Genomic DNA, 72,089 nt, shown 5'->3' on the forward strand with positions numbered 1-72,089 from the left:
CCGATATGAAACAATCATTCTGGGGTCACCCAATGTTTCTCTTAAGAGATGTACTGTATTGAACCTGGCAACTTTGCTTCCTATTGAGAATGCGTACATTGGTGATACTGAGGAAGTCGAACATGATTGTCTTGAGGTAACAGATCTGTGCACCAAACCAAGACCTGACATTAAAGATACTCAGCTAGAGGAAAATGATGACATCATGTTTGTTGATGGTTGATGCTTGAGGGATTCAGTGGGAGTACTGAGAGCTGGATTTGCCATGTGTACAATCACCTGTATTCTAGAAGCTTCCTGGCTCAAGAGAGTGTACTCTGCACAAGTGGCAGAATTAATTGTTCTTACTAGGGCATGCCACGCAGCTGAAAACCTGAAAGTCACTATCTATACTGACAGCAAATACGGATTCGGAATTGTGCATGATTTTGGCCAACTATGGTCACAGAGGGGTTTCATGACCTCCTCTGGTTCACCAGTGAAAAATGGTGAAAAAATTACGGATTTGTTGCACGCGATTCAGTTACCTCTTGAAATTGCCGTGGTGAAATGCAATGCTCATGTTAAATCACAAGACTTTGTATCAATGGGAAACGGCTATGCAGATCAAGTCGCAAGGTTCTGCGCATTGAACTGTATATCGTTCAAGGATCAGTGGGAATTGTTACCTGAAACTGAAAATGAAACATGTTTAAACTTTGCATTGAGGGTGGTTGACACATTAGATGAGCTAAAAGCACTACAGGGACGTGTTAGCAGAGAGGAGAAATGCTCTTGGCAGAGAATGCAATGTGTACAGAGGTCTGACGACTTATGGGTTTCAGAGGAGGGGAAAATGGTTTTGCCGAACAGTCTTTTGTCACAGTTTGCAAGGTTTTACCATGGTCAGGCACATTTAGGGAGAGACGCAATGATCAGGTTGTTTAAAATCGATTGGTTCAATCGGAAATTCAGACAAGCTGCAGAGGTTATCTGTCACAGGTGCATCATCTGTCAGCAGATGAATGCAGGAAAAGGAACTGTGGTGACTTTGAGCCACATAGGGAGAGCTGGAGGTCCATTTAGCAAGATGCAGATGGATTTCATTGAGATGCCTGTGTGTGGAGGCTTGAGGTATGTGTTGGTGATTGTGTGTGTTTTCAGTCACTGGATTGAAGCTTACCCTATATGTAGAAATGACAGTCTCACAGTAGCAAAGCTGTTGCTCAGGGAGTTGATACCACGTTTCGGATTCCCGATCTCTTTAGCCTCAGATAGGGGAAGACACTTCGACAATGAGGTGATTAAGCTCTTGTGTGCCGCATTGAACATTGAACAGAAGTTGCACTGTAGCTATCGCCCTGAAGCATCAGGACTAGTGGAGCAAATGAATGGTACCTTGAAGTCGAGGATGGCAAAAATGTGTGCAGCTACAAATATGAAATGGCCAGATGCATTGCCCTTAGTGCTGATGTCAATGAGAAACACACCTGACAAGAAAACAGGACTATCTCCCCATGAGATTATGATGGGTCGAGCTATGAGGTTGCCCACAGTACCTGCAAATGCTCTTGTGAATATCACAGATGATATGTTGTTGGAATACTGCAAGGGTCTGGCTGATATGGTCTGCTCTTTTTCTCACCAGGTGGAGGCCACTTCACTGCCACTGATGAGCGATCCAGCTCACACTTTGAAGGCCGGTGACTGGGTTGTTGTCAAGAAGCACGTGAGAAAGTCGTGTTTAGAGCCACATTGGAAGGGGCCATATCAAGTAATACTGACAACAACCACAGCTGTGAAATGTGCAGGCGTTCCGAACTGGATACATGCCAGTCACACAAAGAAGGTGACGTGTCCGACTGATGAGGAACTTAAAGTATCCAAAACAACAGCTGCAGAAAAGGAAGTCTCGGGGCCGGAGAGTATTCAAAGGGGAGCTGAGACTGAAGGAGAGCCTGCTGAGGACAGCTTAGTCCCTCAAACAGTAAACGAGTTCGAGAGAGGTGACAGTGAGCCTATCTCAGCTGAGGCAGCAGGGGAACCAAGACAAAGAGAGGTTCTCCCAGAAGCAGACAGATTTGGGTTTGAACTCGAGCCTGTAACAGACCCTGAAGATGAAGGAGAAGGGTCAGAGGGAAGTCAAAGTGTTCTGACTCCTCCTGTGCCACTTGCAGGTCCATCAAGTGAAAACACCATAACACTAGAGGAGGGTGCTGTTCAACGTCCTGAATGAACGAGGAGAAGAAAAACACTTAAAGGAGATAACTGGCCAGCGAGACAAGCTGCAGGGGAAAGAGTGGTCCCTAGTGACACCATAGGGGAAGAAGTTGATACAACCAGAAAAGAGGATCTCAGTGAAGGAGAACTGCAAGGTAACCGCAGACTGATAGGACCCGGAGGCCTCCATGCGACCCCCACTCCCCACCAGAAATATACAAATAGACAACTATTAAACGTTGGAAGTGTTTTATTCAAACATCAAACATCTCATAACTTTTCAAGCATATCAATATCTACACATCTTCATCTATACGGCATGAGCATTTTTGTGACCATAAATCAATTCTGACAGGATCCCTTCCTGTCCTGAACCACCATTGGACCACACAGGTGACCCATCTATCACCTGTATCCCTAGGAGGGGCGGTTACCCTGCCTACAACACTGTACCTTGTCCTCATGCTTCGGGTTCCGCCCCCTCCTCCAAACACCAATCAGACTCGGGGTGTAACGGGGCGGCCAAGGGCTGGAGCCCCATGTTCCCCCCAGCGATCTGAGCTCCCTTACCCCTTGATCTGGTGTGTACATCCGTTGGTTGGCTCAGAACTTCAGGATCCTATCCCAGGTGTCCTCCCGTGGGCCCCACCTTGGGGACCCCACCTGTTGCTTCTAGTCACATCTCAATTTCCGCATGCCTACTGCCTAACAACAAGGAGAGGGTGGGTGGGTCAATCGCGGGACCCCGCTCCCGTCCGGCCGCCGCAAACTAGTGAAGAATAAATAGCCCCCCCACCAGTTCGCGGCGGCCGGAACCGGTCAGGGCCCAACGCGGACCCAACGTTCCTTTTGGCAGAAGTCTGCCCGGCCATCTGCGCACCCTAGGTGCGCACCAGAGGGGAGTGCAGGGCCCCATAGCCCCCGGCTCCTAACGGGCCGCGCCCCCCCACTTTGGCGGGGGCGCTTTTCCCTAGGACCAGGAGGCCTCCATGCGACCCCCACTCCCCACCAGAAATATACAAATAGACAACTATTAAACGTTGGAAGTGTTTTATTCAAACATCAAACATCTCATAACTTTTCAAGCATATCAATATCTACACATCTTCATCTATACGTCATGAGCATTTTTGTGACCATAAATCAATTCTGACAGGATCCCTTCCTGTCCTGAACCACCATTGGACCACACAGGTGACCCATCTATCACCTGTATCCCTAGGATACCCTACCTACAACACTGTACCTTGTCCTCATGCTTCGGGTTCTGCCCCCTCCTCCAAACACCAATCAGACTCGGGGTGTAACGGGGCGGCCAAGGGCTGGAGCCCCATGTTCCCCCCAGCGATCTGAGCTCCCTTACCCCTTGATCTGGTGTGTACATCCGTTGGTTGGCTCAGAACTTCAGGATGCTATCCCAGGTGTCCTCCCGGGGGCCCCACCTTGGGGACCCCCCCTGTTGCTTCTAGTCAATTCTCAATTTCCCCCACGAGGGCGACCAGGGCCCAAAAGGTCCTTTGCCCTCCCCACCATAAAACAAACCATGCGCAAAAGCCCACATGTCGTAAATGAATTGATCGGTCCCTGTATCAGATAGGTGCACCTGGTCCTTGTGGAACATGTGTGAGCCCTTTAATAGTTTGTGGGGGATGTTCCATAGCCGCCCTGGGCCAGGGCAAAGTTTTGCCATCTCGGCGTTCAGCCGTCGTACCAAAACGTTGATAGTCCTTGACCTGATCCCAGCACCCCATTTACGACGTGGCACCATGTGGGACCATGCAATCGCAGCATTTGGAAATTGCTTTGCCAATTTAGTAATCTCTAAAAATACTGTTTCTCTTAGAGTCTTACGGCCCAATCGCACCAAGTCGTTGCCTCCTATGTGAATAATGACAAGATCCGGGGACTGAAGCCCCTCGCATCCCTTCGCCATATTGACCAAATGTTGTAGCTGAGTGACGCCCACACCGCCAATTCCACAGCAGCGGAACACCACACCTTGAACCATCGCCGGATTCGACCCACGGAGCTGTTGCACCCGGTACGCCGCCCGACGAACAAATGAATGCCCCAGAACCCAAACTACACGTTTAGACATTGTACTGAAATTAAAAGAAAAGAGCGTGAGGCATTCATATACAAGCACAGTGCTACCTTTAGACCAATTCCGGCCTAATGTACCGTTTGTAACACTCCGATGACCACCGGCTGATGCCTTTCACTGTGGTGGCCGCCAAGCCAGCACCTGCCGCTAGTGTGGCTGCCCCTATTCTAAGAGAATGGGAGGAGTAACCTGATTGTTCCACGCCTAACGACCTCAAGGCCAACTTGAAGATCATCAAGAATTGGTAACGCGATAAGCAATCCCCGTTGAGGTGTAAGAACAAAGCGGACGAGCCAGCCCGGGGGCGGACCTGGAGGTAATTATTTGTAAGCAGTACTGGGCAGTGTGGCCCTGAGTGAGATACGCGACCCCCTCTGAAGCTGGTCCGTTTTTGATTTGCGCAAGACTATCGAAAGGAACCCAGCGCCGGACGTAATGTCGCCCCATTGTAGCCCCCCTGCATGGTCGCCCTTGGCTGCGCCCACCAATTCACTGATTCGGAAGGCCCCGTAAAAGGCCACCGTGAAATCCGTGGAGAATAAAGCAGCCTCTGCGGGGGACGAGCATATGCCTGGAAGTGCGCTCAGTATGTTCCCGAGCAGGGGTGCGGTAATGGGGCGCCTAGAATCTGCTCGAACACGAGCCACCCTGGCCCAACCTGTTAAGGCCCTATTTATAATAAATGTATTCAAGGGTGCCTCGAGTTTTCTGATCTTTGCGAAGAAACGTATCGCCGACAAATAAGCCTTTGCGCACGATACTGGGTGCCCTTGGATTTTTAGATGCGTCAGGAAAGCACAAACCGCGAACTCAGTGAATGGTTCAGAGATCTGCTGTGACTGTAAGAATCGCCTGTAATTATAAAAATCATTCTCGTAAGCTTTCTTAGTACGTGGTGCTAGAGATGTTGCTACTAAATCGGGGAGGGCGGGGCACCAATTCTCCACAGAGACTCTGGGAACGCCGACATCTTCTCCATCGCCTGGGGGTGATACCGCAGAAATTCCTGCATTAATGAGCGAGACAGAGTGTCAGCAGCGTTGTTATGAACCCCCGGCACATGTTTAGCTGTGAAAGTAATGTGTTGCAAGCATGTTAAGATCAGGTGCTTCAATAGGCGTAGGACCAGCGGGCATGAAGCCCCTTGGCGGTTAATGACTTCTGCTACTGCCATGTTGTCAGACCAAAAGATTACCACCCTGTTCTTCAATATCTCCGCCCAGATATTTACTGCTACCACCATAGGGAATAACTCCAAGAAGGCTATGTTCTTGGTCCATCCTTTGCCAACCCAATCTACGGGCCAGTCAGCTCTGCACCACCGGGGGCCCAAAATTGCTCCAAAACCTACGCTACCAGCCGAATCAGTATACAAACCCAGTGTTGGGCTGGAGATTGCCTTTTTGGGCCAAATGACCGCACCATTGAAATTTTTCAGAAAAAACTCCCACAACCTTAGGTCTCCCCTAACCTCCACAGATAGCCAGGTGTGGTGATGTTTTTCAACCAGCCCGGACATTGAACGAGCGATAGATCTGGAACAGGGGCGGGCCATGGGGATGATTCTCAATGCAAAATTTAGTTGGCCTACCAGCACCTGAAGCTGGTGTAGGGTAACTCTCTCCTGAGACAACATTACATGAATGGATTCCTTGAAAGCTAACAACTTCTCCTGAGGCAAGCGACACTCCCCGGCCACTGAATCAATTTCAATTCCCAGGAAAGTGATGCACGTAGTGGGACCGGCTGTCTTCTCGGGGGCCAAAGGAACCCCGAATTCCTCAAATGCGAGTGCCCACCCGCATTTGTCAGACCCAGGGGGACCCAAGATTAGGAAATCATCCAAATAATGAATGACAATGCGGTGACCAGTGCGAAGTGAGAAAGCCCATTGGAGAAAGGTGCTGAATTGTTCAAAATAGCTACATGATATACTACAACCCATGGGCATGCATTTATCATAGAAGTATTCCCCATGGAACTGAAAACCCAAGAGATGATAATCATCAGGGTGGACTGGGAGAAGACGGAAAGCTGACTCAATGTCGGTCTTTGCTAACAGGGCCCCTTGGCCCAGTGCCCTTACCCTTACCAATGCGTTGTCGACTGATGCATATCGGACAGAGCAAAGCTGGGGGTCAATGGCATCGTTAACCGATGACCCCCGTGGGGCAGGCAAATTGTGAATCAGCCTGAACTGCCCTGGTTCCCTCTTGGGCACCACTCCCAAAGGGGAGCACACAAAGCCGGATAAAGGTGGTCTTGCAAAGGGGCCCGCCAGCCTCCCCAGGGCCCGCTCTTTTGCCAGCTTCCTGGCCACCACGCAAGAGTTCTGTGACGCTGAGACTAAGTTTTTACAGTGATTTACTGGTGTGACATTTGATGCGGAGATCCTGAACCCGTAGGAAAACCCGTGAAAAAGTAACTTTGCGGCATCTAATGCAGGGTAAGCCTGTAACCATGGGAGCAATGTGTTTCGTCTAATAGGAGAAGGCAGAGGGTGGTCAATTTGCTGGCTTACTTGAATCCCTGCCCCTCTCTTTAGACTTCTTGATACACTTAGATTCTGGGTGGGAGGGGTGCCCGCAGAAGGAACAGTTATGCCTGAACTTGCAAGACCCTGCGGGACGTGAACACCCATTTCGGTTGAATGCCCAGCAAGAGCCCTTCCTCTCGCTATGGGCCTGAGTCCGAAAGGGCTGCCTCCCAGAAACCTTGTTGTTAACGCATTCCAGCCAGACTTCAACCTCAGTTTGATCCCAACCGATGGATGGATCCTCCACCCTAGCCCAGCGGAAGTCCCTGTCGTATTCTAACCAAGCATACCCCCCATTAGTGTGCTGGGCCTTCAATATTTTATTTGCATAGTATATCAAAGAGGAGGCCAACTCCGGTTTCTTCTCCAACCAGACTGACATGAATACATTAAAACACAATAACCAATTAGTAATGCTCTTCCACTCGGGGTTTCCTCTCCCCAAAGAATGAAGACTTGGGTTCTTTATCTTTAGACTTGGCCTCCCTCCTTTTTGCCCTTATTAATGAAAAGATATCCACAAATTCCCCTTTCCAGATCTTCTTCTTAACCTCTGCAGCAACGTGTGCTGTCAGCTTACCTGGTCTGGATAGCACCGCATCTGATGTCCCTTCCTTTGTAGAGTTATCCTGAACTGGAACCTTGCTGGGCCCAGGCTGGACATTTTGAACTATGGGAGGTGATGCGACAACAGCGCCAGGTGTCAGGGTGACACTCTGGCTGAGCACAGATGCCTGTAGGTTCGTTGTATGTGCAGCCGATAGCGCATCCACTTGCCGCTTTAGCTCATTTAGGGCCTGATTCTAACTTTGGAGGACGGTGTTAAACCGTCCCAAAAGTGGCGGATATACCACCTACCGTATTACGAGTCCATTATATCCTATGGAACTCGTAATACGGTAGGTGGTATATCTGCCACTTTTGGGACGGTTTAACACCGTCCTCCAAAGTTAGAATCAGGCCCTTAGTGTGTTCTGTAAAGAATCATCCGCCACCCACGGCGTTGTAGGAGGGGGCGAGTCAACAGGTGGTGTACTAATACTGGCTAACAGCCTGGATACTTCAAGCAATGTTTGCCTGGATGGGTCTTGTACCGATGCAAGATGCTCAGGAGCCTTAGAAGCAGGGGGGGGTACAGGCAGTGCTGCAGGTACTGCTGTGGGCAAGGCCACCCCTGTTAAGGGGGCGGGAGGGGCCCCTGCCTGTGCCGCGGGTGCCAAAGAGGCCAAGGATTTGCGGATATCCGCCAAGACCCCTTCTAACCCTAGTACTGGTGTTGTGCCCTGGGTCACGGGGGAAGGTGCAGCAACTGGTGCGGGAGGTTCTGGTAGGTCAATATGCACAGGTGGACTGGCTCCAGCAGTGGGGGCAGCTATAGTGAGGGGCAGAGAGGAAGAGACTGGAGGCTGCGTTCTTCCCCTCCTCGCGCGCTTGACTGGAGGAAAAGCCGCGCTTGGAGCTACGTGGGACCGCTTAGGGCGGCTGCTCCTATCCCCACCAGCAACACGAACGGGTGCCCCCATGACCTCGCCTGCCTCCTCTCTGCCTAATTTTTCTAGGACCAATCCCAACAACTGTGATAGTTCCGGATCATTCCCACTTCTTTTTGAGGCGCACGCCTTCTTAGGAGCCATGATCGAATGTAAGATGGAAGGATCCCCCCTAATCTGACAATGTCTAGAAAATACCTATCTATATATATATATATTCTTTTTTTTTTTTTTTTTTTTTTGATGATCCTGCAACAAATTAATTCAAACACAGTTAACTAATAGATCAAGTACCGCAAGTAAGACAGCTCAACCCAGCTAAGACCAGCCAGGCAATGAAGAGGAAACTGTATAACCCCCAGTTGACACCCCAGTTTTAAATCAACAATACCTTCTTTGACCAACAACTACGTGCTTGTGGGGTTTTCATTGAATTAATGCAACAGTAGCAAAATATTCCCCAGTGAAGCAGCGAAATGGGACCCTACACAACACAGTAATATCTCAAGAGTGAGATATCCCCAGCACAAGACTAGTTCTCTAAGGCAGACAGTGATGCTCCTTCAAAACAAGATTATATGAGTGCTTAAACAGAAGGGCAATAAACAATGCGGCAATGGTAAAAATGTAATGTACAACAAATGATTCCAAATATGTGCAAAATATCACAAATGCGAAAGGTATAAAATTAGTTAAACAACCCAAAGAATACCCAGGAGTATCTGGTGCTTGAATAAACTTCTTCGCCCCCACGTGGACCCCCCACCACAATGCCGCCCTGAAGCCGGGGAAAGCCTGCCCCCACTCAAAAATGTGCCTCCTACGCGCTGCTGGGTTATTTGATAAGAAAGACCCTGCCACTGTTCCAGGGACAGCAGTGCTCTCCTTCCCCAGCCTAAGCGCGGCGCTCCTGCACTCCCAAAGGACCGAATATCGCACCTGTTACGCGCAGCAACGTTAATTAAAGCAGCTAATATTTGCCCCGACAACGCACTGCACGCTGTGCTAAATCTACTGAATTAAAGCCCCACTGGCTAGCCCCACGCGGCAAAAATACTTACCGAACCCCTACGCCGATGAATCCTCCACACGTGACCCTGGACGCGACGTCAAGAAATCCTGGGAGCCCGAGGACGACCTCACCGATGGTTCCTGGAAGGAGCGAAGGACCAGGGAACACCGCAAACCAGTAAAAACAGCGGGACACGACGCCAAAGAAATCCTGGGAGCCCGAGGACGACCTCTCCAATGTATCCTGGAAGGCGCGAAGAACCAGGATCAGCCAGCAAACAGCAATCGCGGGACCCCGCTCCCGTCCGGCTGCCGCGAACTAGTGAAGAAGGACTTGCCTTCTTGGGGGGGGGCTGTTAATAGCCCCCCCACCAGTTCGCAGCGGCCGGAACCGGTCAGGGCCCAACGCGGACCCAACGTTCCTTTTGGGGGAAGACTTCCGCCCCCGGGCCTCGCGAGGCCCAGGGGCGGAAGTCCCCCCGGCCATCTGCGCACCCTAGGTGCGCACCAGAGGGGAGTGCAGGGCCCCGTAGCCCCCGGCTCCAAATGGGCCACGCCCCCCCACTTTGGCGGGGGCGCTTTTCCCAAAGAAAAAGAGTTGGAAACAGAAGGTACGCAGGTCCTGAATGGGTGTATGCAATGTCAGCTGAATTCTTAGCATTTTGTTTTGATCGAGAGGTTCCAGGTCAATACTACGGCACCTGAATGCAACTTTTGAAAGAGACTGTGTTAAAATTGAAATCGAAATTGAAAGCTGAGAAGCTTAGAAAAGAGACTAATAAATACCGGATGTGACACTAATGACCTGAATTGACTCTGAAAAACTGATTGTAACAAGCTGTTAACCTGATTTGACAAAAGGGTCCTGGAGTGAGATAAACACTGTAAGTACTCACAGGGGAGAGAAAGAGACTTTGCACAAGAAGAGAAGAAGACATTTTTTTAAAAAGGAGCTTTTATATCATCCTTAAGTTGATTGTTTGTCTTTTATTGTTCTGCTAGCTGATTCTGAACAGATCATGGGTTACACTAAGGCCCGTATTTATACTTTTTTTAGCGCCGCATTTGCGCCGCTTTTTGACGCAAAACAGCGCAAACCTACAAAATACAATGGTATTCTGCAAGTTTGCGCCGTTTTTGCGTCAAAAAACGACGCAAATGCGGCGCAAAAAAAGTATAAATACGGGCCTAAGTGTAATAGTAATAATAGTAAGATGTGTGGTTGGTTGAGTGACATAATAGGTATTATATGTGCAATAATAATTATAGGTGTGATTATGGGAATGCCATTGGTGAACAAGAAAGTGACTAACAATGCTTCAAATTCTGAGACTGCTACACTAACACCATGGGAGAAATTTGAGCAGGATACAAAATACTTGCATGAGTGAACTAACTCAAAAGGGGAACTCTCTACCAATCTCTTCTATTGCTTGCTAAATGAGTATGTTGACAAAATGGATGCGAAAAATTGCTATGTGTGCACAAAGATTCCTTCATCAGTACAAGAAGGGGTGACTTATCACAGTCTCCCTTTAACATATGGGATAAGTTGTAGTTTGCTACTAACAAGATTCTATAATCAAGAACATGTGCAATACTTTTACTCTAACTTAGATGTAGTGTTTTCTTTAGTGCCTGCAATTGAGTTTCTAAATAAATTAGCTAAAATAGTTAGGGGTTTCTTTGAGCCGACACTGACATTTGGGACAGCTTCTGCGCATCGCAATAATCTAACTTGCTTACTAATAGCTGTTGAAAATAACTTCTTAGATCACACTGATGATAGACGCAAAGCACTGAAGGAAAAGCTAGAAAAGGGTTTAGAAAAACGCACATTTGCAAATGATTATGCTTACACAGCAATAAAGACACAGGGCAAATTAGCTATACACGCACTACATGTAGGTAGGCTTTGTGTATATAGGCCAAAATCTGAGCATGACACTTTGTTTGTGTGAACGATGGAATGTAGGCATGTGTTTTTGTTTCAGAGTAAGTGGACGTTCATGTTAAATGGACAGGATCCAGCGATCCCTGGGATCTATTATATATGTGGACTTAATGCTTATTACCGTCTCCCTAAGGGATGGTATGGGACATATTATTTGGGAATAGTTTTCCCAAAGATTTACCAGTTTGATGACTTAAAGCAAATTCTTAAAATGGCTGAATTACAACATGCTAGACAAAAGAGAGAGACAGCGGCTGCTGTTGTTGGTGACATATTTGGAGCCATAATTCCTTCAGTAGGGGTTATCTTAAACTCCATAAAGATTCAAAAGTTGTCTACTATTGTGGATAACATGCTGACAAACTTCACAGGGGCTATACTCCTGATGGATACTGAACTTGCTGTGGAAAGAGCTATGACTCTTCAAAACCGGCTTGCTTTAGACATTCTTTTAACGAAGAGTGGCGGAGTCTGTAAGATGCTTAATGAGCGCTATTGTTGTGCGTTCATACCGGACAATAGCAAAAAGATCAGAAGTATGCTTACTAACTTAACAAGAGACAGTGCAGATTTGAAAGAGATGAAGGAACCTGGAGTTTGGGAAAAAGTTGGGAAAGGTATTACCAGAGTAGGGAATTGGTTTAGTAATATTTGGAACAGGGTTCTTGCAACAATATTAGGGGGTCTATTGATTGTCCTGATTTGTCTATTAGGATTATGGTTATCATGCAAAGTTAATGAAGGAATCAAAAGAAATCTGTCAAAACAAAATAAAAGAGATGAAGAAAATGAAAGGGAGAAAATGTTTAATGAAATTTGGGAAAGCTCACACAAGGTGGATGATGCTGAAATGCAAATCATGAGGAAAGTGAAAGGTTGAAAGGGAAAGGTTTGTGTGATGACAAGTGTCATCAGAGGAGGGAATGAGAGAGTGTAGCTTATATAATCAATATTACCATGAAATGCTTATGAAGTAATGTATAATAATGCTGCATAGAAAATGTATTAATATGTGTTGTTAAAACATGCGTTTGAAATGTGCCCACGGGGAGTGGCCACCAATATATACGAAGACTAATGAAAGTGACTAATATTGATGAATCATTATGTTATGACATATTTTTACTCCAATTATTATAGGTTAAGTTGCTAAAGTACTGTTAATAAATCACTAGGCTTTAGTTAGCATGAGTCGAGGCCTAGCTGCCTGATTCTCATATTAAATGTATTTTTCTAACGTGCACTGTGCTGACTTGCTAAAGGACATGAACTCTTGTTTTCTTCAAACTAGAAGCTGAATGTAACTGTAGTAGATCCGTTCTCATGAAATTCATCCTGCTGGTAGAAACATTTTAGCTGAATGCAACAGTGTAGATTAATGTTAGGTACAAGGGGCCAGATGTAGGAAGCACTTTGCGAGTCGCAAACGGCAAAATTTGCCGTTTGCGACTCGCAAATGCGTGTTTCCTATGCAGAAATGCATTTTGCGAGTCGTTACCGACTCGCAAAATGCATTTCCGAATCGCAAATAGGAAGGGGTGTTCCCTTACTATTTGCGATTCGCAATGGTATGCAATTCCATTTGTGACCGCTTATGCGGTCGCAAATGGAGTCGCAGTTACCATCCACTTGAAGTGGATGGTAACCCATTCGCAAACGGGAAGGGGTCCCCATGGGACCCCTTCCCCTTTGTGAATGGACCCCAAAATATTTTTTCAGGGCAGGGAGTGGTCGAAGGGACCACTCCCTGCCCTGAAAAAACCGAAACAAAAGGTTTCGGATTTTTTGAAATGCAGCTCGTTTTCCCTTAGGGAAAACGGGCTACATTTAAAAAAAAAAAAAAACTGCTTAATTGAAAAGCAGGTCGCTAACATGGAGGCCTGCTGACTACAGCAGGCCTCCATGTTAGCGAGTGCCTATACTCGCTATGGGGCTGCAATTTGCGACCCACCTCATGAATATTCATGAGGTGGGTCATTGCGACCCCATAGCGAGTTGCAGTCGGTGTCTGAGACACCGTACTGCATAGCAATTTGCGAGTTGCAAATTGCGAGTCGGAAGGACTCGCAATTTGCAACTCGCAAATTGCTTCCTTCCTACATCTGGCCCAAGGTCGCCTAAACCGGTACAGACAATGGAACCACTGACAGAAGCTGTGCAAAAGAGCACAAGAGGATGAAATCATACCGGACATTGTACCCCCTGAAGACGTCAATCATAAGGACCAATAAAATACGTGAGAACTGTTATGGGGTGACAAATTCGATGAGCTAATGTAAAGTTAATTGGGTAGAGATAGTGGGGTGCAACCCCTTAGCCAATTAGATTTTAGGGGAATGTACAACGAAAACGGGATAAAACCCCTTGACACAAGGAAGTAATTTAGAATGGAGAGCAGAGTTCTAGGAGTTAGATTGGTTAGGGAAATGCTATTGATTTGATCCAGAAACTTTGTCACTCTGTTACTGATTTTACTTAAACCATCCTTGCTCCTAGATTGCCCATTTATACTTTACCTCCTTATGAGGGAAGTACCTCTTTTGCCCTTCCTGCCTGAGCTGAGTTCCTGACTGATGGCGAACCAACTGATGCCCTGAAAACGAAGACAGAACCTGAGTGCTGACCCCAAATACGGAGGGTAACTATGACAATGAAATTGTGATTGTCTGTTTGCTTTTCCTTTCTAGGTACTAACTGCCTACTTTTGACAGAGACCATAGTTAGAGGTTTTCCAAATTGATGTTGCTAAATTGTTTTGCATGAAGCCCAACATGCCAATGCTAATGCAAGGTTAGTTAAGAGGGTTCACTAAATGACGCAAATAGACAAATGACTGAACCTATGTTTTGTTGAACTGACGCGTTAAAGACACTCTGCTGGAGTTAATCTATGTTGACGCCGTGTTATGTTCTAATAATTGTGATTCTTGCTTTGATGAAGTCTTATTCGAGTTGCCAAATTATGACAATGTTGATGAGCTTTTTGCTATTGAGATTAATAAATTTGCTATTAGAATTGTAACCAATAGGGAATAAATATCACTAAACCTTACTAAACTGGTGTGGTTATTCATGACTGAAAGGTCATGGTGGTTTCCGAGTTTTATTAATTTCTTTGACTAAAGTGAATTGTCTTGTGATAGTGAATATTGATGACGTTATTGATATATTGATTGTTATGTTGATTAGTTATCTCGTCCTAAGGTGTCTTCAATCAGGGTCAAAAGATTCATCGGCCTAAAACGAGTCCAAAAGTGAGTAAATTGGTCGTAAAGGGACGCGTTAGCACCACCATTGCATATTTTTATTTACACAGCAGTGGCGCTAGCAGTGCTCTACACTGCTCCAGATTTACAAATTAATGAATTGGGCCCAATGCATCAGTTTGTAAACCCTAGCATCACATTATCCCTGGCACAGGTATATTGTATGCAGGGTAGGCATTCCCACAGGAAAAGCCACGCAGAACTGTTGCAGTGAAATTTACATTTCACTTCATCATTCTTCAACTTCCCTGCATCAGTCATTTACGGCCTTCTCAAACCAGGCATAAAATTGATGCAGGGCTTTTCTTTATGGGGGCATCCTCACATTGCTGGAGTTGTCATTTTTTTTGCTAGTCTAGCAATGCGTGAGTTTAGCACCAACAGATGTGTCAGAATTTTTGACACATCCATGAAAACATGCACCATGGAGCTCTGTATTGTAACACTATTGCATCCATGGCATCGTAAGGCAGCGCAATAAATCCGACGCATCGGGCCAACACATCAGATTCTTGTAAATGAGGCCCTAAATATCAATAGTGGCATATTTGCATGATCTTGCCCATTTCATGTAACAATTGTAATGTGAAATGCTGGAAATTACTCAGGATTACTGCATTTTAAACAAACGTTCCCATAACCCTGTGGTATCTAAACTTGGCATCATGAGTGTATGTGTTGTCTGACAATACCTTGTTACTAAAGAAAGGGAAATACCCTGAGAGTAAGGACAGGGCAATAGCCTTGGAGATACATCGAAATCTGATATTTTAGTCCTGAGGAAACACACCTGACCTGTTATAGGTTGCTGAAACATGAAGACCAACTGTCTGATATAAAGGAACAGTTGTTTTTCCTATTACCACCACACAAGTTTTCATTGTTTTTATCTTGCTTGGGTGCCCTGCAATGTATTAAATTGACAAGTGGGAGCATGAGGCAATATAATTTCAGTTTTTCAGATCTCACCACCAGAAAACTTAGAAAATATCTCCCTTCACAACAAGGTTGAGCCCAGCAACACACAATAGGTTCCTGAGTGATGACTCAGTGATAAAACAAGCCACTAGACGCTTCTATTGGGTGAGAGCCCTTTCAACAAATAGGAAGGATTATCATCTGGAAGGGATGAGCATAAATTGAATGGCTTTAGACATTTTGAATGACTAGTGGATTCCCTCAATATTGATCTAGTACAGTCTGCATTTGATTTGATAAATAGGGCTTGATTTGTAAACTGTTTTTCAAGTATAATAAATTGGCATCCTTTTAATTGAATATATATGTGTATATTTTGCCTATATTTGAAGTATGTCAAAATACACATTGATGCCCATGCCCTTGGTTCACCAATAATCAACTACTGCACATTTAAGTCTAGCAAAATAGTGGTGAATCATCACCTTAATTTGTAGAATAACAGAGACATCGGTTAATATCTTTCCTGCAAACAGAAAAATCCTAACTCCACACATGCACACCTTACCACCATTTTCTTTGGTATATTTATAGCACTCGATTAAAAGGATCCCACTTCTAAGGACATTCAAACTGTTTCTTCCGGAAAGTCCTCGTACTCTCATATCTCTATGGTGGTAATTCCCTCCTCCATGGTCTCCCAGACTCCAAATTGGCACCACCTAAGACCATTCTTCACACCACAGCACGTCTTGTCTAGGGCAAGAGAAATATTATTGCACTACCCCTATCCTGATGGAACCTCATTGGCATCCCTTGCCGGCCGAGACCATCTTCAAACCCAGTTGCATCATTTACAAAGCCATCACAACAGCACCTATCCTTCAAACTTGCTTACCATCTCCAGTGGTTCTTGCCACACCCACTGCCAGGACACAGATGGCAGACAAAGAATTGTAAAAACGGAAAACAAGACAGAAGTTTTTTTCCTAATATGCACTCAAGATCTGGAGCAACATCCATGTGTCATTCAGGACCACCCCATAGCAACTCTAATTTAAGAATGAGGTAAAGACTCACTTCTATAAGGAACACTACATCACAACGTGGTAACCATCTACATCTCAGCATCCTCACCTATTACTTGATACATTTATGTTTGTCTTTGACCATGTACAGTGATCCCCTTCCTTTTAGCTGAGATTTGCATTATTTGCAAATACAATATACATATTTACATTGGAGGAAATTGGGTTATTAGTTGTGTGGTCTGCACAAGTCACAATTTCCTCTTACTGGAAACCAAGCATCCATTGTACCTTTGAATACTCAGGGGAGATGGTATGGGCTAGTATTCACCGTTCGCTGGCATGTAATAATAACACTCAAAAAATGATTGTCCAGTTAGCAGTGCTTTTTCTTTAGAAAAAGGAAAATTACATTTATCACACACACACTACTAAATACGTATTTACAAACGTTCATGTTAGGCAGATGGAGAATACCATAGAAAACATTGAGTAATCACCTTTGAACCCCTAAAGCATTTTAGAAACATAAAAGTAAGTCTATTGGCTTGGTCAAAGATTCAAGATCAACAACCACATCTTAAGGACTTAATTCTGTAAATACACTCATCAATAATGTTAGAAATGGGGTTTCTGGGTGGCTAGAGTATACAGTTAAACCAGGCAGAACCCACGACCCTAGTCAGGGCGATGGAGCTATACACCCAAGATAACCCCTGCTCACCCCCTTGGTAACTTGGCACCAGCAGTCAGGCTTATCCTAGACACAATGTGAAAAGCGTTTGCACAACACACATGACACAATAAATACACCACAAAGGAAACACAGCAACAAATTAAATAAAAAACTGCGGAAATAAGCAGTAGTCAGGTAAACAAATAGGCTACTAGTATTCTGCAACACAAGCAGTGGTCAGGTTGTCATTATTACCAAAAATACACCAGTCAGAGTAAACATATCAGCACGGCCAAGGCATCATCATGAAAGCACATAGGAGAGAAACCTTTCCCAATTACATAAATCATAAAACAATATCACCAACATAAGTACACATAAAATGAAGCATTCCCATATGGCGCATGTCAGGCACTAAAAATGCACATGTCAGAATAAACATATTAGAAAGGCAAAGACCTCATGGATGCACATAAAGGAGACACTCCCCGAATGGCAGATCATTATCACCCAAAACGAATACATGTGACATGAAAACAGTTCCATTAGGCATAGGTCATTATAATCACATTATTAGGAATGACCAGATGCCATCATGAGGGCCATCATGAGGGCACAGGAAGGGAAAACTTTCCTGTATTGCACAGGCCAAGGGAACCTTATTGCACCTGCCAGTTGGCCCATCCAACAGGACTCCGTGCTCATGTCTCAGTAAATACGGTAGTTGTCACAGAAGGAAGTGGCCCTGCTCCTCTCATGGGGGCCACAACCACAGAGACTACCCATCGGCCGGGAGTGTCCATGGCAAGGGAAGGACAGGGGAAAAGCAAACACTGCAGAACTCTGTGGGGGAGATCTCGCCCAGTCCCTGGCCAATCTTCCAAAGACGGCTTCTGTCCTGCCTCGCATATAGCAAAATGTAACAAGAATGCCCCGAATCCCGAAACAGGTGGGGTACACACAGGGCCCTCATAGGTGGGGGGACTCCTATAGGTCCACTTGTAGATTAGAGTTCTAGACAGCCACCTGCCTCCACAGGGAAGCGGATATCTGCAGAAGCATCTTTCTCTTCAGCTGCTGTTGTCAGGGGGAGCACACCTGGAGCCCTCCAGGGCCAGGCTACCTTCTCCTCCCTGCGGTGGCCTGGCCTGAGAGAGGCCTCTGACAGAGAGAGAGGCCTCTGACATCCTCGGCTGCAGGCCAGTTTCTCCTCTCCTTCGGGTGGCCAAGAACTTCCAACAGGGAACTCCCAGCGACGAGTTCAGAGGGCCACCCTGGCTGCGTGGTGATCACACCCTAGTAGATGCTGGCTTATGGCCCCAGGGAACCGCAGATTGTGCGCCTTGTCTATGCCCTAAGGAATGCTGGTAGTTTCCACTATACTCCTTTCTCCTCAGGGGGAGCACAGCAGCCCTCACCAGGCACTTTTGAAAACAATATGCAGCGCTTACCATTGCTCCAATCACAGTGTAAATAAGGGTGCTCTCCTTGCACTCCTGATCCGGACACCACAGTGCTCCACAAATCACACTTCGTGCACTGGGGTAAATAATGAGCCTTTCAAGCGCTCAACACGGGACAGGGGGCACTCAAAGGAGGGTGCACCCAAAATTCCCAGGAATCCAGGGGAAACCTGGGGGCACACCACCCAGCCTCTGGAGATCATTCGGAGAACACAGGGCAGAGGGCAAACAACAGGCCAGCTCACCAGAGTCCTTGGAGGATAAGTGACAATATGTCTGAGGCTTAGCAGACCCCAGGCCAACACATCACAAGTCAATTTAGTGGTGGTTCCTTGCAGCATTAAAGACCCCCCTAGCAGCATCTGGTCCCAAGTCCATCATTGTCTAAAAATGTGGAGGAACCCCCCTGTACTCATACTCATTTTGTGCAGTCTCTACAAAAGAGGGTGAGGGGGTTCCCACCAGCACTGTGTTTCAGGAAATTCCACTCTCTCCTCCAGCACTGGCTCCAGACATCAGCAGAGGGTAAATAATCCCTTTGTGTGAGTCCAGGGCGCAGCCTTTATAAATGCAAGTGTGCCCTGCCTCCACCCCTCCCAGCACAGGAAGACCATTCAATATGCAGATACACTCTTGTGACACCTCTACCCTCCTCTGAAAAGTATGCACAAAGCCCAGCTGTCACTCTTCCCCAGATGTGGCAGAGTCATAAGCACAGAGAAATGCTCACTTCCTAAGAGTGACATTTCTACAATGGTAATAAAAAATCCACCTACACCAGTAAGCAGCATTTCTCCCTACCATTCCAACCATACCACACTACGCCACCTCTCATAGATCAGACAACACCTCTTAGACATATGTTAGGGCATTTCCAATGCAATCCTATGAGAGAGGCAGCACTCACAGTAGAGAGGAACCGAATAGGATGTTTGTCAGTACTAGGACATGTAGTACATAAAGACATATGTCCTACCATTTAGATACACAGCACCCTGCCCATAGGGCTAGCTAGGGCCTACCTTAGAGGTAACATATGTGTAGTAAAAAGGAAGTTCCAGACTTGGCAAGTACATTTAGGTGCCAGGTCCATGTGGCAGTAAACTGCAACATAGGCCCTGCAGTAGCAGGCCTGGGACAGGTTTGAAAGGCTACTTCTGTGGGTGGCGCAAGCTGCACTGCAGGCTCACTAGTACCAGATAATTTACAGGCCCTGGATATAGGGATACCACTGTACAAGGGACTTACAGTGGTAAAGTGCTCACAGTCCTAGAGCAAACAAAAAGGTCATAGAAGTAGGAGGTGGAAGGCAAATGGTTGGGGGTGCCCCTGAAAAAAGGGCCAGGTCTAATAAATAACAAACATGTGTAAGCGCACTTATTAATGTTAATAAAACATATGTATTTTGATCAGTAATCACTGTCAGCATTATTATATCAATAAGTTATTAAAAATAAACATAATGCATCTGTGAGCTTTATATATACTTTCAAACCATGAAAATCCCATAGAGAGCATCGCTTTCTGAACACATAAGATTCATCCCCTAGTGGGCATGCATTTCATGTATTTTCCTCATAAATCTTTATGTTACAATAAATTCAATCATAGAACAAGCCGCTAGAGGGCACTGAGCGCTGAGTTGTGGAGCAGAGGCTCCAGACTTGTGAATGCTTTAAAAATTATATGAAAAATCCCAGAAAAGTCCTTGTTTTCTGACCCCCGCAGAAATGATCAGTCTTACAAAAATTCCTTGGGGGAGCTGGTGCACTCTTGCAGCCCTTCCATGTTCTCCTTTCAGCTTTGGTGGTGCCCTAGCCATGCTGGGCCACCACAAGAGAATAATAATATGCAAATTAGGAAGCTCCACAAGGCATTATTGGGCACAGCAGCCTGAAGCAGTGAGTATGATATGAGCATCTTAGGCTATACCACCTCACACAATGTGGCATTTCCTTTTCTAGCCTCTTCTTTTTTTTTGTTGGTGGTGCCCCGTCACACCCATGTGAGGGGCAGCCAAATGAGCCTACCCCTTGCTGCCCCAACTGGCTCACCATGAGGGCAGCACTTCCAGGTGTTGCTGTGGGTGCTGGAAGTCCTCTTTCCCTGCCTGCTCCTGTTGGCAGGGTGCTTCTGTGGTGGTCACTGCCCACTCTCCACAGACAGGGCCATAGGGAGTTTTGCAGGGTCATCACTGATGGGGGAGTGCAGCGGCTCTCCTCCATCCTCATTCATCTCTCTTGGTGCCCAATGTTATATCCTAGGCCTTGCCTTCATCTTGTTTCGGCAAATCCCCAAGTGAAATGCTTCCATAAAGGCTGTATAAAGAAGTGCTGCCATCCTTCTGTTTAGCCTATGGGACAGATCGACTGTGAACCTGTTCAGACCCAAAGTCTTTCCTGTCTGTGTCTGTCCCATGGCCAGTGATAACTCCATCACTGAGACTTCTGCCTCCAAGTCCTTTACCTGGTATGGCCCAAGATTCCTCACAGGGTAAACCTTCACAAAAGCCAGTACCTCCTTTGCTGGGACCTATAACTGAGCATTGTAAAATGTTTCCATACCCCCACAAATTCATCTGCTACTTGCAGGCTATCTAGCACTGTTTCCCATGACTCTGCAATAAGTTCCCTTTACTTGCAACCAATCCACATCAAGAAATTGATTGTTCTTCATAAATATGTTTCTGTGTTGCTAGTTAAGTTGTCTTGACCTCATGTTTAGTCATAGTCTGATACTCAGTCCATTTCAGGTCCATATTGATTTTCAAGTGGGTGTGGGGGGTGTCACATAGTCTCTCTCTTACTGTGTTAGTTCCCTCTCTAGGGTGTCCAATCTATTGAGTCTCTCGCTTCTGTCACCTATCTCTCCAGTAATGACTACATCCTGAATTGTAATTTCTTAGGCTTCCCAAAATGTGATTGGACTCTGCACTGTTCCCTTATTCTTCTCAAAGTAGAGCTTGATGGCCCTATCTAATTGTTGGACCTCTATCTTGTGAAAGAGATGCCAGGTTTCCATCTTCTATGTCCTATGTGTCCTTTGCATGCGAGTGGTCATAGTCACACCCAAAGGCGAGTGATAGCTGATCCTTCGGGCCAGATACGCTTCCTCAATGAATCTGTTTAAAGAGCAGCTAGGGGTGAGAAAATAATCAAGCCTAGAGTGCATGGCATGTGCATTCGAGTACAATGAATATCCTCTCTTATGCCTGTGAAGAGCTCTCCAAACTTGGAACACTCCTAGTGCCTGCAGAAATACCTCTAGTTTCTTAGGGTCACCTCTCCCTCTATCCTCATGCTCATCATGCCTAACTGTCTATCCAGTGTGAGATTAAAATCCCCAACAATAATTGTGAGTGCCGGGGGGACCTCCAGTTAAATATTCCTCAACTTATGGAGCATTGAAGTACGTGTGGGCCATACACATTAATCACCAACATAGATTCACCCTCACATTCTCCCAATAGCATTATGTACCATCCATTAATGCTTGTCCATGTGCGGGACACATGAAGAAGAAGAATCATCAAACCCCTCGATCCTGAAGTGTACTCTGCATAACAGGTAATTCTATATTTACCCTTCCCCATGCTGTAATGTTGTTCACCAGTGAGGTGTGTTGTTTGAATCAAGGTGGTGGTGTACTTTCCTACCCTCTTGTAAGTCTCAAGCAATGTTCTGTGAATCCCTGGGTGTGATATAATATTCAAAACTACTTCTACAACTACCCCCACCCTGCCATACCATGCTGCGATCCTAGAACTAACCAACATCAACTCACTGTATATCTGGTCCCCAAAGAATAACAACATAGAAGCATTCCTCTCTACTGTCTCTGGGACGCCAACTGAGGCCTCATGTGCATGGCAGTCCCTAGTCATATGCCTCCTACCAAATAGTCTCTGCCTTCTGAGGATGCTTTGCCACACTTTGTGACCACCAGGGCCCTTTAGAGACAGTCTTACTCTTACTACATCTCGCTGGCAGTCAGGTTCGGTTCTCTCCCCCTATCTCAGATGCTCAACTGTCATGGGTGTGATGGCTGGTAAGTGTCTATCTTCAGTTTCCGTTCTGTCCCTGCCTAATCTGAGCCACTGCCATCTTCCTCGGAAACTAGTACCCTCCCTAAATTTTTGCTGAGAATGTCACTACAGTGTTTGACTTCCATCCATCCATTGTTTTCACTTGTGCCACCTTCATTTGTTCCTTTGTCTGTGAGGCTGTGGTGCTTTTGGCATTCCTTCACTGTGAGGGCACTGGCCGCTAACCATTATTTATCTGCATTTGAGGTGGAGGACCTGACCACAAACCCTGGTGCTCAAGCCATGATCAAGCCTCCTGTGCAGAAGACATGAAGTGACCCTTATCCCCGTGTACAATCTGCAATTTATTTGGGAAATAGTCAGGGTCTAGCTGGCGGAGTACCTTATTGACTGATACAAATGCCCTCTGCTGTTAGACAAAATACACATAGTCCGGGTACAAGTTAACATATGGTGCATCTATAAACCAGTGTCCATGTTTCTGTGTCGCCTGCAGGATAATGTCCCTATCATTGAAATTCAGCAGATGAGGTATGATATAACATGGGGCCACCCAAGATGGTGGAGGGTGTGCTGGTATTTATGTGTACGTTCCACTGAATTGAACCGTGATGGATTGCCCTGTGAAACAGTATTTTCCAACAAATGCTCCAAAAATAACTCTGTGTTAAGCCCTTCCACTTTTTTTTGGGACCCCAACCAGTCTCACATTGTGTTGACAGGATTTACCCTCCGCATCTCCTAATCAGTACCATCACCACCTTTTCCATAGTGGAGTATTTCAGTGTGAGCTCCTTGATGTTTGGGAAAGTAGTTCCCAGTTGGTCCTCTGTTTCTTTCACAAAAACCACTAATTTGTTGTTTGTGATCCTCTTGTAAGAGTCCCACTTTGTTTACCATTGCAGTGATCTGCATCTACAATGACATATTTGCATCCCTGATGCCCTCTAAGATGGTGTCTGTGTGAGTAGTGAGGGGTTAACCCTTCCTTGGCAGTATTGAGCTTCCCCATTTATTCCATAGCATGACCACCAGTAATCACAGCTGGCATGGAAGATGCAAGCCCTAGGTCCATGCGTCGCATGGTGTCCTCACACTCACTGGATGCGGTCCGGGATCTGTACCTCGGGGGTAGCCTGATCATGACCCCACTACAGGCTACTTGTACCTCCTCTCAGGGTCCAGTTGTAGCATAGCCTCCCCTGTCACTTAACAGAAAGGGCTCACTGGTGCATGAATCAGCTGCCTCCAATGTTTAAGTGTGCACTTCCTCTCAGTCCCAGGCTACTTGTTAGCCATTCCTATGGCTCCTGAGCCACAACCTTTCTCTGGCACCCAAAATGTTTCAGAGATGCCAATCAGGCTTGTGCACTTGCCTTTCTCAGGCAGTCAGTGCTCCGGGGAAAACTTCTTCAACTCCGGCTGAGAGCAGGCCGGTCCTTACTTATAGGTGATTGCATCTCTGGCTGCCCAGATGCACCAGTGCTATACTCAGGTGTCTCCCAGGGTTGGGGGGGCTCATCAGCCACCTCCCAATTCCACTGACTGGGACGGGGACAGTTCCCCAAGTGCAGCTGAAATGTCAAGGGTGTGTAGCCGCTTTCCATCCGTGCAAGCATTCAGTAACCTTCTCAGTCTCATGAGACAACTCCCGGGCCAAGCCACCGACCGCTCCCAGCCACACCAGAGATTGCACCCTCTCACCCAGCCACCTGGCCTCAGTGCAGTCTGTGTGGGACTCCAGGTGGTAGATTGTGCCCAAAGATCTGAAGGAGTCTGAAGATGCCTCACTCAGCGGTCGGCCTGTACCTAGCGGGTGTCCGATGCACCTGGTCAATAAAGTCCAGCCTCCACTGCTAGTAGATTATTCTTAATTGCCGGGCAATTGTCATTCTGTCCACCCAGCTCTGCTGGTAAGTATGAATGGAAGCGCTTGCTTAAGGCAGCCAATAGTTGCTTACTGTCCCCACAGCCAGTCTCTTGCAGACTGGTGCACAGCCACACTCAGTGCTACGTTTTCACTTCTGTTCTCTTCCACTCACAGGCTACTCATTACTGCCGGGTGGTTGTCATTTTGGCTGCCCTGCGCATCCATCAGACTCAAGCGTATTTGGCCATTTAAGTCAGCTTCCAGCCACCCCTGATGTTCACCACCTGCTCCTTGATGTCACGCGGTCAGCCCCCTCATTGATGAGGTACAAAACCGTCTTACCTACAGGATAATTGACCCGGAGGCCTCCGTTGCATGCAGGAGCTTTGTAACATACATCCTACACTATGTCTAGTCAGGCCACATTCCCACAGGAATGTTGAATGTCTCTACTGACACATATAGGTTCAGATCTCTCAGATCTCTCAAATTCAGAACTGGTTTCAGTTTGTTTCTACACTTGGGTACCAAAAATAGAATTTAATAAAAATGTTGTCCCTTCTGGGCCTCTGGGACCGGAAGCATAGCTTTCTTCTGTAAGTGCTCTTGCACTCCCTAAGCCATCACTTGAGTTCTTGTATTGTCTTTTGGCCATAATGTATATTTGAAATGTCTTTTTGAAGGAGTTTGGGAAAAATGAATTCTGTAACCCTCTCTCATGATGTGTGACACACAATCTTTCCAAAAATGAAAAAAAGGCTTAAACCTTGCTCCCACAAGGGATAGTAATTTTTGAGGGTGCGCTGGGGTACTGCAGTTATTTGGTCAGGCTGTAAGGACAAACGCAAACCCCTACCATGGGCCCAGGCCCAAAAAGGAAAGGATGTTTCTGATGAAGATTATTAAACCTGTATGTGTTTTTCTCAAGAAGCCATCATAAGAGGTTTAAGGATCTTTCTGCACCTTGCTAATTTTGGTCCAGGAAAAGGAAGCTTCTGTATAAGGCTTCATTGGGTAGTCTCCAATTTTCAGGGCTTCATCCATAGTAATCTGTGACCTGCCTCTATGCCCCTGCAATCAAAGAACACAAGTGGTACAATAGTAGGTACAAATCTAAATACTAATGTATTCACAATGAGCTTCTTAATTGGTCATTGAAAGTGTACTTTAATTACAGCAAAATTATTCGGTTCATTTTCTGGACATAAAAACCAAAATTACACACATGCAACATATGTATATTACACAGTAGACTTACATCACAATTACCTACAGCAACATATACATAATTGTAACATAAACTGTCTTCATCACTCTCTGAGATTTTTGGGAAAAATGTGGTTGTCAAAATATATTAAAACTCCAATCCACATAGAAGAGATGGTTGCAACAGCTTTCACATCATAGAATTCTATTTTCCTTAACTGCTTGTTAAAGGAGAGATGTGTGCTCTAATCAAAGTCCTTACACTCAATATTTCTTGCAACCTCCCTATTAAAAAGTTGAAGTGTTTCGGCCCCTCCACATATGGGCCTCTTCAGGACTCATGGAAAGATAAAGACCAATAAATGATATACAAAATTAAATTTGACTCTCATAGAAATTAGTTAGAAATGATTCTAGAGAATTCCTTCACCGTGGCGAATTATCTATGAAGTATAACACCCATCTGTGGTGTTGTTAGTTTTTTAATAATCAGCATACTCTCCATCTCTGTGTGCGAATAAAAATCACAGTCACTATTGTGGTTTAGTATACTAAAAGGAAAGAGAGAGAAATATATTAAAAAGTGCTCTCTATCCATTAGTGCAGCTAACAAATCACTGCTAGAAATGTGAATTCAATTTCTTAAAGAAAAGAAAAGATTAACTATAGGTACCCAACTGACCATCTTGATTAATCCAAAATATTAACTAACTTACAATACGAGTCCAAGATTCTCCAAACTAGCAGTCTCTATATATCTGCAAGTGAAGGAAACAACTTTATTGTTGTCTTGGAATCAAATACTAACTCACTAGTCTAACTTATGTAAACCAGGAAAGTGTATAAATGGACTTACTTCTTTCTTTATGAAAAGTCTGCCAATAGTTTGGCAAATCAGCCTTCTTGCACACGTTTCTGTCACTGATAGTCCTGGCTGTGGCTGCGGCCATCTAAGAAACAGGAAGTAATTGCGGAGGCCATCTTAACTGCTGGCCGCTAATTAGATTACACCCCGTTTTCTAAAACCGAGGCGGTTTTGAATGATGCACCACTCAGCTGTCACCTCTTCTAACTGATGCCTTTAGACGGCAAATCAGCCCTCATGTGCGCCAAATGCGTTCTTGTTATTATAAGTTATATCTGTGGCGGCAGCCATTTTAGAACAGGAAAGACATATTCCTGTGGCAATGATCGCAGCAGCCATCTTAACTATTGGCAACTTATTTAATTGCGTCAAGTTTACAAACAGACGGACGGTTTTCATTAGAAGACAAACAGGCTGTCTCCTCTTCTAACTTCATGGCTCTCCTTTTATCAAATTACCCTAACTTTCTTTTGGGTCCAAAAGAAAGCATAAATGATAATCCTTGTAAAAAAGGTTATAACGTCGGCCATCTTAACTATTGGAAAAATTACAAATATCACTAGTGGCCATCTTGAGCTGGTTGAGGACTTAAGTCACAAGGTACAAAACATTGCAAAATCTTAACATATCATTGTTTGTTAACACAATCAGAATACCAATGAAACAATACAAGAATACCAACTTAAACAAATATTAGAGGACTGATTATCACTGTTATAGCAGAGTTATTCATTGAACAAAAACATTACCAGTCATCAAAATATGTAATCAAGTTTTTCTTCAGCTTTTCTTTTTTTAAAAAACACTTCAAACTGTCTGTAGAGAGAAACTCTCTATGAGCACTTGTTACTTGCTTATACGGCACCTTATGTTGGAAGGATATAGGAGAATACAGATATGCCATCATATCAAACCGATTGGTGTATTAATTCGTACTTTGGACCCTTCTTTGGCATGCACATCCTTAGACTCTATAATTCATTAGACCCAAAAGGCAAGGGTTACATATTTCCCATCTATATACTCGTAGACATAAATCCATATAACATGTTTGACACCATGATGACATTGTTTGCAATTAAATCAGGGACCATAGTTTATCCTGGTCATTCATGCCACATCTTGCTGTACCGTATTTTTCAATAAATCTCGCCTCAGTCATACTCAACTTTCTATGAGGTCCTTGACCCTCTTTATTCGGGTGTATCACTTGTAAAACTGTCCACCAGATCTCGTCTGGTTTATGATTCAATTCTTCATAATGTTCCACCAATGGGGCACCTCTGATTCCGCATTTAATTCTTGATCTGTGTTGGAGGATTCTCGTCTTAACTGCTTGCGATGTTTGTCCGATATACACCAGTTCACATGGGCACTTGAGGCAATATATTATATTCTTGGTGTTACAATTAGAGAAACGTCTTTCTCGATGTACTTGACCATTTATCCTTATTTCATTAATATCATTTGTAAATTGACAGGCTACACAATGCTGACATCTATAGTGTCCCTGTAAATAGGGCAATTGTAACCTCATTCTCAAATCTTTATTCTTTTTGTCCCTGGGCAAAGATGCTTTACCAAAAGGTTCCCAAGTTCTGAGCTTTTTTGAAAGCGAAAAAGGGTTTTTCAATTCCTAGTCTACTCAATATTCTCCAGTTTCTCTCAATAATTCATTTTATTTTGTTTGCTGTAGGACTGTAAGTCATCACACAAGTTGAAGGGGTATCTTTTTTCCTTTGTTTAGGAGTGAAAAGCACTTCTCTGTGTGTGTACCAGGCACTTCATGATGTTTTCTCCATACGGGTTAGAAGTAGAATACACCCACTTTTTTTAAAAGTCATCCATAATAAGGTTCGCTATCTCCGGTGCAAAACTGCAAACCATGGGTACTCCTTTTATTTGTAGATAAAAGGTCTCTTGATACATAAAGAAATTATTTTGAGACAAAGAGTCACTAAGGTCATCAGTCACTGCTACTGCCCATAAACAATCAAAAGAGACATCGGACAGGAATTTGGACACCAGCTCCATGTTAGCCAAAATATAAGTAGGGTGTTCAATATCCTGTATGCAATCATGTAAGGACTGAAATTTCTTGAGCAAAACTTGCGTATCATATGCTGAATAACTGTACACCCTCAGCACATAATTAGAAGCCTCAAAAGACAGAATGAGTGTTGTTTCTACTTTTTAATCCACTACATTAGACAGGTTAGCATCTTTTGAGGCCAAATTCGAAGTTAAAGCCTTAGATGCCAAAATCATATTCACTTTAGGAACCTGTGGATAGTTATGGAGGACAGGATATTTTTATTCCATAGAAAAAATATTTTAATTACATAATTGAGAGGCAAACCATCTGTACAGTCAGTAGTATTTTGGGAATAAAAATCTTCTTCCTGTTGGGCACTTGCATCAAATCAGTGTTATCAGATGTGAATCAGTAACTCACACAATTGTGCCCCTTGTACATATTTTTTTATTCTGCTCCTCCTCAGAATCTTCATCCTGGTCCTTAGAGCACTGTGCTCTGGGTTCAGCCATAGCAGTATCTATAGCCTCCTTAATAAGGGACTGCAAATCAGCACTAGAAATATGAAGAATGTCTTCTTCCGCCAAATCAATGGTGATGATAAGTCACGGAATTTCTGCCCTCCACAATACATAACAGGAGAGCATTGCTTTCAGCTTTCGTTCTCCCTGTTCATATAGTTGCTTAGTAATAAGAACTCTGCTCTCGCAAGATCTTGCTATCGACAAAACAGAGAAGCCATTCTAGTGGTAACACCCTTGCATGTGCACACTGACCCTCACATGAGATTACTGCCTTATGGATGTCCGAACGGCCCGGCCTCCAACACATCCTTCTGCCCCACCCCAGCCTAGCACATGGGCAGGAAGTGCATCAAAGACCAGTGGACAAAATTAAACTACATTCCCAGCGGCAGTGGAAGAAACTGTATGAATCAACAATATATATTTAATAAATCAGAAAGTTGCTTTCGCATGTTGCATGTTCTGCCGGAGTCAGAAAAAAATGCAGATCAAGCCGGGGGAGAGCTATATAGAGGGACAATAAACATGGAGAATAGACTATGTTTGGAGCCTTTGGTTGGGGTTAAGTGGAGAACTTCCTGTCAGAGGAAGGATCGCCTCAGACCTTTAGGACTGTGGATAATGAGATGTATCAAAATACGGAGTTTAAGTCACAAAAGCCCCATGAAAAAGTTTTAATTTATTTCCAAATGCTCACATCTAATTTTGGAATATATAAAAAAAATCTGCTAAACATTATGGTCCTCATTACAACCTTGGTGGTAAATCCCGCTTTCTGCCGTGCAGAAGACAACCAACATACCACTGCGGCAGCGGAATTCCGCTACAGGGATTACGACCCGCAGCTGTTGTGCCGTGGCGCGAGCCGAACATTCGGCTCGGGCCACAGTGCACGGCACAGAGACACGCCGCGCCCCCAGACTCTCGTACAGCATACAAGGCCCCAAATTGGGCATGGGGCCTCGTTTCTTCATCGTATGGCACACATTCGGGCATGTTTAACCCTCCCCCACTCACCGGCTATTGTGTCCTTTTTCTTTCTGTCGCCCTCATTTGTACCTCCTTTTATGTTTTTCCTTCTTTCCCATTATTTCCCTCTCTTCCCAGCATGCTTTGGTTCCCTACTTTCTATGGCTCCTTGTCCATTACTTCCTATGTGTTTTTCCCTATCTAATATGGTGTCCTTGCACTTCCTGTTGGTCGCTTCCTGTTTTGGGGTATTTAAGGGCTGTAATTCTTTCCCTCCTTGCGCTGCAACACTTTCTGTTTGGATGGTGTCTTTGCTCCTTTTCCTTGTGTCAGATACTGGTTCACGTCAGTTCCAGTGTTTTTCCTGTTCTTTTTTTATCTTGTATTTACTTTTTGACTTTTGCTCCTGTTTCAGGACATTTCCTTTCTGGAGGTTTTTTCCCCTTATTAGGGTTTTTTTACCCTCTGGCACTAATTCTGTAGGACACAGCCTGCACTTGGCGTTCCTATCGCCTGCAGCACCATGGCTACCAGAAAGAGTCGCCCCTACCTGGGCCAAGGCCGAACATTCAGGAACAAGAACCTCGCCACTTGTTCAGCGGACTCCAGGTTAAAGCAGCTCATAAGTCGTGACAACAGCTCAGAATCTGCCACAATACAGACACCCACACAAGTCCGCCACACCAAAGGTCAGTGATAAACTGGTGATACCAAAACCAACACCGTCAAGCCAACAGGAATACGCCCACACTATCATGACCCACGAATCAACGCGGCGGTCTTTCAACCGTGGAAATCGATTGGCAGTACACACTGCCGCACTCAAAATACACACACACTTACAAAACACCACATTGGACAATTGAAAATACACACACCTGATACACATACACACACCATACCCACACACCCAATCCACTATAAAGCAAACACCCACATCACCCACAAACCCTTACAACCAAGAATTTGAAAGAAGGCCAGAGAGAGAGACTACCTAAAACAACACCAGCATCCACAGACACACAACACCATCACTTACACAACATCCACGCACCTCAAACAACACACACCAACACATCCCCTCACACATCACAACAGACACCACCTCATACATCACCCACACCCCAGGTTCTCTGAGGAGGAGCTCAGGGTCATGGTGGAGGAAATTGTCCGGGTAGAGCCACAGTTATTCGGATCACAGGTGCAGCAGATGTCTATTGCAAGGAAGATAGAGCTATGGCGCAGAATTGTCGACAGTGTTAATGCAGTGGGGCAGCATCCAAGAACACGGGAAGACATCAGGAAGAGGAGGAACGACCTACGGGGGCGCGTTCCGTGGTATCCAGACACCAGATTGTTGTACAGAGGACTGGCGGTGGGCCCCTACCTCCTCCCCCACAACTAACAACATGAGAGGAGCAAGTCTTGGCAATACTGCATCCTGAGGGCCTCGCAGGAGTAGCAGGAGGACTGGACTCTGGTAAGACATATCTTTACTACTTTTTCCACACACCCCACCTGCATGCCATCACATACCGCCACCCTTACCCTCACACCCATCACCCCAACAACCCACAGATACCCCACTAACACAACCCACACATCCCAAAACTAAGCCCTGCATGTAACACCAATGCATGGACACCAATGACCAAAGCATGTCCAGTACAGAGACTCACTCATGCCCCAAAATCACCAATCACACAAGGACCAAGCCAATAATGCAAGCACAGAAGTAGAGGGTCACTCACCCATTGCACAAGATGGCACACAGATACAATAACTATGCATTTACACCCCAACAGGACCCATACCCTATGTCACCAGACAGGAGGTGCCAGACATATCCAGTCCCCCCACAGAAGAGACCCACAGTGTCTACAGCAGCTCTGCACGCCTGGATCAAGATGACCAGCCCGGCCCATCAGGGACCTCGGGACAGTCGGTTCCCCTGACACAGTCACAAACCACCACTGAACCTCCCCCTCAAGAAAATATCACCACAGCACCCACCCAGCCTGCCCATCTCTCTGTCCCTAGGGCACGTCAATCAGCAGTGTGTCCACCACTACAGGGAACCCAGGCAACCCCACTAACAAAGGACGATCAGGGACCTGGGGGAAGTGGCAGTGGGCACACGGTTCAGGGGACAGAGGCACAGGATAACAGGGAAGTTGGGAGGACTGCTGTGTGCGACAGGGGGAGGACAGGCCCAGCGAACCCACTTTCCACGAGGCACTCTCAAACATCATGGGAGCTTATCACCATTCCCAGGAGACCATGGGCATGGTACTGGCTAAGTTTCAGGAGACCCAGAGGCTGGGGATCAGGTAGGACTTGAAGTCCATTAACACCACCCTGGTCACCATTCCAGGGGTGCTGGCAGACTTTCATAACACCAGGAGGGACACAATGGGTCACCAACGGGCCCCTGACACCAGCCTGGACAATGAACAGCCCTCCACCTCCGCCGGCACTAGTGGACAGAAGGCACCGCCACAGGAACAATAGGCCACCAGCACCCCACACCCTGCAGATGGAGAACCACCCCGCAAACAGTCCCTGAGATCCAGGAACAAGACAGAGAACATTGCCAAGACCCCCGCCAGGAAATAAGACCCCCCTGAATGTCACCCTTCTGTCCCACTATGTCACCCTGTCCATCCTTAAACTGCCATTGCTCCACTTCCTATGCCCCTTTGGACAATGCACCTGTGAAACAAATAGACAGGTCTCTGCCATGGACATACCTCCACCCTCACTCCAGCCCATTTTACACCCCCTCCACTTATTTGCACAGGAATAAACACACTTCCATCTCAAAACAATCTGGAGTCAGTCTGTACTTTCACAAATGTGTAATTGCAATATCTATGGAATACAGCAATGTCAATTTACTTGTTAACATACCAATGTAACACAGCTGTAGGCCAGGAGTAAACATAGCAGAGGGCACTAAGTGGGACTCAGATCTGTGAAATGGAAAGTCAAAGTGACAAGTCAGTGTCCTTACACAGAGTTAAAATGACAGACTTATGCTAGCTACAACAATAGTATGAGATGTGGGAAGCAGTAACATCTTCTTACCTGTGTCTCACTGGAAGTATTGTATGATGATGTTGTTTCGGTTGTCGATATCCTCTTCTTCTGCCTCCACTTCTTCACTGTCCACAGGCTCCACAGCTGCCACAAGACCACCATCTGGCCCATCCTCCTACAGAAAAGGCATCTGGCGTCGCAAAGCCAGATTGTGTAGCATACAGCAGGCACGATTATCTGGCACACCTTCTTCGGTGAGTAGTATAGGGAACCACCTGTCAGATGGAGGCACCGGAATGTGGCCTTCAGGAGGCCGAAGGTGCGTTCTATTATCCTCCTAGTTAGCCCATGTGCCTCATTGTAGCGTTCCTCTGCACTTGTCCTGGGATTCCTCACTGGGGTCAGTAGCCATGACAGGTTGGGGTAACCGAGTCACCTGCAAATGTCGTGGGACAACTGTTAGACACACACTAACCCTTAGGGACAACCCCATACCCAGACCCCTATGTCAACTGTATTGGGACCCTGGACTCACCTCTAAGCCAAACACGGTGCCTTAGGAGTTGCCCCATCACATAAGGGATGCTGCTATTCCTCAAAATGTAAGCGTCATGCACAGAGCCAGGATACTTGGCATTTACATGGGAGATGTACTGGTCTGCCAAACACATCATCTGCATATTCATCGAATGGTAGCTATTCCGGTTTCTGTACACCTGTGCATTCCTGCGGGTGGAGACAAATGCCACATGTGTACCATCAATGGCACCAGTGATGTTGGGGATATGTCCCAGGGCATAGAAGTCACCTTTCACTGTGGGCAAATCCTCCACCTGAGGAAAACGATGTAGCTGCGCATGTGTTTCAGCAGGGCAGACAACACTCTGGAGAACACGTTAGAGAACATTGGCTGGGACATCCCTGATTCCATGGCCACTTGTTTGAAAAGAACTACTGGCCAGGAAATGGAGTACAGACAGGACCTGCACTAGAGGGGGTATCCCTGTGGGATGGCGGATAGCTGACATCAGGTCTGGCTCCAACTGGGCACAGAGTTCCAGGATTGTTGCACGATCAAGTCTGTATGTGATTATGATATGTCTCTCTTCCATTGTCGACAGGTCCACCAGAGGTCTGTACACCGGAGGATGCCGCCATCTCATCACCTGCAGACGTGCCCTATGGAGGAAAACAGTGAGCAGAGAGTCATCCAACACTGAGATATCACAATGTGTTATTTGCAGAAACGTTAGTAATCCGCAATGTGCTGGTATCTGTCTGTATTCCCGGTCTAGATAGGTGTGGCGTAGTTTTTATCCATCACATATGTCCCCCTGAAATGGCGGCTGCCTGACCTGTAAGGTGGGACAAGGGGATATGAGGTAACTGCGCTGGCGTTGTACACCGTTGCGGTGGGCGGTCGAAGACTGCGGCGCAATTCCGCATTAGTTAACATTGGGCCCTATGGGTCCCAGGAGCCAATGGCGATGTACGCCGGCGGTGACGGTACGCACCACTGTGGACGTGACCGCCATTTTCTGTTGATACCTGACCTCCAACAGGAGAGGACCTACACTGCAAGTGCTGCTGTGACCTGCTTCTGGAAGCGACAATGGCTACAGTGTCTGGGGAAATGGCCCCTGCCTTCACTTCGGAGGAGTTGGAGAAACTAGCGGATGGGGTCCTCCCCCAGTACATGCAACTGTACGGTCCTCCATACAAACAGGTGAGTACACTGTGAGCATGCTGCATGGGCAATGCCTGCTTTGAGTGGTGTGGATGGAAGATACATGGGGGGGCTGAGGCCTGCCTTTGCGGATGGTGAGTGTCTGTGCGTCAGGGCATGGGTGGGAACTGGTGGGCAACGAGTATGACGGTTCGGACGGGTGAGTTATTTCCTTTCCCCCTGTACCATTCCTCTAGGTCAGCGCCCACCAGAAGAAGGGTATTTGGCATGCCATCTCCAAGGAAGTCTGGACACTCGGGGTCTACCACAGACGGAGCACCCACTGCCGTAAAAGATGGGAGGACCTGTGCTGCTGGAGCAAGAAGACAGTGGAGGCCCAGCTGGTATGGCCTCCAAACGTGGAAGGGGTGCCCGTCGCACCATGACCCCCCCTGATGTCCCGGATCCTGGTGGTGGCCTATCCGGAGTTGGATGGGCGCTTGAGGGCATCACAGCATCCACAAGGGGGTGAGTACACTCTCATTCAGCTGACTCTGCGCACATTATGAGGTGTCTGAGTGGGGGAGGTGGGCAGTGGGTTCCCCTAGGCCAGGGAGAACTTGGTAGGCAAGGTCCCTTGTGAGGCAGGCTATGTGCCACCCCAACCCCACTAGTGGTAAGAGCCATCTACACCTAGTCAGGCTCCTGTGACTTCTAGGTGTGCAGCAATTGGGCTTAGTCCTCGTACCCCATGGTCAGGTGAATTTTCTAGGAACTGTTAGTGCATGGTGTAGTGCTGCTCCCTGTGTGTTGTGTCCGCTAACGGTAGTGGTGTTGCATGCACTGAACATGTTTTTCTTTTGTCCTCCCCCCCTTTTTGTGGTCTCCCTGTTCTTGTGTGCAATAGCATCATCAGGTGGAGGAGCAGTGGCGCCAGAGCAGGAGGGAGCTGCAACCCACTTGGCCCTGGAGGGTGAAGCAACGGAGTCAGAAGCCACCAGTGGGACGGAGGGCGAGGGGAGCTCCACGGCGGGGACAGGAGCAGACACCAGTGACAGGGACTCCTCCTCTGATGGGAGCTCCCTTTAGGTGGCGGGCACCTCTGTGCCCACAGCATCAACAGGTACAACCGCCAACCCCCCTACCAGCACCACCTTCCCAGCAGCCCCTCAGCGTGTGTCCGGTGCCCGCTCACCCAGGAGGGTGGGCATCTCCTTCGCCCCAGGAACCTCAGGCCCTGCCCCAGTCAGCCCTATTGCCCTCAGTGAGGAGGCTATTGACCTCCTGAGATCCCTCACTGTTAGGCAATCTACCATTTTGAATGCCATCCAGGGTGTTGAGAGGCATTTGATACAAACAAATCCATACCTGGAGGGCATTCTTTCTGGGTAGGCGGCCCAACAGAGAGCATTTCAAGTTCTGGTCTCAGCACTGATGGCAGCCATTGTCCCTGTGTCCAGCCTCCCCCTCCAACTTCCTCCACCCAGACCCAATCCCCTGTACCTCAGCCTATCCCAAGCACACAATCAGACCAGCATGAACACACATCAACACACAAAAGTGGCTCCGGAAAACATAAGCACCACACATCCCACAGGCACTCACACAAGCACCATCCCCATGCAGACACAGCAACATCCACTGCCTCCACTGTGTCCCCCTCCTCCACGTCCTCCTCCTCCCTCCCTGTCTCATCTCCACTCACACCTGCATGCACTACATCCTCAGCCACTAGCTCCATCAACAGCACGCCCATCACCACACACCGCTCACGTGTAGTCACCACCCCACTACCATTCACACATCCCCTGTGTCCTCTCCCAGTGTGTCTGTGAGCCCTCCTCCCAAAGTACAAAAATGCAGGCACACACCCACCCAACAGCCATCCACCTCACAACAGCCACCGGCCCATGCACCTTCCCCCAAATTCAGCAGACGTACACCTCCTACAACCACTACTTCTTCCTCCACTCCCAAACCCCCTCCAGCTTCCCATCCCAGTGTGTCTAAAAAACTTTTTCTGGCAACCCTTTACCTCTTCCCTTCACCTCCCCCCCGTCCTTCCCCTAGAACCAGGCTTTCCAGGTCCCAGCACAGCACCTCAGCCACCAAATCCCCAGGCACAGTGGTGCCAGCAACTGCGGGGTCATCAAGTGCGCCACCCATCAGGGCTGCCAGTGTGCCACGTAGCGAGGGCAAGGACATTCCGTAACCTGCCAAGGTGAAAAAGGTGCCCACTTCCCAGAGGGAGAAGCCGCACCGACCAGCCACCAAGGGCTCCGCAAAAACAAAAGGGGATAGTGGCAAGACAACTGCAGCACCATCAAAGGTGGGGAAGGGACAAACGCAGAAGAGCAGGTCATGACAGGGCAAGGTGGCACCGAATGAGGGACCAGTATCACACCTTCTGTCCACGACCACACCAACCTGTACGGCAGCGAACACCACAAGCTGCCCCGCCACCACAAACGCCATCGGCCCTGCCACCTGCACCGCCACCTGCACCGCCACCTGCACCGCCACCTGCACAGCCACCGGCACGTCTACAGCCTCAGCGACAGTCCCCAGCCTCTTCCCCAGTGGGCAGCCTTCCGAAGCTGCAGGAGACGTCCTGCTGTGTCCCTCAGCAGGTGCTGACCCATGCACCACTGCCAGTACCGCCGCCACAGACACTGCCGCAAGCACCGCCACCAGCCCCACGACGTGCTCGGACAGTGGCACCACCGCTGACATGGCTACCATTTCCAGTGGTCAGTCGTCCGAGGCTGGAGGAGACTTCCTGGACCCTGGCCAGCTTCCATGAGGCATGACTTCCATCACTGTTTGCACTTGCAGGTGGAAGGCAAAGCCGCAGCAGTGTGGGGTATGTTGCTGCCTCCAAGGCGTATCATGCTAACTGTACCTCGGCAATCTCGTGGCACACACACCCAGCTGAGGGAATTGTATCGGCCACACTGCACGTGGAGCACTCTGGGCACCATGCCCCCTCCAGAACCAGTGGAGAGATACATCCACTACCTCAGTCCTTGGCAGGATGAAGCACTCTGGGCACTAGACCCCCTCCAGAACCAGTGGAGAGATACATCCACTACCTCAGTCCTTGGCAGGATGAAGCACTCTGGGCACCAGGCCCCCTCCAGAACCAGTGGAGACTGTTATCCACTTGAGAGACTGTGGCTTTGCACTCCCCGGGATAAAGCAGTTGGCAAACCACCCACTGGAGAGACTTGAGACTGTGGCTTTGCACTCCCCATGATAAAGCAAACCACACACGGGAGAGACTTGAGAGACTGTGGCTTTGCACTCCCCAGGATAAAGCAGTGGGCAAACCACCTACAGGAGGGACTTGAGAGACTGTGGCTTTGCACTCCTCAGGATACAGCAATGGGCATGGAGCCCCCTCGTGCAGCAGTTGCGTAGTGCGTTCATCTGGCTAAGGTGCCCCCCTCCCGCTCCCCCTGAGGTGCCTGTATCTTTTCGATCTGATGCCCCAGCAGTGTTCTATCCGTTTCCAGTCAGGTATCTTGTGTGGGCTTCGCCCATGCATTTTGGGACCAGTGGTCCACGGACAATGATTGGTACACTATCAGTAGTTGGTGTAGATATTTGTATATACAGAATTTTGATTTTTGACTATCAGATTTTTCATGATTACACTGGTTACTATCATTTCCTTTTGTCCTTGCGTTCTTCTAGGGGGTGATGGTGTGTATATGTAATGTTGCTGCATGTATTTGTGTGTATGTTTTTGTGGGTGAGGGTGGGGGTATTGCGTGGTGCGTTTGTGTGTCACTCTCTTTTCCCTCCCCCCTCCCCTGTGTTATAGGTGCAGTACTCACCGTGGTCATCAATGGCGTCTGTCCTGCTCCTGATAGAGCAGGAGGAAGAGCAGCATTGGTAACACCTGTAGTTCGGGCTCCATGGTGTCCTGGTTCCTCGTTGGGTGTCAAGAGGTTTTCCCTTCTGTGTACTGGTTCCGCCCTTGAAAAGGTGGCAGATAGGCCTCTTGTAATAGTGTGGGCGGTACTTTGTCTTCCGCCTGTCTGTTGGCGGTTACCGCCGCGGTGTTTGTTTCTACCGCTGTGGCGGTCGGAGTGTTAATGTGGCTGTCTGTGTGGCCGGTTTCCGCAATGGTCGTGATTCCATTCTTTTTCCACCGGCCTGTTGGCGGTTTTACCGCAGCTTTAACACCGACTGCCAGGGTTGTAATGTGGGCCTATATGTTGTATATACCCATGACACCAAGATGTGTACCACTAAACACTAAAACACTTATGGGGTCATTACAACATTTGGCGGTAAAAGCCGCTTACCGCCATGCAGAAGACCGCCAATACACCGCCGCGGCCGCGGAATTCCGCCACAGCTATTATGACACACATCTCGGAATCCGCCAAAATTCAGACACCCACACAAGTCCGCCACACCAAAGGTCAGTGATAAACTGGCGAAAACAATTCCTCCACCTCCACGCCAACAGAAACACGCCTATGCTATTACGACTCACGAATCCATGCGGCGGTCTTTCAACTGCGGTATTCCATTGGCGGTACACACCGCTGCGCTCAAAATACACACACATCTCCAAAACACCGCCACATTGGACAATTCCAAATACACACACCTGATACACATTCAAACAACACTCCCACACACCCAACACAATAGAAACACACACCCACATCACCCACAAACCCTTACGACCAGAAAGTTAGACGAAGGCCAGAGTGACAGCACACCAAAGACAACCCCACCATACAGAGGCACACAACACCATCGCCCACACAACATCCACGCACAAAACACCACACACCACTGCACATCACCAAACACATCAACACTCACACCGCCCCACACATCACACACACCACCCCATGTCACGCCAAAGACACCCCCGCTTTTCTGAGGAGGAGCTCCGGGTCATGGTGGAGGAAATTGTCCGGGTAGAGCCACAGCTATTTGGCTCACACGTGCAGCACACATCCATAGCCAGGAAGATGGAGCTATGGCGAAGAATAGTGGACATGGTCAACGCTGTGGGACTGCACCCAAGAAATCAGGAGGACATCAGGAAGAGGTGGAACGACCTACGGGGGAAGGTGCGTTCAAAGGTCTCCAGGCACAACATCGCGGTTCAGCGGACTGGCAGCGGACTCCCCCTCCTCCCCCACAACTAACAACATGGGAGGAGCAAGTCTTGACCATCATGCATCCAGAGGGCCTCGGAGGAGTTGGTGGAGGAATGGACACTGGTAAGTCAAATCTTAACTATCATATCCCCCACCCTACTTGCATGCTATCACACACCCCCACCCTCCCCCCTCCCCTATCACTCTAAATCCTCACTAATGTACTAATAACACAAACTACACATCCCAACACCAAGCCCTGCATGACACAACTAAGCATGGACACCCATCACGAAAGCATGGCCACTGCACATACCCATAACAACCCCCTAAACATCATCACACAAGCCCCCACACAGGAATGCTTGCACTGGGGTACACGCACACCCACCCATTGCACACCATCACACACACACATGCAATAATCATGCTCTTATGCCCCTGCCGGATCACGAAGGACCGTCACCACACCGGAGGGTCCAGGCAACTCCACTCCACCCACAGAAGAGGCCCACAGTGACGATAGCAGCTCTGCCCTACTGGAGCCTGATGACCAGCCCGCACCATTGTGGGCCTCGGGACAGTCGGTTCCCCTTGCACAGGCACAGCCCAACACTGACCTTCCACCCTCTGGTAACACCAGCACAGCACCCACCCAGCGGGCCCAAACCTCCGTACCCAGGACAGGTCAATCAGCTGTGTGTCCACCACTACAGGGAACCCAGGATAACCCACCACCCCAACAACAACAGGGACCTGGGGGCAGATGTAGTGGGCACATGGTTCAGGGGACAGAGGCACAGGAACACAGGGGAACTGGGAGGGCTGCTGTGCGACAGGGGGCTGACAGGCCAAGGGAACCTGCTCTCCACAAGGCCCTATCCTCCATCATGGGAGCATACCACCACTCCCAGGAGACGATGGCGACGGCCCTGGTCAAGTTTCAGGAGACCCAGCACCTGCAGGAGGACCAGTATTTGGGGTTCAGGGAGGAGCTCAGGACCATCAGCTCCACCTTGGGCACCATTGTAGGGGTGCTGAAGGACATACAGCAGACCATGAGGGACACCGTGGCACTCCAAGGGGCCCCTGACACTAGCATGGACGATGAACTGCCCACCACCTCCGCCGGCGCTAGTGGACAGGACGCCCGCCACAGGACCACCACACCAGCACCCCACCCCCTGCAGACGGAGAACCACCTCGCAAGCGGTCCCTGAGATCCAGGAACAGGACAGAGCAAGATGGCAAGACCCCCGCCAGAAAATGAGACCACCCTGATTGTCCCCCCACTGTCCCACTTTGTTGCCCTGTCCATACTTAAACTGCCCCCGCTCCACTTCCTATGCCCATATGGGCAGTGCACCTGTGAGACTAATAGACTGGACTCTGCCATGGACATTCCTCCGCCATCACCCTTCAACATTTTACAACCCCCCTCCATTTTTTGGCACTTCAATAAACACCCTTGAAACACAAAACAATCTGGAGTCAGTCTATGATTTGGTAAAATGTAACATCTATGACAGTGTCAAAATGCGTTGTTAGTTGTAAAGGCAACATACCAATGTCACACATCACAAGTCCTTGAAGGACGCATGCAGATGACACACGTTGGTAACCACACCTGTGAAACCGTAATGGAAAGAAACAACTCAGTTACCAAATAATCCCATGAAATTACACACAGGATAGAGGAGGACGTGTGACAGTGAATGTAATGGTAAAAATGAAAAGGTTCTCACCTGTGTGTCACTGGAAATATTGCTGTATGACTGACACCCTGTTGTCGTTGTCTTCTTCCTCAGCTTTCTCCTCATCACTGTCCACAGGCTCCACAGCTGCCACAACACCGTCATCTGGACCATCCTCCTGCAGAAAAGGCACCTGGCGTCGCAAAGCAAGATTGTGAAGCATCGAGCAGGAGATGATGATCTGGCACACCTTCTTCAGTGAGTAGAATAGGGAACCACCTGTCATATGGAGGCACCTGAACCTGGCCTTAAGGAGGCCGAAGGTGCGTTCGATCACCCTCCTAGTCCGCCCATGGGCCTCATTGTAGCGTTCTTCTGCCCTGGTCCTGGGATTCCTCACTGGGGTCAGTAGCCAGGACAGGTTGGGGTAACCAGAGTCCCCTAATAGCCACACACAGTGCCTCTGGAGTTGACCCATCATATCAGGGATGCTGCTATTCCGCAGGATGTAGGCGTCATGCACTGAGCCAGGGAACATAGCATTAACCTGGGAGATGTACTGGTCTGCCAAACAGACCATCTGTACATTCATGGAATGATAACTCTTCCGGTTCCTGTACACCTGTCCACTCCTGTGGTGGGGGACCAGAGCTACATGGCTCCCATCAATGGCACCTATGACGTTGGGGATATGTCCAAGGGCATAGAAGTCACCTTTCACTGTAGCCAAATCTTCCACCTCATGGAAAATGATGTATCTCCTTACGTGTTTCAGCAAGGCAGACAACACTCTGGACAACACATTGGAAAACATAGGCTGGGACATCCGTGATGCCATGGCCACTGTTGTCTGAAATGACTCACTTGCAAGGAAATGGAGCACTGACAGCACCTGCACGTCAGGGGGGATTCCAGTGGGATGGCGGATTGGTGACATCAGGTCTGGCTCCAACTGCGTACATAGTTCCCGGATTGTGGCACGGTCAAACCTGTAGGTGACGAGTAAATGTCACTCCTCCATTGTCAACAGGTCCACCAGTGGTCGGTACACCGGAGGATTCCGCCATCTTCTCAAATGTCCCAGCTGACGGCGCCTAGGAAGGACAACAGAGACGATCAAGTAAATTTTTTTCCAGGTATGTACCCACAGTTACACAGAAGACGACACCAAACACAAAACCCTTCCTGTATGTGTGTTGAGTGTAGGCCTAGCTATGTGTGACACAGAAGTAAATGAAACCATGTGGGCCTCTGAAATGGCGGCTGCCTGACCTCTAAACTGGGACAAATGCGTTGGCGTTGCATACCGTCACGGTAGGCGGTCGTAGACCACTGCGCATTGCTGTATTGGTTAACATAGGACCCTATGGGTCCCAGGAGCCAATGAACAGGTGCACCGGTGGTGATGATACGCAGCACCGCGGACGTCACCGCCACGGACGTGACCGCCATTTTCTATCTGTTCAATCACTAGATACCTGATCTGCAACAGGAGAGGACCTGCACTGCAAGTGCTGCTGTGACCTTGGTATGGAAGAGACAATGGCTGCTGCGTCTGGGGAAAGGGCGGGCCCCTGCCTTCACTGCTCAGGAGTTGGAGAAACTGGTAGACGGGGTCCTCCCCCAGTACACGCTACTCTTCGGTCCTCCAGACCAACAGGTTAGTACACAGGGAGCACGTTGTATGGGCTAGGCCTGGGTGGAGAGGGCCGGTTGTAAGAGGAAAGGGGGCAGAGTTCAGGGAACATTAATGCATGTGAATGAATGGGCCACATGGCTGAAGTAGGGAGGGGGGCCACTCACATCGACGGTGCAGTTGGTAATGACTTCTCTTCTTCCCTTGTGCATGTCATGTAGGTCAGCGCCCACCAGAAGAAGTACATTTGGCGTGCCATCGCCAAGGACGTCCGGACCCTGGGGGTCCACCAGAGACGGGGCACCCACTGCTGGAAAAGATGGGAGGACATTCGCTGCTGGAGCAAGAAGACGGCGGAGGCTCAGCTGGGGATGACCTCCCAATGTGGGAGGGGTGCCCGTCGCATCATGACCCCCCTGATGTTCAGGATCCTGGCGGTGGCATACCCGGAGTTGGATGGGCGCTTGAGGGCATCACAGCAGACACAAAGGGGTGAGTACACTCTCAATCTGCGGACTTTGCGCGCAGTGGAGGGGTCTGGGTGGGGGAGGAGGCCTGTGGGTAAACCTAGGCCAGGCAGAAAAACGTAGACTAGGCACCTCCATAATGCAGGCCATGTGGCACTCCACCCCACCACAGTAGAGTGCAAAGTCCAGGTATAGATGCCCCTGTGGCATCCATGTGTGCAGATGTCCACCATAGCCATGTAGGCCAGATCCCAGAAATTGCATCTGCAGAGGCCAGGAGCATGGCGTAGTGCAGGGGGCTGCTGTGTCTGTATTGTCCGCCAATGGTAGCAGTATGCCATGCACTCAACCTGTCTATCTTCTGTCTCCCCCCCCCTTTTTGTGGTCTACCTTTTCTTTTGTGCATCAGCATCATCAGGTGGAGGTACAGTGGCAATGGAGCACGAGGGAGCTGCATCCCACATGGCCATGGAGGGCCACACCACGGACTCAGAATGCACCAGTGGGACGGAGGGCGAGGGGAGCTTCACGTCGGCCACCGGATCACCAAGCAATGACACGGACTCGTCCGCCGATGTGAGCTCCCTTGTGGTGGCGGCACCATCTGTGCACCCCACTTCTACAGGTAGAGCTGTCACCTCCCCTACCAGCACCGCCCTCCCAGCAGCCCCTCAGCGTTCGCCCCGTGCCCGCTCACCCAGGAGGGTGGGCTTCACCTTCGCCCCAGGCACCTCTGGCCCTGCCCAAGTCACCCCTGCTGCCCTCAGTGAGGAGGCCATTGACCTCCTCAGGTCACTCACTGTTGGGCAGTATACCATTGTTAATGCCACCCAGGGTGTAGAAAGGGAGTTGCAACACGGTAATGCATTCCTGGAGGGCATTCATTCTGGTCAGGCTGTCCTTCAGCGAACCCTGCAATCTCTGGCCTCAGCACTGATGGCAGCCATCGTCCCTGTGACTAGCCTCCCCCTCCAACCTCCTCCACCCAGACCCAATCCCCTGTACCCCAGCCCATCCCAAGCACACCTACAGACCAGCAAGCACAGAAGTCAACACACAAGGGAAGCTCAGGCAAACATAGGCACCACACAACCCACAGGCACACACACAAGCATCACCCACGTGCAGACACAGCAACATCCACTGCCTCCACTGTGTCCCCCTCCTCCTCTTCTCCCTCCTCCCTCCCAGTGTTGTCTACACTCTCACCTGCATGCACTACATCTACAGGCACCAGGAGTCGCACCAGAACACCCAGCACCACACCCCGCTCACCTGCACTCACCACCTCCACTCCCATTTACATGTCTGTGACGCCCCCTCCCAAAGTACACAAAAGCGGGCACCCACACACCCAACATCCATCCACCTCACGACAGCCTCCAGTACCTGCACCTGCACCCAAAACACCTAAAGTGACACCTCCTACAACCACCTCCTCTTCCTCCACTCCCAGGCCCCCTCAAACTACCCATCCCAGTGTTCGTCAGAAACTGTCCCTCTGTAAAGTTGACCTTTTTGCCCACACCCCCCCCTCCAATTCATCAGTCCCGTCATAGCGCCTCATCCAAAAAGCCTCCTATACCAGTGGTGCCTGTTCAAGGTGTGTGGAGTGCACCGGCCACCAGGGCAGGCAGTGTGACCCGGAGCCAAGGCACTGGCAGCCCACCCCCTGTAAATGCTCTGAAATTGGAAAGTGGCCAACGGGACCCTGTGAAGACTCCTGGAGTCAAAACAACTCACAGGGGTCCCAGGGGGATTGCAGAGTCAGCTGTGACTCCTCCAAAGGTGGGGAAGGGCCAGAGGATGTCTGCACAGCCTGGTTTGAGCATCACGGCGGAGAAGGGCGGCATCCTTGCCGGCGGTCGGGACGCCACCACCAGCACCGTCGTCACTGGTCCGGAGACCACCGCCAGAGTCATTGCCCAGGAGGGCCCAAGTATCGTCACTGGTCAGGAGACCACCGCCGGAGTCAGTGCCCAGGAGGGCCCAAGTATCGTCACTGGTCAGGAGACCACCGCCAGAGTCAGTGCCCAGGAGGGCCCAAGTATCGTCACTGGTCAGGAGACCACCGCCACCGCCGGAGTCAGTGCCCAGGAGCGCCCAAGTATCGTCACTGATCAGGAGACCACTGCCGGAGTCAGTGCTCAGGAGGGCCCAAGTATCGTCACTGGTCAGGAGACCACCGCCGGAGTCATTGCCCAGGAGGGCCCAAGTATCGTCACTGGTCAGGAGACCACTGCCGGAGTCATTGCCCAGGAGGGCCCAACTATCGTCACTGGTCAGGAGACCACCGCCACCGCCGGAGTCAGTGCCCAGGAGGGCCCAAGTATTCTCACTGGTCAGGAGACCACCGCCACCGCCGGAGTCAGTGCCCAGGAGGGCCCAAGTATCGTCACTGGTCAGGAGACCACCGCCGGAGTCAGTGCCCAGGAGGGCCCCGGCTGCCACAGCCCCGCTGGGCAATGAGGGAACATCATGCCACACACCAATGCCCAGTCCAGGGAACATCATGGCACACACCAATGCCCAGTCCAGGGAATGTCATGCCACACACCAATACCCGTTCCAGAGACCGCCATGGCAAAGCACCGCTGAACAGTCCAGAGAACGCCATGGCAAAGCACCGCTGAACAGTCCAGAGACCGCCATGGCAAAGCACCGCTGAACAGTCCAGAGACCGCCATGGCAAAGCACCGCTGAACAGTCCAGAACCGCCATGGCAAAGCAGCGCTGAACAGTCCTGAAACCGCCATGGCAAAGCACCGCTGACCAGGGCATGCACCGGGGAAGAATGAAAATACCGCCACATCAAGCATTGTCATCCCATGTGCAGCTGGGACAGTGACGGGACAGGAACTTTCACGGGGAGACTAATCCAGTCTGGGCACCAGTCCCCCTCCAAATCCAGTGGAGGCTGTTATCTACTTGCAAAACTGTGGCTTTGCACTCCCCAGGATGGTACAGTGGGCAAGCCACCCACTGTATAGACTGGAGAGACTGCGGCTTTGCACTCCCCAGGATTGTACAGTGGGCAAGCCACCCACTGTAGAGACTTGAGAGACTGTGGCTTTGCACTCCCCTGGATGGTTCAGTGGGCAAGCCACCGACTGTATACAATTGAGAGACTGTGGCTTTGCACTTCCCAGGATGGTACAGTGGGCAAGCCACCCACTGTAGAGACTTGAGAGACTGTGGCTTTGCACTCCCCAGGATACATAAATGGGCATGGAGCCCCGTCGTGGATCTGGCTTTGCACTCATCTGGCTGAGGTGCCCCCCCTTCCCTTTCCCCTGAGGGGCCTGTTGTATTTCTATCTGATGCCCAGGCAGTGTTCTCTCCGATTGTGGACAGGTATCTTTTGTGGGCCTCGCCCATGCATTTTTGGACTAGTGGTGCACGGATATTGATATGTGCATATCTGCACTACTTCTCGTAATGTATATATTTTTGAATTATTTTATGATATATCTGTATATTTTTGAAACATGTATATTGATACATTACACTGTTTGAACTGATTTTGTTTTGTCTTTGCATACTTCGGGGGGGGTTGTGGGTTGTTACTGTGATTTTTGTAAATGCATTGGTGTGTGTGTTGTAATATGTGAGGGTGGGGGTGGGGGTGTTTCGTGTGTGTCCCCCTAACTTTTGCCTCCCCCCACCCCTATGTCGTCAGTGCAGTACTCACCGTTGTCTTCGCCCGCGCCGGCCTTGCTCTTCGTAGATGAGTAGGAATACAAGGGCCGGTAGAATTTGTAATTCCGGCTCCATGGAGTCCTCCTTCCTCGTGGGATGTGTTCAGGTGAGCGTTTTCCCATTGCAGTAACTGTTTCCGCCGTGTTTTTATCCACGGTGAATCGGCCCCGGAAAAGGTGGCGGATTGGTAGGTTGTGATACTATGGGTGGTACATTGTCCTCCGCCTGTCTGTTGGCGGTGACCGCCACGCTGCTTCTCTGTACCGCCGTGGCGGGCGGTGTGTTAAAGTGGCTGTCTTTGTTGGCAGTTTCCCCCAGGGTCATAATTCCCTTTTTTTGTCCGCCGGCCTGTTTGCGGTATTGCAGCACCTTTAACACCGTCCGCCAGGGTTGTAATGACCCCCTTAGTCACACAGAAAAGGCACAGACACATCAATGTATGTGGACCTATAATAGAAATGCAAACTTATCTCTTTCTTCTTATGATAGGAAACGTTTTTCCCTGAGGAAATGTCCCATCCTCGATACCCTTCCAATGCCCACTACTGAAATATATGTATGCTTTACCGTTACAGCTGTAAACGTGCAGGCCCTTCCTTTTGAGATACTACCTGAAAATATTTAGTAGATATTTAGAAACATGTGACTTTGTGGGCGGTAAACATTTGATGCTGGACCCACATGAGTAGTAGGAAGGTATAACTCCTGCCATCATGCAAAAAGTGTCAGCTGTCCCACCCCGGAAGTGATGTCACTTCCATTACTGGGACTTCATAGCCCCTGGACACCCTCACCCGGCAGGGACATCACTTCCTGTTGGTCACGTGTCTATGTTAGGTCAAGTGTGTTGTGACATGATCCTGGTCACATGCTAGTCACATGCTCATGGTCCTAAAACGTTGTTAGGATGCTGTGATAACAGGTAAGGGCCCATTGCCCTGTTTCTAGGGCTTTGTCATAGGCAAAATTGCAACACTCTCTGGGGTGCACAATATGTGAGTCTCTGACAAGGCAATCCAGGGCATGTTCAGACAGCTGCAGTCTTGAAATCCTGATGAGACAGCTGGAGGGCTCCCCCACCAAGAGGCTCAGGCAAATACACAGACAGAACCCCCCCAGGTCCTCACTGTCTCCCTAAGCCTATCTGTTTTATCTTGGATGGGGCATATTTGACTACTTAAAAAAGGTATTTCATTAGAAATGTTGCGACAAATTCATCATTGAATCAAGACTGCTATGAAATGCAACCCATGCACTGATAGGTGGTACTCTTCAACTCCCAAAAGGGCTCCCATCTCCTAATTAGCAAGCTCTACTAAGCAGTACAATGTCATCCTAAGCCTGCACATACAAAATCAGAAGCCGCCAACTGCTGTCAAATGGAACCCATATGCAGATAGCTGTTACTCCTCAGCTCCCCGAAGGTGACTCATGCATACTTAGCAAGCTCTATTAAGTAGAAAATGCTGTCCCAAGGCTGCACACACATAATCAGAAGCAGCACAGCAGGAAATGCTGAGTTTGAAGTCTGTGGACTGAGGGGTCCCAAGCAAGATGGAACAAAGCTTTGAGCTCATTTGTGGGGAGGAGCCAAGAGAAACAGGACAACTTGTGCTGCAGATAAAAACAATTATAGCATATATCTTTAAAATTATTTTTTTCTATTCAATGTGTTGCATAGGGAAGCCAAGTTTCTGTTTTTCCTGGTCTGAAAAATGTCTGCTTCTTTTATGGTGCGAAAAAAACAGTATGTTAGCTTAACCTCATAGTGGCTTAGCTTAGCATGCTGCAGGTCACGTGGAAATCATTATTTACAGAAAATGTACAAATAAAACCTATTATTTAAACCTAGGGTATGCCATGTGGTTTAAGTTCAGCAATATGCTCTGAATGTGTTTTAAAAAGCCCTGAGCAACAGTACTGGAGCAGGAGGGGTGGCAGTAGATAAAGACAACTGTATGTGTTTAGTGCAAGCGTTGTTTAGGAGTTATTTTTAATATGCTTTGAGCAGTTCTGTAACAGGCTTATGTAAAAGAGGAAATGTCAGCTATTTCTCTTAATGGCGAGGGCTCAAGGACCTCTGCTATGGTTTAGGAAATGGTCACTGAAGCATGTCTTTTGTTTTATTGTGTTGCATCTGCTTAAGAGGCTGCAGGCTGTGTAGAAATAAAATCTGTTGTTTAAACCATGGTTTTCTGGGGTAAAAGTCAGCAGCAGGCTTTCACCCAGACTGCAATGCAGGCTGTCAGAGGCCACAGTGTGAGACGCTGGTTGTGACAAAGGCCTCAGTGTGGCGCTGAACAGGATAGGAAGGGGGAATGATGGGCATCTGACTCTATAGTCAGATATGAGCTAGTTCCAAGGGATGCAGCTGTTGTGATTGAGAAACAGCAGCCTGTAGTTACCAACCCCGAAGAGCGGGAAATGTAAGGATTTCAAACATGAAAGGGCTGTGTTCTTTTATTTGTTGCACAAAAGACTCTAGCTCTTGAACATTTACTTGAATAAATGTTTTATTTTCTATTTAATAGCACAAATTATTTTAATGTAAATTGTGTGTTGATTTTCTGATATGCTTTGAACAATTTGTAACAGGCTTATGTAAAAGTGTAACATTTTGAAAAGGTAGCTGTTGAGGGTTCAAGGAACTCTGTTGTGGTTGGGGCAACAGTAGCTGAACCATGTTGTTTGCTTCATTGTGTTGCATTACTTATAGGAAATCTGTGTTTTACAAAGATGTATAAATAAAATCTTTTATTTAAGCCATGGGTTTTCTAGGGGTTAAAGGTCAGCAACATGTTTTGAATGTGTTTTCAAAAGCCCTGAGCAACAGGACAGGGTCAGGAGAGGCAGAGGTGTAGACAAATGTTTAGTGCAAGCTTAGATTAGGAGTTATTTCTAATATGCTCTGAGCAATTCCGTAAAGTTGGAGTTAAGGATTTAGCGCAGCCCTTGTGTGTAAATGCCAGAAATGTTTGCCCATTTCAAAGCCCCTGCCTTAACTAGCCCTTTGTGCTACAAAGTTCGAAAAGAATGCTGGTTCCAGCAACTTTATAAGATTTGTATATTATAAAAAAACACATGTCCAGAGTATTTTTTAATGACTCAATCAACTATGATGTGATGTTTGTTAGTTGTTTTTGAAGCAATCTGTCTGCTCTGCATACAGGACCTCCCAGAATTAACATAGAGCCATGAGAAAACGGTTGAAATTCAGCAAGGTACAGATAATGAGAGCGCTATAGTTCTGAGACTGTTGCTTACCTTACTTAGATTTTTTTTTAAAGTGTGTTTTACAGGTTATGAGGTGGAAGTGCAGATAGCTATTTAAACAATAAAGCAAATGTTAGAGTATAAAGACACATCGGACAGCGTACAGTATAGCCCTTCTATTACAGGTGAGTATGGGGTGGGCTTGTATAAATGATGTGTCAAGATTAGCCAGTGACTCCCAGGAGCAGGGACAGTTTTCTACATTCCAAAACCCTCTCCCCCAAGATCTTATTGCACCCTCAGAGAGTGTGCTAAAGCAGTGATTTATATTGGAAATTTACAGTGATTCATTTTTCTTAACAGTTCCCTGGAAGCTCACAATCATAATAATCCTGGAAAGGTCACAACATTGTCTTCGGGGTATAAATACGGACAGGCTTTATAAAAGAGGTTCCACAAATGGGCAAAGCAGGTTTGTTTGAAAAGATGCAGCACCAAAAAGAACCCCAATGTATTTTGTTCCTCCAGCATCTAGTAAGGGCTATAAAGAAATGTAAAGCAGTAGTTAAACAAGCAGTTAGAATCACAGGGTTGCAAAAAGTTGTTTACGCTTTTTTTCCTAGTGTATTATTTTTTTGTTTCAATCATAGAGCCAACACAAAAGACTGGTGTCGGAGAGCCCCGGAAGGTTAAGCGTATATCAACACCATTAAAGGACATCACAATGATCTGTCAAAATGACCCAATCTCAGCAACTGGTGAGAGACACCCAGCGCATCACAACGCAGGCCTTAGAAGTAGTTGTTACTCTAACCCATACACTGCTTTACCAGTAAAACCCACAACCAGTACAGTGAACACGCATACAGAAAGGCAAGTTTAGTGTAGGGTTGCAGAACTCAAAGGGTGCACACAGACATGGTCATGTAAAATTAGAAGGTAAATCTCACGCTAAACAAACCAAAATATAGTCCTCCTTCCTTAAAGAAAAAGAAGAAACCCACAGTCCCAGACCTACAAACTATCCCTTTAGATCTATCCTTAAAAAACACAGATACATAACAGCCAGGTCTCCATAATCTTCGTGCAGTTAAATGTTTAACAGCTGGGAGGGTGAATGTCCAATTTGCTCCCCAGAGGACTATGGGATGAAGGGCTTGAAAATGATCATCCCGTTCTGGGCCAGTATTCTGCAGGTATAGAACATTTCAGGGGGCTAACTGGTAAGCCACAAGCGCATATAAAATTCTAATGCACCCTAGTTGATAAAGGGCTTGAAAACATTCACTCCCAAATGGACACACCTTGTGTAGGTAGAAGGTTTCTCAAGGATCTGACAGGGGCGTCACCGAGTTCTGAAACACCAGCCATTCACCGCAGCCATTCATAGAGTTCCTTCTAATTTAGACCCAAGGGGCAGCAGCCACCTGTTCTGTTTCCAGCCCCAGCATTTCCTACTCCTCTACTGCACAGAGCTATTATAACCAATATTTAAATGCACCATAATCTATGTCTCTGCTTACACCTCCAGGCCCGTATGATCCCTCCTGTCCTGCATCAAGTCTAAAACCTTCATCACTCTCCTCAACATACCCTGCCAGTAGTATAGAATGAAATTGATTTCATACTCAGAGCTCTAAAGCAGTGTGTAGCAGTGATGCGTTCTCAGGAGCAGCCATAGGATACTCTGCTGGGTGTTCAGATTGGAAACCGCTTTTTTGATCCCCCAATTCCAGACCTTCAGAATCGTGTTTGTGGTGGTAGCCTGAGACTGGTGCTTCCGTAGATTCAGGGAAATATATATGACCCACCCCTACAGTCACAGATAATTACACAGAAAATGTTTTTTAGACAAAAAAGCTGTAATAGGGTCATATGTGAAAGACATGCACCAGGTTGTCAGAAACCTAACATCCAATCTGAATTCTAAGGCTGTAAAACTGTGGAGGGCAGAAACTGAGAACCAACCCTTAAGGGATGTACAGAAGGAGATAATCCAGAGGGTTCCAAGGTGTAGCAGAGGGGTGTTACAATCTTGTGCATCATACACTGCAGACATAGAGGTTATTTAGTTGTGAAGAGGTCTGTAAAGCTCTATAAACAGTGGGGGTTCCATCCTTATTAATAACTCAGTCCAAAGTTCCAAATATAAAAGGAAGATGCACAACATCCTTACTAACGAGCAATGGCTGTTAGGAGTCTGCACGGCCAAAAATAAGTTAGAACCCTGCAGGCAGGGCCTAAAAGTTCCAAATACCATGACAACACATACTGAAATGGAACAGATTGGACCCCCAAACACAAATTTAGGAAAGGGTTGCAGGTGCTCCAAGTGTTTCAAGCATTCAAGGATCAAAGCTGAGAGACCTGGACATGCCTTACACAAAAACAGTCTCAAGGTAAAGGCTGCAGCCAGGGAATCAGGGAGGGCATCATCAGCAAATACTCCAGAGACCATTCAAACCAGCTCTAGGGGGGTCTGCCTAAAAACAGGTGGGCTGGTAAGAAACAAAAGTGGGCTAATAGTGCTAAGCAACGTAGGCTTTTAATCAGTAAATTAAAGAAAGACAGAATTTGTACTACACTGAAGCTTAAAAATGCACTGTCTCAGAATCAGAGTCAGACCCCTCAAAATGATTCACCGGAGAGCTCAACATCCAATGAATGCTCCAATCTGAGAATTCAGAGATGGTGTTTTTAAAGAGTGTCAGACAGTACCAGGAAAATGTAGGGAAATTTAACGCTACAGAGTATTACGAAGAATTCCGGTTTGTTAACTTAGAATGCATAAACTAGTCTGAATATGGGTTTTAAGCTACTCACCAGGCCATGCAAATGTTTGTAGATCACTTGTTAGACAACGTGGGGCCGAATTATTTCTTTCAGCTCTTTTTCTACTGGCAGGGTATTGACAGACCCTTGTTCACCAGACAAAAGCCCTGTGATGTTATTGATGCAGTGGAATTTTTTAGAAAACCTCTCTAAACTTTTACAGAGTAAAGCACAAATAGCACTATTTGGGACCATAGGAATAGTCGCTCTTGTTGTTCGGGATTGTGAGGGGGGCATTTCCAGACCATTGAAGAGTATCTTCTACAGTAAATTAATTGAAAGAAACAGCAGTGGTTCCTCAACTTTAACACCAGTGAGACCAACACGCGTCTGGTGGCTAGCATCGCTGGGTTACTAATGGATCACAGCACTACCAACACTTTTGTCCTGTCCACAGTGGTTGAAGCCCATGAGGCACTTGAAATACCTCCCAACAGACTGGTAGGCTTCAGAGAACTAGGTCTTTTTGAGAACTATTTTGCTGTCACTGTAAACGTTCTTTATTACAGGAGATCGTGTAAGAACTTCACATATGAAGACCATGTGAAAAGATGGTTTACAAACATTCTCCATCATGAAAATCACATTTATGGCATCCTGAACCTAAAAGGTTTTCTAGGAGCCAAGTACATGTGCACCCATTGTGATCACATCTACAACACGCAGACATCTCGTCAGTGTGAAAGGCATTGTAAAATGTGACAAAGGGACAGCTGCTTCATATTCACTGATCAGAAGGGGAGATGTCCTGGATGTAATCTATTCTGTCAGTCACAAAACTGCCTGAGCATACACATTGAGGTTATTCAGTGTATCCCTAAAACAGACTGTGCGGCCGCTGCACAGCCACCGATCACTAATGCAAAGGTTTGAAATGCCCCCGGTGTTATGGATCTTTTCCTCCGGAAACAGAAAACATGTGTGTTATTACTAAAGGACAACCACAGACCAAAACTGAAGATTACATAGTGTTTGATATGGAGTGTACCCAAAAGACCGGAGTGTACCAGCCTAACTATATTTTCAAACACCTTCTAACTTCCGATTAAAACTGAGAGTTTGAAGGCCCTTCTTGCATTAAAGAATTCCGTAGCACATCCATTCAGACAAAATTCAAAGGATATTACCCTCTTGGCCCACAGCATATGACTCATTCTTTATTTTGCAATATTTTACAAAAAAAGATAACTGTAGAACTCATCACCCAGGGCTCCAAACTGATGCTGCTAACAGCTGAACCTTTACATTTAAGGTTCATAGGTACTTTGAATTTTCTGCCCATGAAATTGAGCAAGTTGCTAAAACCTTTTTTTTCTAGGTTGTAAAGGTTATTTCCCCCACTTTTTTAACACCTGAGAGAATAAGAAATATGAAGGTCCCATGCCTCCTCCCAATAGCTACAATGGTGAGTACATGATGACGGAAGAGAAAGAGAATTTTTCCACAATAGTATGGTGAAAACCGTGAAAAGACCTTTCATTTTCAAACCCAGTGAGAGCTTACTGTCAGGCAGATGTAATGATCTTAAGAGACACTGTTGTACAATTGACAAAACAAGAAAAGGTTCAGAAACCTAATGCCACCAAGATGACAAAATCCATAGATTCCATCGACCCTTTTCAACACGTCACGCTGGCTTCCATGTGTATGTCTATCTACAAGTACATGTTTTTACAACCTGAAATAATATCTGTAGTGCCACTCGACCTCTATAATGGTAAACAGAAGCGTTATTCTGTCCTCTCTAGTCAATGGCTCATGTACATCTCTGGCAAGGAAAACATCTTCATCCAACACACCTTGTAGGGTGGTGAAGATGTGCGGGTCCTTCTTTCCTAGATGGGTATGCTGTAATTAATGGTGTGCCAATGACCTTTGAATACAACAGTTGCTATCACCACAGTTGTCCCCACTGCTAAAAACCACATGGGTTTAGTAAGCTGTTGGGTACCAAATTTGAACATTTTCACAGGCGTACTCTGTTAAAGGTGGAATATGTTGAAAACTGTGATTTTGTTCTGAGATCCTTCTAGGAGCATAAGTGGCTATATATGTTAACATCAGATGCTGAACTCTGCTCCTTCATTAAGAGCAATGAGTTACCTGAACCTTTGGAGCCCTGCAGCATCTTATTTGGGGGTCGTACAAATGCAATACAATTGTACAGGGCTGTGGGAGAAAATACATTACTACGATTTAACAAGTCTATATCCATTTGTGAACAGGATAGTGTTATACCCCATAGATCATCCCAGCATCAAATATAGGGACAAATACTTTGGGTTGGTTAACTGTCAAGTCTACCCACCCGGGAGGCTTTACTTCCCCGTACTACTTTATAGAGTCGATGGCAAGCTAATGCTCCTCCTGTGCCGAACATGTGCTGAAAGTAAAGAGACTAGTGAGTGCAGACACACTGAGGAGCAAAGGGTGCCCAACGGCACCTGGTATAGCATTGAGGCACAGTTGGCCCTAGGGAACGGGTAACAACTTGGAAAAATACAGACAATTTGCCACTTTGAGAGTATATTAACTTATTTCTCAAAGGCAAGCAGGAGGCACCAGGCTTTCCAGAATGGTACAATAACCTCAAAGCAAAAATAAATTGATGATTACTACATTCACAAGGATATATGCTTGAGACCCAAGTTCATCAAAGTCAACCCCGCCAGACGACACTTAGCCAAGCTGTGACTTAGGGGGTCATTCAGACCCTGGCAGTGCTTCCAGGGCCATTCTAACCGCAGCGGTAAAGTCGCGGTCAGAGAAGGGCAACCGGCGGTTTCCCGCCGGTTTACCCCTGGCCCAAGCAATCCGCCATGGCGGCGCTGCTTGCAGCGCCGCCATGGGGATTCGACCCCCTTCCCGCCATCCTGGTCCTGGCGGTAAATACCGCCAGGAACAGGATGGCGGGAACGGGTGTCGTGGGGCCCCCTCACAGGGCCCCATAATGATTTTCAGTGTCTGCAAAGCAGACACTGAAAATCGCGACGGGTGCCACTGCACCCGTCGCACACCAGCAACTCCGCCGGCTCCATTCGGAGCCGGCTTCATCGTTGCTGGGGCTTTCCCGCTGGGCCGGCGGGCGGCCTTTTGGCGGTCGCCCGCCAGCCCAGCGGGAAAGCCAGAATGGCCGCCGCGGTCTTTTGACCGCGGTGCGGTCATTCGGCAGTAACCGCATGGCGGGCGGCGCGGTTCGAATGACCACCTTAATTCCTTATTGGGAACATTTGCACAGAGTACAAACTTGTCAAACATGACCATCATCACAAATCCTGATGAACTGTTTAAATATCTTTTTGCGCTATGTTACGAGGTGTCCAGCTGTGAGTTTGTTGATGACAAAACCACACCACTGTGTTGAAAACATACAAAACAATTTGTAACAATATAAACATCTTTATAGCCTGTTTCACAACCATTCAAGCCCATTTATAGCTTTACAATGTGATGGATAAACTTCAGGAATGGTGCCTGTCTCCCGATACCAACTCTGTTATTTTTGTGGGCAAATTAGGGGATGAACTTGGTGCTCATCTAGGCGATTTGATCCACAAGGTAGAAAAGGATGAATGCATAGTCCAGTTCACGTCATCGGGCACAAGACCTATTCTTACAGACCTTCTAACAATGCAATATGTATGAAAGTCAAAGGCATTACCTTAAATGTAAACAACAGCGTCAAAATCAATGTTGACAGTCTAAAGGATATGGTGAATGAATACTCTACCTGTGAAATGATAAACAATTGTTGTAAAACAAACTCTGTTAAAACAAACTAGCATACTCTGCTCCAAAAAACAGAGGGAATTTACAACCCAGCCATTGCATAAAACCTTGTACATAGTGTTTGATAAAAGGGTCCTGGCTGAAGTCTACAAAATCCTACTGTATAGTTATTGAAGGTGCATTAGAGTATCAAAGCCCCAACTATGGACACCAGGATGCAGCACCCATTCTTCTGCATTTTAACAGGCCCCTCAAAATGAGGTAAAAGCTGTTTTATAAAGAAATTATTACTCCCAGTGTTTTATCCCAAACCCCTAACAATTTTGTTTGGCTTTATTTGTGCTGGCAGGATCTTGAAATGGAGCTATCCCTAAGGTCCCACACATCAGATTTATAGAAAGCATACAGAATAATCTCAACGATGATGGATTGTTGCCTACAGGACTTGTAAACATGGTGATTGCCGACAACCTTATAAGTTAAGGTAGGGATCACCCTGAGATGGAGAAAGCTTTTACTCAATATTCAAACCATTACATTCTAAGAATATATTACATCATGCAGAACTTGTTTTACAAGGGTACAAGGGTAAGAGCAGTCAGTCTATAGCTCTGAAAGCCTCATTCCTGGTTTTATTTAAAAACCCAGAGGCAAGCAACAGATATCCACTATATAACAGGTGTATCCCAGAGACACCCAGTTTTTCTTGGAAGCCTTTAACAATGCTACCGAGAAACTCCACGGTTTCATACTGGTAGACTTAAACCCAGTACTCTAGAAGACTACAGAATGTGTGCTGGTATTTTCCCACACAATCTCTCTGTCGCTCACAAACTTAAAATCAAGCCCAATGCCTATAAAATCATTTGTTAAAGAGACTCCTGCAACATTTACACTCTAGACCTTAAAATACCTGGTATTGACCATGTTGGTGTGTCCACACCGTAACATAACCCTCCTAAAAATGCTAGACACAGCTATCCCTCAGCAAAGAAAGGCCATCCTGTGTGCAGCTATGGATGATTTAGTGGCTACCACTTCAGAAATTGCCTTAAACACCCTAAAATGTAAAATGTAATGTCTGTATATGAGTGAGCCAGTTCCGTGTTTTGAAGAAGAAGCGCCACCTTATCAAGAAGCTCTGTGACAAAAAGGTTTCTCTGATTTCTAAGAAGAAACTGATAAAGCAGTTGGGAGGTTTTATAGGTTCTTTGTTGGGCATAGCTACATCACTCATTACCGGCCACCTAACTGGGAACTAATGGATAATGACCAATAGATGTACATGGTATCACAACAGCAGCTGGAACAGTTAGGAACATCTACGGGCAATACCTGGGATATCTGGAAAAATGAGACACAGCACCCGTATGCCGAGATTGAAAACATTTGAACCGTATTTACTTAAAAGCTTACCACAAAGCAGATCTTTAAACTAGTGCTCTTCAAACTTTTAAAAATATAAAAGGCAGTTGAATGCTGAAAAAACAGGTTGACACTATATGCCACAGACTCTGAATATCCTCCACATCCCCGTTACAACCCTCTTCAATGCATCAAAAATCACCACCACTATCCTCAGACATCGTTGTTAAAGAATTAAAAAAATATATAGGTCAAAGGCACAGAGGGGCGGCGAAAATGTTGCTAAGTAAAATGTCAGCTTCTAAAGACATATCCTCATGGAATGAGAGAGGTAAATTCCTCTACAAAGTCTACAAAGGTCAACCGGTTGTTGGATACCACATGCAAGGCCTAATTAAAGGACTTATGCACCCCAAAACACTATCACTCCAGAATGTGTCTACAGGTTGGGAACAGTTTTCTGTGAGCCCCTGCGGAACTCAACATTCCTTTGTTCATTGTCAGTAATGCTGGACACAGGCAACAGCTTGAAAGTTTGAAAGATTGTACTTACAGCCCCCCAAGTACTCCAACACCATTTGTTTTTTTTACCCCTCCCTAAAATGCCAGAATCCCCTTTATTTCCCCTCTATCCCCCTCTTGGAGCACCGCAGCTCTGCCTCTGGAATAAAAGACATTGTCCAAAATGAACTCATGGTTAAATGCCTGATGTTTGTTCTGACCTTTGAACCTATTTTCATGTGTGCCTGTGTTTGTATGTGTAGTTTTGCCATAGTTCACATTTTGACGTTTGCCTTCTTTTATTTCTTTAGTAAGTTTATCAGTGTGATACTTGTACTATGAAAAAACTATAAATAAACCTTTTAACTTTTCAAAGTGTTTCCGTCCTCTTTTAAAAACATTTTAAATGTGTGTCCTTGCATCAGAATAAAGATTCGGAGTCTCCATTCAGGTTTTTATTCTATTATTTTAGACAGTCAGCTTTACACATAAGATGTGTTACATGACCCTACACTTATGACAAAAAGCGTTTGATGTAGACCTAGAGTTTTCTTTCACAGATTTCATAACAATACCATAATTGTTAACTAGGTTGTTTGAATATAGATTAAAAAAAGTTCTCAATGTCATACCCTCAGACATTTTACTAATAAAATATATACAATGCTCCTCGCATGTGACAGTGAGAGAATCTTGTATCTGTATTTTGTTATACTCCACCTTACAGCAGCTATTTTTACATACTTGAATATAGGTTTTGTAAAGATGCTATGCACAGGGATCGCCGCTGCACTGTCAAACCCTGTAAAATGTCTTTATCTAAAAACCGCGCTGCCAATAAATTCCTTCTAGGCAGTGCGCATCGGTGTTAAAGACAAGTGTGCGTGGTCCTTCGGACCCTGTTTCACCAGGTAGACTGTTGCTTAGAAAAAACAACTACAAAGTATTTCTTAGCTTATTTATGATGTTTAAGAAATCCTGAATCTGAACAGTGTTGACTTTACAATATTTTAAAGACAGTCAAGCAAAATCTGCCAGGTGTGGTTGATTTGAGTGATGTTGTTGAATATAGAGAATACAATTATGTTCACATTCGTAGCCAAGGGTTGACTAAAATGTATTTCTGCTTTTAGATTTCCAGTTTTGATGAAGCTGTAGTGGTCGCTGTCTTCCATGCCAGGGGTCAGATTGAAGGGGAGCAGTGTATGGCCTGTCCCATATACTTCTCTTGACACGATGACTCCCAAGCCACACAGGTACTTCCTGGTCATCGAAACCAAGCCCAGATATTTCGTGATAAAATTAGCATCTCCAAAGCTGGATTTGTATGGTTTTTGCAGGAATTACAGACCCCTTATAGAACAGTACCGCATAATTCATGTTGTAGTGTTTGAAACTGAAAGGGTTTGTGGTATGGAGACCTCTAAAAGCTGTGTTGTTGACAAAACCTATGATAATACATTTGGAATTTTCCCCAAAATACATTTTGCTGCTGTTTTAATCTGCTGCTGGTTGGTATACTGAATATCTTCGGAGCTACTCTTTCAACAGCATAGGTGTAACATTTAAGTGTGAGCCAGTCTGACATTTGGGAACACTTTCACTCTCCTTACAAATAAGCTAGTGGACAATATGACCAGTTTATACTGTTCCGCATCCCCGTTGATGAGATAGAATGAGTCCTCGTTGAGGTTAACTTTGATCTTAAGATCGATACCATTGATGTGCAATTTATCTTGGAAGAAAAGGTCTGAGTGCGTACACCCGAGGAGGTCAAACTGTCTACTGCCGGCCACAGCTCATTGACTTCAAAATATGCATAAGTAAAGAGCCCTGCAGAAAGGTGCACGTCCAGGACGTTGTGGCTGTAATTTAAAATATTCTCAATGTAGGCTCCTTATGCATACATGTTATCACTTTGCATGATGAGTCAATGACCTAGGGTACTGTCCACCTGATTAAACATGGTCCCAATGGGGTAAGTGATCGTCACCACTTTAGCAGAGGCAGTTATGTTGGGACCATCCGTTTTTACAATTTTACAAACAAGATGCAGCCGAGTATTGTTGAGATCCAGATGCATATCTGTGGACCATGACACAAAAAAACTCTATCGGCTCCGAAGGTGTCAAAGCAGCTAAGGGCTATACTTCCATGAAAAAACAGTTTTTGATACTGGTCTGTGTGGGGTTTAGAGCAAACAAGTCTAACTCTGATTTGGCGCATTTTCCCGATGCTTAACGTACAATGTCCATGTTTCAGGTTGTTGCATTTCAAAAAAAAAATTAACTATCGGGAGCTCTCTTGTTCTTGGAGGCTCTCTTCCGTCTTAAAGATCTTCTTTTGTGAGTGGTTTTAGTAGATTGCGTTCTTTTTTTATAAGGAGCAGGCAGACCTTTGCTTCCTTTTAATACTTGAGGTTGGCCTTTACACGATTCCTGCTCCTCCTTGAAGTTGATTGTTCATGCCTTCGGCGACAGCAGAAGTCACAGATCGCATCACATCCTGGGCAATGTTCGAGGCTGCAGCTTTAACATGGGTTTTGCAATTTTGTAGCCTTTTCTCAAGAAAGGGATAGCTCTTCTAAACAAACTATGGAAAAACCTCCAAGTCTCGCCCTGTACATAACAGGAGCCCCTTGAAAGAATGGTGGCCCTTCATATCCGGCCTGGTGTTTGTAATAGTCACTGTATAGAGAGGGGTCGCCATATGTTTTCATGATCACCATGATGACTTCTTATTATTCACTGCCACGCCGTGGTCTAAATGAAGCTTAACAATAACTTTCCCATATTTAAAGGACACCAGCTCAGATTGATAGTTGAAGATCACGACAGACATAGGGGGTCATTCTGACCCTGGCGGTCATTGACCGCCAGGGCCAACGACCACGGAAGCACCGCCAACAGGCTGGCGGTGCTTCCTGGCCAATTCTGACCGCGGCGGTAAATCTGCGGTCAGAAAAGGGAAACTGGCGGTTTCCTGCCGGTTTTCCCCTGGCCAAAGGAATCCTCCATGGCGGCGGATTCCGACCCCCTTCCCGCCAGCCTGTTCCTGGCGGTTTACACCGCCAGGAAGAGGCTGGCGGGAACGGGTGTCGTGGGGCCCCTGGGGGCCCCTGCACTGCCCATGCCACTGGCATGGGCAGTGCAGGGGCCCCCTAACAGGGCCCCAGCAAGGTCTTCTGGTCAAGGTCCGCCCGCCGGGGTCGGAATGACCCCCATAATCTCTTGAAGGAAACATATGCAACAATACAATTCCATAAACTAAGAATATCAGCGTTAATAATAAAGATCAGCAAATAAGTTTGTCAGTCATTTGTCACTGTCAAAGTCACCCTTAACAGCCTACCTAACCAAGATTAGCATCAGCATGTGGGTCTTCATGCGAAAAACATTTTAGAGAAAACATCAATTTGGAAAAAATATACCTAAGTAAGAATTTCTATAATCAGCGCAGTTGGTACCTAGAAGAAAAGGCATAAAATCGTCAGTCAGATTTTCATAGCTACCTATCCAGGATGGATAAGCAACAAGTCAGTTTTTCGTCTTCAGGTCATCAATTAGTCATCTACGGATCAGGTTCACAGACCTTGAGCCCCATGTCAGCACCTCAGACAGCGTTTCCTGACGTCATCAACTCTTCTCCTGCAACTCTGACTCTTGCCCCTTGTCATAACCTTTTATTAAGGTCTCCCAGTCCATCCCACTAATTGCTAATTGGTCAGTCAGTCGACAGATATAACTTTAACCTATAGTTTTTGTTTACCAAATCTACTAATTTTCATATTTATTAGTTCACAGGATATGGATTGGTTCTTCATGCGATGCCCTCATCATCCGGCTCATCAGGTATCGGAATTGGTGCATATTCCTCTTCAGTCAGTGCTTCTATTGTTCATGTCCTAGGAAATTACATTTAGCCTGCTCTACACATAATTGTATCAAATTGTCCTCATCATCTCCTGTCCGGCGGTACATTGCAGAGAATTCTAGCTAAGTAACTTGAACTTCGAGCGGGTCAAGGCTATAGCGGCTTTTAGTTCTTTGCAAAGTGTTCAGTATTTCAGCTCTTCGTGTGTGTGAAGCCTAGGGAAAACTAGGCCTTTAGTCCAGCTAACTTAACACTACAAATTAATGCAAAACATAGGTTATACATCTCATTATGACATATTATTACATTTTTTCATATATTTTCATTATTTCATACAATTTCAGTAATTTTAGTACACATGGTGATCACACCCCAAGGGCACATTTTCAAACGTGCACATTATTTATCTATAATTAATTTCTCTACGCAATTTCTAATTAGTAATTACATATAGATCATTATTAAATTTCTTAGTTAACATATCTGCTTCAACACTACTAAAGGGGATCAGTGCCACAAGCATAGAAGCAGAGCATATTATGTTTTTCAGACTGAGGGCCAGGTGATAGACACATGCTACTCTATTTTGCTGAGATGCAGCAATACCACCTTATTTGTTTATTGTATCTCTTCTTAGATAGTACCAATAATTTAATTCCTACTGTACATAATCTCTGTGGGGTTTCTAAAATCTACAGTTCTGGTTTCAAATTTCTTAAAGTCCTCCAGCCTGGCAGATTAAGACATTTTCCCACATGAGCACATTCTCAGTTTTCCATGACTCTCTTCAAGTAACGAGGCAGGAGAAGTAGGAGAAGGATTTTTATTCATCGAAGGAGCGCCAGCACCTGAGTAGAGCAACTGACATTGAATGTTCATCAGAAGAAGCGTGTCGAACCTGCACGTACACAAGCAGCGGGGAGGAGAAAGGGCTGAGGAAAGAAAAGAGGAATATACAAGTGCAAGTAACTAGGTGCAACAAAGTGATCGTGTGCAATAAATACAGGTAGTATCTCTACTCTCTATCCAAACAATTTAGTGCATTACATATACTTTTAGTCTCAGAGAAACTGCAGCATTTCTCCTGGGTCTTTCTATGCCTAAGAAGATCACCTTATTACTATCCTTTCTAGCTACTGCTAGGACCAAGGAATTCCACTGGGACTGAAGCACTGCTATCTTCATCCTTTTGATCACCTGTTTGTAAACCTTGCAGTGATAGGTCACCACTATGAGGCCTCTCATATCAGCTGTCAATGTTCTGCACATCAAACAGTTGGTCACCATACACTCACGAAATAACCACCTGGGGTTAGTAGCTGACAATGAGGGGGGTTACAATGACTTAGCTCTGATAATCTTGCATAGTTTAATTAAAACTATTATAACCACAAAGCCAGTGCCGTCTCGGTCAGGCAGATCTCTTCCAGGTTAGGATTTTTTACTGTAATGTCACAGAAGAGTCAGCCAAAGTCCACTGCTCTCCAAACTACTCGCAGTCCATCAGTGGATGGTTGGATATCTCTAGTTCCAAACTCCAGTCTGTATTTCGGAATGACCCCCATAGTGTCAGAATGGGTTTTAGAAACTGCAACATAGTCGGGTTTGATATATTGAAAATTAATCAGTGTTATTTCCCCCTTCACCTGGTCCCATCTTAACCATGGTGCATAACTATCCCCCACCCTCTGTGGCTCTACAATGTTGCAATACAACTAGAGTGCATAGAACCCTCTGTTAATATCGGGGCATGTAGGGCTTGCCTCTCCTTGGCTTTTTATATGTTGTACTGTGCCTAAAACCCTTCTTAATCTATCCGTACAGATAAACTCTGTATCACAATTTGGTGCTTTCAGAAACACCTTCCTTCTAACGTTATCTAATACTAACTGAATATTCCAATATGTTTTGATGCTGTCTATGGATTTGTTGATGGCTTCGCCCATCATCTTGATGCCGGGGTAATAGCCATGAGTAAAGCCAACGTGGATGATCAAGGGGTCCTGATCATGCTTTATAGAACATTTGGCCTTGAGCATTGTAAAAGTATTCCATGTTTTCGGGCCCTGCATTTCGGTTTGGGCTACCTCCCCTTCCCCTTTTAGTTCTACAGGTTTAGCCAGTTTCACAGTATTATTAGAAATTTGATTGCCTAGGAACATGTCCTTTGATGGCAAGAAAATATAAAATTATGTTGTCTCTATAATGCAGCCTTCAGAGACCCACCCACACTCACACACCCTCAGTGAGCTGTCCAGCACCCAACTGTTAAATTTCCCAGGCCTCCCCCTCCATTTGACAAAGGTCTGTCTGTTAGCCCTGCTACCTTTTCGTTTCAGAATCTTTTGAACCTTGTACACCCTGTGTGGATTGTCTGGTACCTTTTGTAACTCTTTGTTGTAAAAGACAACCAACACCACTTCGCCATTGTTGTCCTTTAACCTGTAAATATATATACCCTCTTTCAGCTCCACACTTTCAACTACAAATATTTCATCCCTCAAAGTCTGCTGGTAGCCCGCCCTTCATAAAGACCCCTTTCAACTTTATCTCTATGGGAGACGTTTTGATGGTTCTGTGATAACTGGTGTTATAAGCATCCATAAATGCCTGTAGAACATCCACATATTAGTAGGTGTTGTAGGCTGTGAAATATCTCCACTACTTAGATTTTAAAGTTTTGTTAAAAAGCTCTAAAGCAGCACCTTTTACCTCTGTGTGTATCACAAAATGGTGAACAGTGTGCTGTTTTAATAATTTCTGAAGCAACTTGTTTAAACATTATTTTCTGGCATCTGTTTTCAATTTGTGAGGTGTTTGCCCTTTCCTGAAGATGGCTTTAAAGGCCATGGTGATGCAGCTACCAATTACATCACTTAGCGCTTCTGCAAAGGCCTACTTGAACAACATATCCATTACGAATAATATATATCGAGCTCCATTATTATGCTTGGTTAGATCATGAAGACTGATTATGTCTGCATTAAAAATGGTCAGTCTTCTCTTGAAACGCCTCCTGGCTGGCTTGTGGAGTGAATATGCCTGTTACCCAGAGAACCAGGTCTTTACCTGTGCTCTGTTTACCAGCTAATTTTCAACTTCCCAATGGAGGTTTATCGCTTCTAAAGCTTCTGACCCTGCTTGTATCATTATAAAGCTTACTTAATCCAACCCCCGACATACTATCAACCCCTGCATCCCATGGAATGAAAGTCAATCATTTTGTGTAAGGGAATTTTATTAAAAATAAAGAATGTTAGCAGCATATAAACAGGGTATACTTTACAGTTGTTGGAGAGTTTGCAGACTTTTCTCTACATGTACATAATATTACACTTGCTACATAGATTTCTAGGGGCCCGGTGGGTACTTTGCCTAAGCGTCACAACTTTTGATATTTTTACAGCTATAAACTCAGACAGGACTTCCCACTCACCCCTCCTATAACTTTGTACACTCAGGATACTGACAACATTCAAAAGATTGTACAATTCTCTGGCGTACAATACAAAACTTTTATTTCTGAAATAATCCTTAGTCAGAAGCTCTAAGGCCATATGTAAGCTGGTCATCATCACAGTAATTACTCCCTCATACAGCTTTTGTACATGCTCCAGTGTTCATTCTTTGTTGGTAGCCACGCATTGATACACCAGTTGACTATGCATGTAGGCATGTCACATTGCATTGCCGTGGGTGGCTCACCAAGCTTCAGATAGTGCAGAGTCACAGGTTGTATTTCAGCTATTATTCCTTAAGCATAACATATACCAATCTGACAATACATGTGTATCCTGGATGTAACTCAGAAGCATCTTGCACACCGACATTCTGATGTTTGGCCTAAAAGTGAGTATGTATGTAACGCTAAATAATACAATAAATACACAATACCGGGAGACTCGTAGTTTTTTAAAACAGTTTTAATGGAGTTAAGGGTGGACACACGTTTAAAAAAAATATAGATCATACACATATCTTTCTATATCCTTTTCTGCCATCCTTCTAACAAAATACATACACAAACCATGCATACAACAGAGTTTTAAGCGTGGCTCACTATAACATCAGATCTCTTTGAATGTGGGCGACAAGACCTTAATCATTTCAGGGTGGACAGTTTTCACCAACCTTAACAGTTTATATACTTTGTTTGGGTCTAGCAAGCTACATGTGAAACAGATTGTTCTTGAAGTGTATGAGTTGTACAGACACTCATGAACCTCCTGCTGCAGATCATTGATTTTATGGCCGTAACAGAGGTTATAATAGTCATGTTTGATACACATGCTCACAACAATTGCAGTAAAACCTTTCACAGGCCATATGGCCTCATAGGGATTGCAGGAGCTTCCTTTTTAAAATCTTCTGTATTATGGGTTCACATAGATTTCTTATGTGGCTCTTTGTTTTGGATTGTGAAACTTTCTTTCTGTTTTGAAAAGCATAAGCAGTAAAAATTTACAGTGTTAACCTTTGGTGACATCCCCTCCACCACTGCTTTTTTTGCTGATGCTTTCTACGGTCTAAAAAAGAAAGGAAGACAGACTATTAGTTATAAATATCAGATAGCCATATATGGTAAAAGTAAGTGGTTATAATGATTCTTAGTAACCTCATCATTTTTGTGGTACTTAGCGGAGGCTCTGAAATCTTGAGAGTCACTGAGGTCCATCAAGACATAAGTGGTGTTGGAGTTTGAGTACGGCTCTTGCACGACGATAGCCTCTGGAGCTGTTTCCTCCAGAAACTTCATACCTTCATAGACCAGTGAGTTAGGAGCTGTGATATATTCCTCACCATCTTCCCCGTCGATGAAATTGTTCCCACCATTTGCTTTGTACCCGAGGCTTCGCTGCCGCTGCTGGAGCTTTTAATAGGTGATATCAGTTGTGGTAAATCTTGAGTCTGAACATTTTCATCGGCCAGCAGAGCTCCTCGTCAAAGCCATAGACTTCATGATCACTCTCTTTAAGGTCGATCTGCCCCATTGTCACTGGCTACAATAATATCTATTGATAGAGTTCAAACAACCATCAGAGAGTGTCTTTTTGATGAGGTGGCTGTATCTCTTCAAATTGACTGAGGAATCTCTTTCTGGAGGTCAGCTCCTGGGTTTGTCATAGGTGTCTTAGGAGCTCCTCATATGTATTCTAATACATAAAAATGAGGTGTACTCCTCTACAACACACCATGCTCACCTGATCTCCAGGGGCTCTGGTTTGTTGAGGACCTCTGCATCGCCCTAACAAATGCTCCTAAAACATGGTTAGGATGCTGTCATAATACATGCGACCCACCACAGTCATATGACACCCCCAGGAAGTGATGTCACTGTTGGGGGAGGTCCACCAGGGGCCTGGAAGTCCTGGTCATAGAAGTGACATCACTTCTGGGGGCCGGACAATTGTCACTTTTCCCATAATGGCAGAAGGTATTCATCCTTACTACTCCCATAAACAACCCTCCAAATTGAATCCAGGGAACAGATTTCTTAACAGGGAAATTCCACAAACTGACAGAAATGTTTTTTTAGAATACTGAAGATTGTACTGTGGTATTTTTCAATAGTTCTGACTTGGTGTTTTGTTGCTTTTAACGAGTGCTCACAAAACAAGAGTCCAATGAAAAAATATGTGCAAATTGGGCCTTAAATATTGTGATGTCTTTGGCTCACTTCCTACCTGTTGCTGTTAAAAATTGGCAAAAAAGGTTTTTTTTCTTGGGAACCGATTAATGTGAAGCATTGCTAGTGAAAGGACTAATTATAGTTCATGTGTGTATAATGAACACCTGATTTTGGCAAACTTCCAGGCTTCTGAATTTGATGAAAAGTATGCTAAATTGCTTTGGCACCAATTTCAAGCAAGGTGGTTTCATGTGTTAATTCCGCTCTGGGAAATCAGATGTTTTTCACGTACAGTAGTTAAACAGGATTAAGCGATTATGAAAATACAGCGCAAAACTATTGTGCACGTAGATGTCAGTTCACCAAAATGCCAGGAGTAGCAGAAGTTACATCACGCACCCTTTGACTTTCACTTCCAGATGCATACACATTCATACAAACACACATTGTCACATAAAAACACTCTCAACTACAAAAACTCACACAACATACATTCAAAAGCATTTTTACTTACCTCCGCTGCCAGGAAAAGTCCTATTTCAGCTAAATGTACTTCATTTCTTTTATAGTAACAATGAAAAATGTAATTTTCTTCACTGTTTGTGTAATAAAAAGGTATAGAAAACAAGGAGAATGGCCCCCAACAGACATCTATAAGGACCAGCTATGGAGGAGCTACTGCTCTATTCCAGACACTGTTCTTGCCCCCTGAGGTCAAGGGTTGTAAAGGAAGTGCCACAGGTCACAAGGGGCAAGTCAGGGGTCACAGTGGAGACCCCTGGTGACTCCTAAATGACATCCAGGTTTATGTGATGAATCCAGCTAATCGAACACATGCTGTAAAATTGCATGCAGAAAAATATATTTTCCTGCTATTAAAGGTTTGAGGAATCCATAGGTACACAGTAAATAACAATTAAATCCACCTGGTGAGGGAGATTGGTAGGTAATATACAATTCCACCTGATAGCTGCCACAATGGACATTATGGCATAGAAACACAAATCCTATGTACCCATCCTATGTACATAGAAAAAGAAAGATGACACAGGAGACAAATAAAACTGCAGGTGCAATGTTACTATCACACTGCACGGGTTAACATTATTTACCGCTTCCAATGGTGGCTAGCAGTATCTGGTAGCTAACTCTAGTTGGCCAATATGGATCAATGGAAAATACCAATAGATGTGGCTCAGATGTGATGGCAGACAATGTTACAGATATATACAGCTAACACCACATATGTCCATCAGATCTAAACTGCTAAGAATAGTCCCATTGGTCAAGGCGCCAATACCTGTGCCCATAAGAGGTCAGAGAAGTTTAAAGACATCTTTGTGATCTGGTCATGCAAGCTATTGAACAAGTAACAATAGTCAGGTAGATCATGAATTAGCAAATTTGTGAAGGATGTACTTCTAACACTCACTGGCATGTCCATTAACCTACACACAAAGACTTGCATTGAACCATGCAACAACTGTGATATTGGAAGGTAATATAAATTCATATTCATGCCACTCTCCTGAAATCCAGATAACAAAGTTTGATGATCCTCAAAGTACAACTGCTGTAAAGTCACAAACACATTTGTAACTCTCTGGCATGTCAATGCTTGTGACATCATTACCTACAATTGTTCTATATATAACAAAATAAAAAATAATAAAAATGAAGAATCATATAACTGTCAGTACGTAAAATATTTTGTTGAACCTACATACCCCAAGCAAACTCCATCTGCTCTCCTTGCAACCCATATTCAACAGCTATCACTACAATCCTAACTAAAACCAGATGCCATATTCTACCTGTGCTCTCTAACTATCCCTGATCTCTGGCACCAACATCCTACCCCCAACCACTCTCAACTAACTCTTACCTAACGACTAGCACTCAAGCACTAACTAGGGTCCAGTTGCCCTATGGTATCACCACCTGATCCTCAACTAACCTGTACTGAACAACTATAACAAAACAATGCCCAAGATGACCTATCATGGAACACAACTATATAGAATTATGTCTTGCTGTTGAGATCACAGACCATTTCATTTATTGGGCATGTGTCCTGATTCTGGAAGAGGATCTGTACAAGGAGATCTCCTGTGATGTCTAATGAAAGACATCTGTTGTGAGAATTATGACAGTGAAAAGGACGAGGCAGAGGTAAATGACTGGAGGTACAGCTTGCTTGGCCAAGGGCAGGCATCTGTGTGGTGGTCATGTGCGGCTTCAGGAATGAGTATGTGCTTTAATGGCACTACCCATTGAGCCATTGCAACATGCCACTCATCAATGTTGCTATTAAATTGTATCATGGTGTTGGCCATGGCATTTGTCATGCTTTGTGAGGTCCTTCATTTGGTCCATACCTTCCCTGCAATGGTATTTCTGCCCAGCCTTTATATCTCCCTCCCTATAGTGTGATGAATAGGTAATGTGGTGTAATGTGGTGTCTCATGGTTGAAGGGGTATCAACTGTCAACAAGAGTGGTGTTATAGTGTGGCTTGTCCTGCTTGGATAGTAGCAATCTTTTCACCCTTCTCAAGCAGGGGTTAAGGTTTGCTATTTATTCTTGTTTGTGTGTACTGGGATTGCTGATGGTGGCTGCATCTCCTCTCCTTCATCTGATGCCCAGGCCTTAATACATGTATTGTCATTGTCAATGAACACATGTTGTTCCTGTTGTTCTATTGCTTTCTCCTCCTTCCTACTTCAATCTTCTTCAGTGGACTTCCCAGATATAATTGGAACAAGAAGAGCAGACTGACATGGGGTTTTGACAGACCCATGAGCAACAGTGCTTCTTGTGGCTAGAGAATGTTATTATGTAACCATGTCAATAGGTATGGTGGTAGCTGCAATAGTAATATTAGTGACAGTGGAAAAGGACTGATATGCCTTATCCAGCCTCATCCTTCAGATGGTGGTGCATGGCTAATTGATGATTGCTAACTGGTGCAAGCCTCAGTGCCAGCTGTAACAAATGTATGGGTACTTAGTAATAGTGGACCAGCAACTCTGCTCACAGAGACAGACAATGATAAGAGAGCTATCACTCTGTGGGACATATTGTTTACTGCCACGAATATGCAACACTGAGGCCAACATTTGGTAAAAATCAGTCATGGCCTTATTTGTATATCAGAAGATTTGTCTTTTGAATGTTTTTTTATTGCTCAAAACTTTTAGATTCGCATGACTGATAAATCTATTTAAAACTGGCAGGATGCGCATGTATTAGATACACTGATGTGGCTCATTGGTAAAAATATTGGCCTCATTCAGCGGCAAAATTTGCATATGGTATTTTCAAAGACAGTTATTGCCAGGCAATCCTAATTTCACATTGATCAATTTCATCACTTCACATGTACCTGATCAGGTACAATAGGTTGCTGTTGGACTTAACTTGCTCTTTCTGTGTTTTTTCATGGTAGTCATCTTCCCCC

The sequence above is a fragment of the Pleurodeles waltl genome, chromosome 5 (assembly GCF_031143425.1).
Source record: "Pleurodeles waltl isolate 20211129_DDA chromosome 5, aPleWal1.hap1.20221129, whole genome shotgun sequence".
NCBI lineage: Eukaryota > Metazoa > Chordata > Amphibia > Caudata > Salamandridae > Pleurodeles > Pleurodeles waltl.